Genomic DNA, 53,461 nt, shown 5'->3' on the forward strand with positions numbered 1-53,461 from the left:
GAATTGAAAGTAGGGACTCAAGAGATTTGCACACCCATGTTCATAATAACATGATTCACTACAGCCATAGAAGGCAACCCAAGTGTCCATCAGTAGATGAATGAACAAAATGTGGTGTACGTATACCAAGCAATATCATTCAGCCTTAAAAGGAAGGCAGTTCAGATACATGCTACAGTATGGATGAACCCTGAGGTTACCATGCTCACTGAAATAAACCAGTCACAAAAAGACAAATACTGAATGCTTCCACTTATATTAGGTCCCTGTGTGTGTGTCTGCGTGTGTGTGCTCAGTCGCGTCTGACTCTTTGCAACCCCATGGACTGTAAAACCTACCAGGCTCCTCTGTCCTTGGAATTTTCCAGGCAAGAATACTGGAGTGGGTTGCCATTTCCTTCTCCAAGGGATCTTCCCAACCCAAGGATAAAACCTGCACCTCTTGCGTCTCTTACGTCTCTTGCATTGGCAGTCGGATTCTTTACCACTGAGCCATCTGTAAAGTCCATATTAAGTCCCTAAAGGAGTCAATTTCATAGGCAGGAAGCTGAATGATGGGTGCCAGGGGCTGGGGGAGGGAGGATGGGGAGTTAGTATTTAGTAGGGACAGAGTTTCAGTTTTGCAAGATGAAAGGGTCCTGGAGATGGATGGTGGTGATGGATGGACGACAATGTGAATGTACTTAATGTCACTGAAATGCACATTTCCTTTTTTATTTTCCCACATGTGGAATCTTAGTTTTCCAATCAGGGATCAAACCCACATCTCCTGCAGTGGAAGTGCAGAGTCTTAACCACTGGAGCTCCAGGGAAATCTCTAAACTGCACATTTCAGATGGTTAAGATGGTACATTTTATATTATGCGGATTTTAGCATAAGTATTAATTAATTAAATTTTTAAGTAAAAAGGAAAGACACAAAAGGAGAGTGCTCTAGTTGCAGGCAGCTCGCTGTGGCCAGCACACCTGTAGTCAGGTAACTTCTCCCCCTGACCCAAGACAAAGAGTTGCCATCTATTCAACTGAGGAGGACAGAGCCCAGATTCAGGGCAGGGCAGAAGGGTGGCTGTGCATTCTAAGATGCTGAATTGGAAGAGCAGGCATCTGTAGGGATTTCTGATGGGTTTTTTCTTCCTGAATTCTCATAGATTCCTGGCAGTGGGGAGAGAGTGGCCTGAAAGATCTGAGAGACTGTGCTGCCCTTGACATTGACTCTGAGGCCATGGCTGACGTCAGAGGCTAAGGGAGCCGAAGTTACACGTGTGGCTTGCAGCAGCTTTCAGCAAATTTCTTCCCTCTTTCTTTCTTCTTTCTCTTCCTTCCATCCCCACTTTCTTTCCTTCTTTCTTTATCTCTCTTTTTTATTTCTTTTCTTTTTTCCCCTTCCTCCCTTTTTTCCCTCCTTCCGTCCTTTCTTCCTATTTTTTTTCTTTTCTTTCTTTTTAAATGCTTAAACATGGCAAAAGACAGATAACAGGGACTTCCTTGGTGGTCCAATGGTTAACATGGGTTCAGGGAATGTGGGTTCGATCTGTGGTTGGGGAATTAAGATTCCACATGCTCTGCAGTGCTGCCAAAAGATTAAAAAAAAAAAAAAGACACCTAACATAAAATTTGCCATCTTTATCATTTTAAGTGCACTATTCATGGGTATCACATGTGTGCACATTTTCAACCAGCACCACCATGCATCTCCAAAATATTTCCATCTGCCCAGACTTAAATTGTCTCCCTACTAAAAAATAACTCCCCAGTCCCCCTCCTTCAGCCCCTAGAAAGCATCTTACTTTCTCCTCTATAGAAATTTGACTCCTTCTAGAGACCTCCTGAGGGCTTCCCTGGTGGCTCAGCTGGTAAAGAATCTGCCTGCAATGCAGGAAACCTGGGTTCTATCCCTGGGTTGGGAAGATCCCTTGGAGAAGGGAAAGGCTACCCACTCCAGTATTCTGGCCTGGAGAATTCCATGGACTGTATAGTCAGTCCTTGGGGTCGCAAAGAGTTAAACACAACTGAATGACTTTCACTTTCACAGAGACCTCCTGAAGGCAGAATCATACAGCATTTGTCTTCTCGTGACTGGTTTATTTCACTTTTCTTAATCACACAAGTAATAAGTAATACAGGCATGCCTCATTTTATTATGCTTCACTTATTTTTAAATATTTATTTAATTAGTTGACTGCCCCAGGTCTTAGTTGCAGAATGTGGGATCTAGTTCCCTGACGAGAGATGGAACCCAGATCCCCTGCATTGGGAGCACAGAGTCTTAGCCACTGGACCACCAGGGACGTCCACTATGCTTCACCTTATTGTGTTTTGCAGACACTACAAATTTTTTACAAATTGAAGTTTTGTGGCAAGTCTATCATCACGATTTTCCAACAGCCCTTCCTCATAACCGCCTGGCCTTCCAGCCTCCCCCACTCTCCCCATCCCCACCAGAATGATGTATCTGGCACCACTGATAAACCTGCATTGATGTATCTTCATCACCCAGAGTCCACAGCTGACATTTGGGATCACTCTGTGTTGCACAGTCTATGGGTTTGGATTATACATGTTTATATACACATCCTGCCCTGTTCTCTCTCCTGGAGTCCTTGACGATGAGGTGGTGTCATGGTCAATTTTGAACCTCCTCAACTACGGATCCAGGGCTTTATCCACGTTCTCAATACGGGTTTGCTTTCAAGTCTGTGGTTCTTCTTGAAAGAAAGGAGTGGCGGTCCAGGACAAATTTGAGTTATGAATCATCAAAATCCCATCAAACCAGTCAATCCTAAAGGAAATCAACCCTGAATATTCATTGGAAGGACTGATGCTGAAACTAAAGCTCCAATACTTTGGTCACCTGATTCTAAGAGCCGACTCATTGGAAAAGACCCTGATGCTGGGAAAAATTGAATGCAGGAGGAGAAGGGGACGAGAGAGGACAAAATGGTTGGATGGCATCACCGACTCAATGGACGTGAGTTTGAGCAAGCTCTGGGAGATGGTGAAGGACAGGGAAGCCTCGCATGCTGCAGTCCATGGGGTCACAGAGAGTCAGACACGACTGAGCAACTGAACAAGAACAATAGCGGAATTCAGAAGCAGGGCATCTATAATGCTGTTGGCAGACACGTCAAAAATAATATCACTTATTTTCACTTATCTATTTAGCCCTTACTACTGCTAGGCACTAGAGATACTATACAATATTGTCTTTGCCCTCACGTGGCTTATAGGCATCTTGTGGAGATAAACTGATGGCTACAGCATCAAGTCAGGTCTCTAAACACACCCATTGGGAGGCACCAAGGCACCTGTGGTTACTCACCTTCTCTGACTGCTGAGATCTGTTTCAAAGGCAGCTATGAAGTCTCACCTTAGCCAAAAGACCAGACTCCTTTGGGTGGAGACCTATTTTGGTCTGAGCCTGCTGCTGACTTAGAGAAGTGGAAACCTGGACAAAGAGAATCAGAGCAAGAAAACATGTGCCCTGGGTTTAGATGATTTTGCAAGCCTAGGAACTTTTAGATGAAGTGGATTCCATGGAAGGTCTGTTTTTAAGTGCCTGTGAGGAAGAAAGTTTCCCCTAAAGAGAAGAGCGTTGAAAAAAAGATGTCATTGCAAAGACAGGCAAAACCAAAACAAGGAACCGATACACTATGGTCATTATGTGCCAAACAAGCATGGCTCCAATATGTGTCCAACTCTTTAACCCCATGGACTGTAGCCTTCCAGGCTCCTCTGTCCAGGCAAGAAAACTGGAGTGGGTTGCCATGCCCTTCTTCAAGGGATCTTCCTGATCCTGGGATTGAACCCATGTCTCTTATGTCTCCTGCATTGGCAAGCGGGTTCATTACCACTAATGCCACCTGGGAAGCCCCCAATTGCATATATATGTATATGTATGTATATACATACATATATATATGAGATGGTTGGATGGCATTACCGACTCAATAGACATGAGTTTGAGGAAACTCCAGGAGTTGGTGATGGACAGGGAGGCGTGCTGCAGTCCATGGAGTCGCAAAGAGTTGGACACGACTGAGCGACTGAACTGAACTGAACGGAACTGATACATATATGTGACACACATATATAATCATTTATATATGAAATCATTATATATATAATCCTTTAGGACTTCCCTCATGGCACAGTGGATGGGAATCTGCCTGCCAATGCTGGGGACACGGGCTTGATCCCTGGTCTCAGAATATTCCACATGCCATGGAGCAACTAAGCCCATGTGCCACAACTACTGAAGCCCACGCTATAGTGCCCAGGAGCTGCAACTACTGAGCCCACATACCGCAACTACTGAAGCTGACTTGCCTAGAGCCTGTGCTCTGCAACAAGAGAAGCCACTGAATAAGAAGTCCTAGCATGTGCTTGCTTCGGCAGCACATATAGTAAAATTGGAATAATACAGAGAAGATTAGCATGGCCCCTGCGCAAGGATGATATGCAAATTTGTGAAAACTCAAACAGTGGTTCTGTATCAACCTAGAGGGTAGGATGGGGAGGGAGATGGGAGCGAGTTTCAAAAGGGAGGGGATATATGTATACCTACGGCTGATTCATTCAGAGGTTTGACAGAAAACAACAAAATTCTGTACAGCAATTATCCTTCAATAAAAAGAGAAATTAATTAAAAAAAAAAAAGTCCGAGCACTGCAACGAGGAGCAGCCACTGCTCGCTGCAACTGGAGAAAGCCCAGACATAGCAAGAGACCCAGTGCAGCCAAAAGTAAAAATAAATAAAACACACAACAGTGCTATATATAATTATTTATATAAGTAGTCATTTTATATAATCATCATTTATATATATATATATATATATATTTACTTAATCCTCACAAGAACCCTACGAGTAAGTTACAGAAGAGCATATGGAGGCTCCAAGAAGAAGAGAAATTTAAACAGTGTGACTCCATCCTGAGGGCAATATATGCTTATGCGGCAGGAACAGAAAGGACCTTGAGATTTCTGCAGACAGATCAAAGGGAGATCTAGGTAAAACCATCCCAGAATTCTTTCCCAGGCTTGAGCCCCCCAGGAATGGTCTTTTCAGGGTTTTTGTAGCCCTTTTCCAGGCCTGCCCCTATATCTCCGTACAACTAGCTCTGAACACATGTTAAGTAAGCTAAGTCCTCTCTGGAAGACAGTGTCTTCCTGGTAATCCTTTCCAGGGCTGTTGGGTAGAACACCACCTACCACTAGATGGATCAGAGAAAGCTGGGCTTGCAACAGAAACTGAGTCTGTGAGGTCTTATAAGTTTTCAGAAGGGAAATCAAACCTAGTGCTCCTGACTTTAAGGGGGGAAAAAAAGGAGCATATGTTAAAAAGTTATAAGGAATGGAATGGAGGGTGACACATTCATAAATGTTGCAACTCCCAGAAATTGCCCATCCTTGTCAATTTCTGCAGGTAAGATTATTCATGATTTCATTTTGACCCTGACACTGAACCTGCCAAGTAAGGGAAGTAGGCATTACTTTCTCCCCCGTTTTTATTTTATCTCCTTCCTCTACCCTGCCCTCTCATCCACTGCCTTGAGGCTTATGGGATCTTACTTCCCCGACCAGGTATGGAACCCACTCCCTCTGCAATGAAAACATGGCGTCCTAACCACTTGACCACCAGGGAAGTTCCAATGTCCCATTTTTTTAATTGGCAAAGCTAAGTGACTCACCCAAATTCTGTATGATTCAGAAGCTGGGGCTCTATCCTGCCAGACACTATCTATAAGTTTCTTTTCCTGGAGTAATCACTGTTTTTCTTTCTGAGAGTTCAATTATCTCCTCTCTGCCTCTTTTCTGCCTTCTCTCCTGGGTTTCTCTGAAAGCCTGCTGAGAGGTTAGTATGCCTGCCAAGCTCAGTTTGTAAAACCTCAGAGAGCTATGCTCATTCGGGAGAGAACCCTCCCAAACTGCCAGACCCTCTGTAGGAGGGTTTTTTGGCAAGGGGCCTTGGCAAGTTCATGAATCTCCACCAAAGAGATACCCTGATTCTTAAAAGCTGTTCACCATCAGCTCTTGGTGGTTTAGGCATTCAGGTTTAGCTCTGAAATCTCTAGTTTGTTTTGATTTGGCTTTGGGGAGAGGAAGTGGCCGCTCTATTTGTTCAACCCTTTCTCTGAATAAGATAAATCAATATTTATGTCCAGACCCCAGGTATGGGGTCAGTTGATTTCAGAGATGTTTTGGCTCATAATTCATCCAAGTGCTGGATCCCACAACACAAAATCAGTCTTTGCCTGTACTTTTGTGATGATTTTATTTAAATGCATCACTGATAACTGTTTTATGGGGCAATTTGGAAGAACCCTCTAAAACTATATATGACGAAACAGTTAAAATCTATAAACAATTCCTAGAAAGGAGAAGGCAAGTAGAGAAAAGGGGTAGGGGGTAAGTTTCCAGTATCTCTAGTTTTTGGTTTTGAGTCAGAGGGGAGATGTCATTGGTCAATTAGAGGAAATTTGAGAGAAATTTAAGGTAGACGCGGGATTTCATTTTGAGGGTTGGCGTGGGGGCGGCTCAGCTCTTCCTGCGACAAACCCTGCAGCCTGTCTGGGACCACCTTTGGAAAGAACTGGAATCTGAGTCAGGGCTTCATGGGTTAAGGAGCCCATGTCACATCGGCCGTTTGAAACTCCTCCTCTCCAAACTCCTCCTCCCACAGTGAGGTGAAGATATTTGAAAATCACCCCACTGCAAACTCCTCCCTCTCCGGGAAACCTCACATAGAAATGCTGCAAATGACTGGGGCCCCGCGTGCAGTCGCGTCCGGCCGCGCGAAGCCCGGGTTTCCAGAGCGGCCACTGCGACCGGACAGCAGCCTGGGCCGGGGCGTGACAAGCGGAGGCTGGGATCATGAGGCTCGCGGGCTGGGGGCTGCGCTGGGCCATCGCCCTGCTCATCGCTGCGGGGGAGGCTGCAGGTAAGGCTGGCTCCAGAAGCCCGCGCAGGGTAGGGGTGAGCTTCTGAATTCGGGGAGCCCCTTGGTATTTTTCTCATTGGAAAAGACCCTAATGCTGGGAACGATTAGGGGCAGGAGGACAAGGGGACGACAGAGGATGAGATGGTTGGATGGCATCACCGACTCGATGGACATGGGTTTGGGTAAACTCCGGGAGTTGGTGATGGACAGGGAGGCCTGGTGTGCTGCGATTCATGGGGTCGCAAAGAGTTGGACACGACTGAGCGACTGAACTGAACTGAACTTGGTATTTGGTGGTGGGGGGGGCGGGAGAGAAAACGAAAAATCGTTCAATCCATGGAAGATGTGGGAAAATGGCACAAACTCCTTCCCCAATGGCTGGATTGAGGAAAGGGTTCGGGGGGTAGGTGTCTGAGGGGTCTGGGAGGGAAACGCTACGCGGCTTTCCCCACAAGTCTCCCCCCAATGGGGGACCACTCCCCTTTTCTTAGAGCCGGGTACGCGTTAGAAGGAGGTACTCCCTCCCAGCGTTATTCCAGGGGTGAGACGGACCCGAAAACCGGCTGCTCAGCCTGGAGGCCCCTTCGGGCGCTCCCCCACATCGTTTCACCCTCAGGGGTTACGGCAGCGGTCAAGTTGGCTTTGTGCTTCCCAAGGGCGCTGCTGTCTCTGGAAGCCGAGCGGGACTCGCCTAACCTGCACCAAGCTTCCGCCCTTAGCCACCTCCTCCAGCCCCGCCTTCAGCCCCGTGGGACCTCCCCCCGAGCTCCCATTGGACGCCATTCGAACAGGCGAGCCTCGAGCCACACCCCTTGGCCAATGGGAGGCGGTGGTTGCTGAGGCCCGAGCGGCGCGGGGCGGGGCTGGCGCACGCCTCGCGCCTCTCCTAGATCTCCGTGAGGATGTCGGAGGATATTCCTCGGGTCGTCCTGGGCTTCCGTCACAAAGGATGCGACAAGTCCCGGGCCCCTGGAGAAGCTCTGCAAGCATAGATGAGGTGACCGCCGAGCGCTTGAGCCCCGCTCGGCCAAGGCCTGTTTCCTCCTGTATCTGCAGTGATCCCTTCGTACCCACTTTGTCCTCGGGAGCTTCTCTGACCCCGCCCGACTGGGACAAGTTCGCAGACGTGACCCCCAGGCCACCTTCAAGGCCTCAGTTCCTTCCCAGTCTGAAACGTTGCCTAGAAACTCCAGTCCTTCCCGGATTGGACGTGAAGGGCACTTAACGGAGACTTTCATCCGCGCCTGGGCAGGGACCGAGAGTCGGGGACCGAATGGACCACTTTGGGGTTGCCTTGTTTGTTCAGAGGCGCTAAAATGAGTTCAGTTGAGCTGCTCTCATGACAACAGGACAACCTTTCATTTTAGGGGGTTTGAATTTTAGATTTGGGCAAGAGGCTAGTTGGTGCAATATCCTGAGTTATCCGGGGGCTGAGAGAGGCATTTGACCTCGCCCTGGATAATAAAGAAATGGTCCTTTTCCTACTTAACAACCAGCTGGGCCCAAAAAAGTATTGGAATTGTCCCATGAACAGGATGCAGGAAGCTTTTTTTTTTAATGGGGGGAAGGGTGCTTTGAGCGGAGACCTTTGAACTCTTGGAATCAGTACCTGTGACACACACATCACAGTTTCCTCTGGGAGGAAAGGAAGGAAGATTTCAGCCACATGGCAGAGGGTTATTGTAATAATTCGTTCATTGGGTTGTGTGAAGCAGAGGGATGGTGGCTTGGTCAAGAGACAGTTGATGAGCCTGTATTTCACACACAGATCCACTCCTTCCCTAAGAGGAAATTAATGGCAGTGAAGTTTCATTGAGCAAGATATGTTGCTTCAGTTTCCTTTTTCACTGGGCAGCTTAAGGATCTGATGCTTTTGGTTCTCAAGGAGGCTCTGAGTCTGGGTGTGTTCCCCAGACTCCTGAGAGTGAGTGGGCAGCTACTAAATATCTGCCTGCAGTGTGGGAGACCTGGGCTCGATCCCTGGGTCTGGAAGATCTCTGGAGAAGGACATGGCAACCCACTCCAGTATTCTACTGTGTATTCCACTAAGTATCTACTCTGGTGTTAACTTGGTAATAGACATTTGTAGCAGTCCTGGCTACTCCAGTTTGCCCCGAGGGGGCAGGAATTTCTTGTCTGTTTACTTTGGGAATGGTAGTAATTGGAATCGTAACTGCTTGCTTTCCTTTAGCCAAATCAGAGTCAATTAATTGACAGTTGTGTGTGGGGTATCAAATATCCCAGGGACACACCCAAACTCAGAAAATAGTGTTCCCACTAAGTTGTGTCTGCTGTAACAGAGGATAAGATGGTTAGATAGCATCACTGACTCAACGGACATGAATCTGAGCAAATTCTGGGAGATAGCGGAGGACAGAGGAGCCTGGCATGCTGCAGTCCATGAGGTCGGGAAGAGTCGGACACAACTTAGTGTCTGAACAGCAACTGCTTTAACGACAAGCCCCAGGGGGATTCACTGATCATTGTCAGGCATATTTATCTTTCAGGGCAATACTCACTAAAGATAGGGAGAATGTTTCTGAGACTGCAAACCTTTAAGAGAAATATGTGCCTCATTCTGTCTTTCTAGGGCATTCCTGCTCTTATCTGTAGGGTTCCTCCCCTAATAAGACCCAATTCTAGATGCCTTTTTTGCTCAGTGCTTTGATCGCCTTTCACATTCCACATTCAGTATGTTAACAGCATCCACACTGCTCTGCTGTCTAGCAAGTAACCATGGTTGCTAAGACACCATGCAAGTAGTCAGCAGTGAACAGTGATAGAAACAGGCTACCCCTCCCTCAAAGGAGCAGACAACAAACTACCACGGAGATCACCTCTGGGGAAAATACCTTGGTGGTCCCTCTTGTGGAAAAGAGCACTGGTAAAAGGATTTTTCATTCATTTTCTGCTAAGTCTCTTAGCTTCAACCATTTTTTTCTCTTTTTTTTTTTTAAGAGGTTTTTTTTGGTGTAGAACATCTTTTTTTGAAAGTCTTTATTGAATTTGTTACGATATTGCTTGTTTTATGTTTTGGTTTTTTGGCTCTGAGGCCTGTGGAATCTTAGCTTCCCAACCAGGGATTGAACCTGAATCCCTTGCACTGGAAGGCGAGGTCCCAACCACTGGACCGCCAGGGAAGACCCCAGCCATTTCTTTTTCAAGAAAATGATTCCAAGTATTTATTTTTTAAGTATTATTATTTTTTTTGTCCATGCCTCTCAACTTGTAGGATCTTAGTTCCCTGGCCAGGGGTTGAACCCAGGCCCTGGCAGTGAAAACACTGAGTCCTAACCTCAGGACCACCGGGGAATTCCCTCCATGTATTATTTTGGTTTTCCTGAACAACCACTATCATCAGTATCCGTGGAAGGAAAACCTTGAAAGCATTTACCACCTCATATGTGTGCTGGAGAAAAAGCAGAAATGTGTATTCTCCTTTTCTGTTTCGATAACCTTGTTCCTGATTCCTCACCCGTGACAGGAGAGGTCTAAGGGCTAGAGTTTCGATTGTTTTCTTTTTTTAGGGGAAGGGGGTGTGTTGCTTATGCAATTTTAGGCATCCCCAGTGTGAGGAGTTATGGGATGTGGCTGCTCTGGTTTGCTTTTGCTGAAATTCAACTGAAACTGACATACAAAACCCAAACCTTGCTTGTGGAACTGGGAGGAAATAAGAAAGATCTGTGGTTTCTTTGGGTTGTAGTGTTTGAAATAGGACTAGTTCTGACTCCTTGCTCAAGTTGGGGTTGCCCACTACCAGGACACCCATCTTGAGGTGCTCTCCTGGGTGCTCACTGTCCCTTATCCTCGGCCATATAAGCAAGGCCACAAGACATTTATTTCCCAGCTGACTGCTGTCGGTAATGGTGAAATCCATTCACTTTTCATTCAGACATTACAGCTGATGGCCAGCTGTTGGATAACCTGTTCAGACAGAAATATGCAGTAGTGGGGTCTTCTTGTTGGTGGGGTCTTCAGCCATCTATGACAAGAAAATATTTGATTAACTGTTGCCCAGGGGAGGGCTCATTGGTGTCCAGGGAAGGGGGTTATCGTTCTTTCTTTCTCTTACTTTTGTTATTATTGTAATTTTTATTTTTGGCTGTGCTGGATCTTTGTTGCAAGGTGGGGGCTCTCTAGTTTGTGGCGCGTGGGCTTAGTGGCAGAATGTGGGATCTTAGTTCCCCAACCAGAGATTGGACCCAGTGCCCCTGCATTGGGAGTGCAGAGTCTTATCCACTGGACCACCAGAGAAGATCTTCTTTATCCCTATTTAAAGGGCTTTAAGATGGTTTAATGTTTCTAGCCTTTCCAGTAGGGCTTCCCTGGTGGCTCAGACGGTAAAGAATCTGGCTGCAATGCAGGAAACCTGGGTTTGATTGTTGGGTCAGGAAGATCCCCTGGAGAAGGAAATGGCAACCCCCCCAGTATTCTTGCCTGGAGAATCCCATGGACACGGGAGCCTGGTGGGGTACAGTTCATGGCGTCGCAAAAGAGTTGGACACAACTGAGCGACTAACACTTTCATTTTTGCTCTTTCAAGATGATTTAATATTTTTAGCCTTTCCAGTAGCACATTCTGCGTGTGAGATGGTTCCTTGCGCAAAGTGGATTAGCGATAATTGAAACTGCCATCTCCTGGCTGGGAGAGCAGATAGCAGAAGTTCCTCCTCCAGAATATCCACCTCCTCTGTAGAGAATGCCCTTTTCCTGAACTTCCTTTTTTTTTTGTACTTTTTTTTCTGAGAGTCCTGGAATTTCGATTGCTTTTTGCCCACCCCATATGGGAAGCCAGAAGTGAGTCATTTCCTTTTTCAGGCATAATCACGATTCAGCTGTGAGTCAGTGGGTGTGGGGTATATTGCAGAGGCACCTCAGAGGGCGATGTCTTGTCTGGATCAGTAGCTGGGCGATGCATTATCCGTCTGTGTTCTGATAGTGGCAGATTCTAGAGCTCAGCTCATTTGAATCTCCTGAGCTCTCCACTGGGGTTACTTCCAGCCTGGTCTCTTTGTAAGTTCAGTTACCAAGTTCTGTTGATGCTTCTAAACATTCCTTGTATGTATTTCTCTCTTTATCACATATAGCCTCCTCGTGCCTCCTCCACCCCTCCATTCATCTCTTTCCTAACCTCTGGGCAGGAACACTGGACAATGAGCTTTGAAGATCCAGAATTTGTTTCTTTTGAATTTAAGGTGCAATTGACATACTATAAAATCACCAGATAAGAATTCAATGAGTTGTGATAAACATCTACTTCCGTGTAATCCCCTCTCATTAGGACCTAGAGGACTTCTCTCCCACCAGGAAGTTCCCGGCTCTTTTCAGTTTACTCACCTGCCAGACACAGACCACAGGCACCTCTAATCTGATTTCTGTCATTGGGAAAAGTGAAAGTGTTAGTCACTCAGTTGTGCCGACTCTTCGACCCCATGGACTGTAGCCCATCAGGCTCCTCTGTCCATGGAATTCTCCAGGCAAGAATGCTGGGGTGGGTTGCCATTTCCTTTGCTAGGGGGTTTTCCCGACCCAGAGATTGAACCCGAGTCTCCTGCATTGCGGGCAGATTCTTTACATCTCAGCCACCAAGAAAGCCCAGTTTCTATCATTATCGGTTAGTTGTGCCTGAGCTAGAATGGCAGATGAATAGTATGTACTCGAGCAAAAGAAACTAGATGAAATTCCCTGACTGTCCAGTGGTTAGGACGCCGAGCTTCCACTGTTAGGGGCAGAAGCTTGATTCCTGGTCAAGGAATTAAGATCCCACAAACCACACCGGTCAGTGGGGGAAAAAAAAAGCTTTGGACCTTTTTGAACTTGACATTGTTATACATCTGTGTTAATAATTCTTCTGGGTCCCAGGGACTTTGCACTTTAAAATTTGACAGATTCTGCCCTGTTGCCCTCCAAAGAGATGGAACTAGAAGAGTTCCACTTTTCCAAAATCTTTGCCCAGTAAGATGATGGACCTGTCCCTGATTGGGGCATACCAGCGGAAAGAATCTTGTTTTGACTGAGGCCTTGGGCTCTGACGGTTTCACGCTGGAAGGATGAAAAAGACATTCTTTACTCTCCAGGAGTTTAAATCTAGGCTGGGGGACTTGGTAAACAAATGCTTTCGATTTTGTATGTTAGGAGTGGGAAATGGGTGTTTTAAGAGCTCTTGTGTGCGTGTGTTCTAAATCACTTCAGTTGTGTCCAACTCTGTGCAACCCCATGGACTGTAGCCCGCCAGGCCCCTCTGTCCATGGGATTCTCCAGGCAAGAATACTGGAGTGGGTTGCCATGCCCTCCTCCAGGAGATCTTGCTGACCCAGGGATCAAACTGTGACTCTTATCATCTCCTGCATTGGCAGGTGGATTCTTTACCACCAGCACCACCTAGGAAGCCCACGGGCTGCTAAACCCAGTTTCAGGGAAGGTTAGCTTCGAAGCTGAACTGTTAGCCAAGCAAAGAGGAGGGAGTCAGGAGGGGGTGTTGTACCAGAAGGGACTGCAGAGCTTTGGGATCTGAGGTTGTGAAATTTTTTTACCAAATCCAGCATGTTCTCCTTAATATAATTATTTGTCATATACCTATGCTAGCATCTGGTGTACATTGAAAACCATAATTATACAGAAAAGCAGATATGTTAAAAAGGTGAGATAAAAATCAAACACAGCATTTTAAAATATCTTGTTATTTGTGATGGCTTCCTACTATAGTTAAAAATCTCAAATCATGATGTAGTGAGGGCAAGGTTTTTTTTTTCTTTATATATATGAAGTAACATATATATATATAGTAAAGTATATTTGATTTACAATGTTGTGTTAGTTTCAGTAATTCAGATTCTTTTTCAGTTTCTTTTCCCTTACAGATTATTACAAGATAATTGAGTATATAGTTCCCTGTTCTACACAGTAGATCCTTGTTGGTTATCTATTTTATATATAGTAGCGTGTATGTGTCCATCTCAATCTCCTAATTTATCTGTTCTTCACTTCTTTCGTCTTTAATAATCATAATCTATTCTCTATGTTAGTGGCTCTAACTTCTGTTTTAAATCAGTTCATTTGTATCTTTTTTTTTTTTAAAGATTCCACATATAAATGATATTGTGTAATATTCATCTTTCTCTGCCTGGCTTACTTCACTTAGTATGATAATCTCCAGGTTTATCCCTGTTGCTGCAAATTGCATTATTTTGTTCTTTTTATTGCCGAGCATTAAGGGCAAGGCTGATGATTAGCAATTGGACACAGGGAGCCATACTTCAAAGAGTGCCTTTGATCATTCTTATTTTTATGGCTTGACCTTCCACTATATCTAATTAGGTCTGTTCTTATCTTGTACGTTGAGGATAAGAGGGGCAAAATGCTCACTAGTAGGAATCAACTTGTCAGTGCCACCCTCTAAGGTCGTGAAGTTTGCACATTTACTTCCGCTCACAGCTCATTAACTTAAACTTGATCCCATGGCCACACCTGGCTGCAAAGGAAGCTGGGAAATTGTAGATCCTCGCTTGAGTAATGTGCTCAGTTAAAACTTGAAGGTCTCAAACTTCCCTGGTGCTCCAGTGTTTAAGAATCCACCTTGCACTGCAAGGGACATCGGTTGGAGCCCTGGTCTAGGACGAACTAATCCTGTGCACCACATCTACTGAACCTACACACTAGAGCCTGTACACTGCAACTAGAGAGTAGCCTCTGCTCACTGCAGCTAGAGAAAGCCCTCACATAGCAATGAAAACTCAGCACAGCCAATATGCAAATACATAAATCTTTAAAAAACTTATGGGTGTTTAAAGAGAATGTGCATGCATGCGGTGCTCAGTCATGTTCAACTCTGCGACCCCATGGACTGTAGCCCACCCAGCTCCTCTGTCCATGGGATTCTCCAAGCAAGAATACTGGAGTGGGTTGCCATTTCCTCCTCCAGAGGATCTTCCCGACTCAGGGATTAAACCCAAGTCTCCCGTGTCTCATGCATTGCAGGCATATTCTTTACCATCTGAGCCACCCGGAAAGTCCATTTAAAGAGAATATCAAGGGGAAAAAATCTGAATACATAAAAAGACACAAAGCATGTAAGATCTTGAATCTTCTTCTTCCATATGCAGAATGAAGGAAGAAGAGACTTCTTGCATGAGAAGAATCATTCAAGGATCTGCCATCTTCTGTTCTTTTTGTCTGGAAGTTTCTCCCAGGAATGGACTAATTCTGGAGACATAGTTTCTGCCTTGTGCATGAAGAGTTCATTAATTGCCTTTGCACAAAATAAGCAAATGAATACATTTTGTGCAAACTATTAAACAATTTTTTTTTGTTATGGTCAACATTCAAAATAAAGTGATAAAAGAAAAAATGTTCTTAATCTTCTTATAAAGTAGTGAAAAATATAATAAACATAGCCATCAGCCCAAACTTACATTTTACATATCATTTGCCTTCAGAATATCTGACTCATGAGGAAATTTCTGCTAGCTTCTTTTTTCTTGGTCTTATTTCCTTATCCTGAGATGAACTGGATCATAATTTTTATTAACTGTGCTACTTTAGATTACGAAGGGGATCAAAGTCTATATTTAAAGATTAAAGGAGTAATACAAATTTTATTACCAACCAATAAAAGTTTATTGGAAGCCTGGTGTGCTGCAGTCCACAGGGCCCCTAAGAGTCTGACAGGACTAAGTGACTGAACTGACTAACTGACCCACTCCAGTATTCTGGCCTGGAGAATTCCATGGACTGTATAGTCCATGGGGTCACAAAGAGTCAGAATGAGCACCTTTCAGAATAAAAGTCTGCTTTGATCAAAGCTCACACGTAACAATGACTGAGAATCAAAGCATGATACCTAAAACTAAATGCAGTCAGTATTGTTTTGCTCTCTTTGTGTGCTTGGCCACTCAGTCACGTCCAACTCTTTGCAACCCCATGGACTGTAGCCCGCCAGCCTCCTCTGTCCATGGGGATTCTCCAGGCAAGAATACTGGAGTGGGTTTCCATGCCCTCCTCCTGGGAATCCTCCCCGCGCAGGGATCGTACCCAGGTCTCCCGCATTGCAGGCAGATTCTTTACCATCATGAGCCACAAGGTGTAAAAGTCGTATATTTTAGAGGGGCTTCTCTGGTGGCTCAGGAGTAAAGAACCTGCCTGCCAATGCAGGAGACACGATTTCGATTCCTGGTCTGGGAAGATCTCACGTGCCTTGGAGCAACTAAGCCCGTGTACCACAGGCTCGAGCCTGTGCACTGTCACAAGAGAAGCTACCACAATGAGAAGCCAGAACACCACAACTAGAGAGTAGCCCCCATTCCTGGAGATAGTGAAGGACAAGGAAGCCTGGCATGCTGCCGTCCATAGGGTCAAAAAGAGTTGGACACAACTCAGCGACTGAATAGCAACAACCCATTTCTTTAGATCTGAAATTTAGTTATATGATTATCTTCTCTGCTGGACCTCTGCTCTCTGACCTCTGCATTAATAATTTCTCATAACTTATATACTCTTTTTGTGGGGGCTGTGCTGGGTCTCAGCTGCATCACGTGGGCTTCTCTAGTTGGGGTGCACTAGCTTAGTTGCCCTGTGGCAGGTGGGATCTTAGTTCCCCAGCTAGGGATCAAACCTGTGTACCCTGTACTGGAAAGTGGGTTCTTAACCATAGGCCCATGCTGCTGCTGCTGCTGCTAAGTAGCTTCAGTCGTGTCCGACTCTCTGCCACCCCATGGACAGCCGCCTACCAGGCTCCCCCGTCCCTGGGATTCTCCAGGCAAGAACACTGGAGTGGGTTGCCATTTCCTTCTCCAATGCATGAAAGTGAAAAGTGAAAGTGAAGTTACTCAGTCGTGTCTGACTTTGTGCGAACCCATGGACAGCCGCCTACCAGGCTCCCCCGTCCCTGGGATTTTCCAGGCAAGAGTACTGGAGTGGGTTGCCATTGCCTTCTCCGCAGGCCCATGAGAGAAGTCCCAATTTTTATCTCTTTAGTTCCTTTCTATCTACTGGAGAAAGCTTTTCAAGTTTTCCTCCAGCTTAATGCTTTTGCAGTCTCAATTTTCCTTGGTACTGTCTCCAATACAGGTTTGTAACATGCTAAATCATGTCCTTTTCTTTGTTAACGTGCACCCAGGTTCTAATATTTTGTTCCCATCGCCCAATGGATCCACACTTTGGACTCACCAACCATGATGTCAGAATCTCACACTGGGGATGAATCTCTTTTTTAGGAAGTGTTCTTTGCATCCTTCACTATACTTTTGGTTCACTCAATTTAATTTGTTGTGGATGATTTATTTCCTGGGGACCTGACTTCTGCAATAAGATTGTATATCTGGTTCATTCTTCACTTGGCAGGAAAGAGACACAAAGAATGCGGTCATTTTGTGATCCCAGCCCTGATTCTTCCTTCTCCTTTCCTTCTCTTTAGCGGAAGACAACTGTGGGAGAAACGAGTTTCAGTGCCGAGATGGGAAATGCATCTCCTATAAGTGGGTTTGTGATGGGATCGCCGAGTGCCAAGATGGCTCTGATGAATCCCAGGAGACGTGCAGTGAGTTTCTCCCTGCCTTTGGACGTGACATGTGTCCTAACCTTTTCTTTTTAACTCCTTTTTTTTTTTCAATCTAAGTGTAGTTGTGTTACACTTAAACATTTTCAATGTGTTAATTTCTGCTGGATGGCAAAGTGATTTGATGATAGTGGGTGACAGACTTGGTAGAAATTGACAAGCATACTAATGTATTCTTCTATGCATTAGGAGATGGGCAGAGAAGATATCGGGCTTTCCAGGTGGGTCAGAGGTAAAGAATCCACTTACAATGCAGGAGATGTAAAAGACTCAGATTTGATCCCTGGGTCGGGAAGATCCCCTGGAGGAGGGTATGGCAACCCATTCCAATATTCTTGCCTAGTATTCTTCCATGGACAAAGGAGCTTGGCAAGCTATAGACCATGGGGTAGCAAAGAACTGGACAGGACTGAAACACTTAGCATGCACACAGAGACGATATTATTGGAACTTTCCTTTAAAAGCTCTTTTTTTTTCATTGAGGTTCGTGTTACACAGATTAGCCCTTTTTTAAGATTTTTTTTGGGGGGTGGACCATTTTTAAAGTCTTTATTGAATTTGTTATAATATTGCTTCTTAATGATTTAGGTTTTTGGCTTCAAGGCATGGGGGTCTTAGCTTCCCAACCAGGATTGAACCCTCACCCCTTGTATTAGAAGACAAAGTCTTAACCATTGGACTGCCAGGGAAGCCCCACAAATTAGCCTTTTTGTGTGTTTGTTTTTTGTTTTCTTGGCCACTCTAGGTGGCTTGTGGGATCTTAGTTTCCCAACCAGGGATCGAACCCACAACAGCTGCAGTGGAAACTTGGAGTCCCAACCACTGATTAGGCCATTGAGGGTAGGAATAAAATAGGAATTTGGGATTAACAGATGCATACTACTATATATAAAATAGATAATCAACAAGGACCTACTGTATAGCACAGGGAACTATATTTAATGTCTTGTAATAACCTATAATGGAAAAGAATCTGAAAAAGAAAACATATATACATATACATATATATATATATATATATATATATATACACCCACACATGTATAACTGAGTCACTTTGCTGTACACCTGAAATTAACACAACATTGTAAATCAACTGTGCTTTGATTTTTTTTAAAAAGCCACCCCAAAATTTTAAATTAAAAAAAAAATAGTGACCAGTTTAGTAGCATTAATATATTCACAATGCTTTGCAACCACCACTTCTATCTCATTCCAAAACCTTTGCAACAACTAGCATCTAACTTAAAAAAAAAAAATTATTTTGCTGCGCTGGGTCTTAAGTGTGGCATGCAAGACCTTCAGTCTTCCTTGTGGCATGTGGGATCTTTAGCTGTGGCATGTGGCATCTAGTTCCCCGACCAGGGATTGAACCCAGGCCCCCTGCATTGGGAGCACGGAGTCTTAGCCACTGGACCCCCAGGGAAGTCCTCAGCAACTAATTTTTAATAAGTTCCATTAAATTTCCTTCATTTTGGTCCAGAAAAGTGGGCCTTAAACTCCTATCAGAAACTTCTGGGTTCTTCCCTTGCAGAGCTCGGAGTGGGAAGGTGGGTCGGTCTTCCCTCTGAGTTAAGGTTCAGTTCTGTTTCTCTGATTAGAGTCTGTCACCTGCAAGATGGGGGACTTCAGCTGTGGGGGCCGTGTCAACCGCTGCATTCCGGAGTCCTGGAGATGTGATGGCCAGGTGGACTGCGAGAACAGCTCGGATGAGGAAGGCTGTCGTAAGTGGGGTCCCTTGTCTGTTGGCCTGTGGATCCTAGCCATGTCCAAGTGACCTGACTGGGTTCCTGGCTGAGGTCAGAGTTTGTTCCAAACCATAGAGAGTTTCAGAGGGGAAGGCACTCTGCGGCTGTTTCTGTCTTGCCTCTTTGATTTTATTCATTATTTATCATTTCTTTTCCAATTGTGTAGATTTTTTAAAAACAAAGTAAGGCTCTTAAAAAAAAAAAAACCACAATTGAGGTCACAGCAAATCTTCAAGTTCACAAAATATGAAACCCCCTGAGAGAGTCTTATTTTAAAAAAACAACCCCAAAAGTGAGTGTTTGCTTAGATAGTGTTGCCTATCTAACCTTGGTTCTCACTGGGGAACATTTTAAAATAAAATGGATTGGGCCTCTTTTCCAAGTGTTTTATTTTTTCTTCCAGCTTTATTGAGATATAATTGACATGTAACATGGTGTGAGTTTAGTGTCCAGTGTGATGATTTTATACACATATATATTGTGAAATGATTACCACAACAGGGTTATTTAACACCTTCATCATTTCACATAATTACTGTTTTTTTTGAAATGCTGGAGACCTGGGTTCAATCCCTGGGTTGGGAAGATCCTCTGAAGAAGGGAAAGGTTACCCACTCCAGTATTCTGGCCAGGAGAATTCCATGGACTGCATAGTCCATGGGATTCAAAGAGTGGGATTCGACTGAGCGACTTTCACTTTCAAAAAGTCCAATGTCATTGTAAATAAAAACAAGCAAATAATAATAATAACGGCAACATTTTTTATTTTTATTTTTGGCTACTCTGAGTGGCTTGTGGGATCTTAGTTCCTCCACCAGGAATGGAACCTGGGCCCTTGGCAGTGAGAGCCTGTAGCCCTAACCACTGGACTGTCAGGGAAGTCCCTGGCCATTTTTTGGTTTTGTTTTGTTTTTTAAAGCCACAATTACCTCCTTTTCATTTTATAAGTAATACGATGTGACATTTAAAGTGCCGTCTCTATGCTTCCTCTGAACCTGGATGCATTATTTTCAGGGAGATATTTGAGCTGAAGGTCAAGGAGGATGATCACATTTACTATCTGGTATTTCAAAAACAACTGTTTCTCCAGTCGGATCAAAATATTCTACTTTACCTTCCTTCAACACCCAATTTCCAAACGTTCAGAGCTGTTCAAGGACCACTAATAAAATGAAGGAGGCTTTTGATAGTAAAGTGAAGTGAAAGTCTCTTAGTTATGGCCGACTCTTTGCGACCCCATGGTCTATACAGTCCATGGTCTTTATCAGCTAAGCCGCAAGGGAAGCCCTTTAATAGTAAAGGAACACTTAATTATAAGTTGCCTGCAAGTGTGCTCAGGTCCCTCAGTTGTGTCTGATTCTTTGCAACCCCATGGACTGTAGTCCGCCAGGCTCCTGTGTCCATAGGATTCTCCAGGCAATACTGGAGTGCGTTGCCATTTCCTACTCCACTCAGCCATTTTTTTTAAACTGAAGTATATTTAATTTACAGTGTTGGGTTAGTTTTAGGTGTAGAGCAAAGTGATTCAGTTACACACATTCACACATACATTCTTTTTCCTATTCTTTTCCACTATATTTATTATAAGATATTGACTATAGATCCCTGTGCAAACTCTTAAATATAGGTTCCGTGTACCTTTACAATCCAGTCCTCACAGTAACGCTTTGAGACAGGAACAGATGAGGAAACTGAGGCCCAGAGGGGGCCCAGGAACTGGGTGGTTGTCGGCCAGGTCCCCTGACCACTGCCCGGAGTCCACTCACTGCACTCTGGCCTCTCCTCAGCTCAGTGTCCCCATCTGTGCAATGGGTTGGTGTCGGGATTGGGGAGTGGTTTCCCCGGTGACCAGGCTGTCCTCTCCTGTCCGTCCCTGCAGCCCCCAAGACGTGCTCCCAGGATGAGTTCCGCTGCAATGACGGCAAGTGCATTGCCCCAAAGTTTGTCTGTGACTTGGACCTGGACTGCTTAGACGGCTCGGATGAGGCGTCCTGCCCCACGCCCACCTGCGGCCCTGCCAACTTCCGGTGCAACAGCTCCATGTGCATCCCCGAGCTCTGGGCCTGCGACAGCGACCCCGACTGTGACGATGGCTCAGACGAGTGGCCAAACCACTGCGGGAGCCCCCACCCATCAGGCCCCCTGCAGGACAACCCCTGCTCAGCCCTCGAGTTCCACTGCGGCAGTGGCGAGTGCATCCACTCCAGCTGGCATTGCGACCATGACCCTGACTGCAAGGACAAGTCTGACGAGGAGAACTGCGGTAGGGGCGCCTTCGAAATCCCCTCACCCAGGCTGGGGGCTCCCCTGGCAGGGGACGGGGCGGGGGAGTGCCTTTAGGTGGTTAAATGATTCCGAATCACACAATAAGAAAGTCAGTCCTAGACTTCCTTGGTGGTCCAGTGGTTAAGACTCTGCTCTTTCCAATGCAGGGGGGAGAGTTGGATCCCTGGTCAGGGAACTAAGATCCCATACACCTTAGCTCCGTCAAAAAAAGAAAAAGGAACATTTCTTCCAAAGGTCTTATCTCCAACTATAATAAATCCTGATGGAATGATTCAGATACAAGAAAAGAAAGAGCTAATATCCTGCATAAAGAATATGATATCCAAAGATATCTTCAGATTATATTCAAGGCAACATGGTGTCAATAAAACATGATAAGCACCTAAAAAAAATGCCAAAAGTTGGTCCCATTTTATGTTCCTTTTGCTCTTTCTGATCACATAGAGGACAAGCTGTCTTCCAAAGGAGTTCCCTTTTGAACGCCTGTTTATTTATTTTTAAATTTTGTTATTTTAATTCATTTATTTAATTTTTGCTTGTGTTGGGTCTCCATTGTTGCATGAGGGCCTTCTCGAGTTGTGGTCTGTGGGCTTCTCTGGTTGCAGAGCACAGGCTCTAGGCGCACAGGTTCAGTACTTGCAGCACACCGGTTTAGTTGCTGTGCGCCGTGGAAGACCTTCCCAGACCAGGAATGAAACCCATGTCCCCTGTATTGGATGGCAGATTCTTATCTACTATACCACCAGGGAAGCCCCTCAAACCCCTATTTAATTTATCTCTTGCCAAGAGGAGCAAACTGCAACATGCTGTATTATTTTGGTCCAGAAAGGATCCAGGACTGACTGGTGATGTCCAAGCTGTGTGACCCTTAGCCAGGGACTTAGCCTTACTGTGCTTTGATCTCCTCCCCTGCAGATGGAGCAACAGTGTTGGCCTCGGTGGACCTGGGTTACAACATAAGAGCGTGCACACACACACACACAAACGAGTTCCAAACATTTGCATACTTATTTATCATCTTTTTTTTTCCACTGACCTTTTGAAATTGAATTTTCACATTGTCAGCATTTTTACAGTGAAATATAACCCACGGGAAAGTTCAGAAAGCATAGGCTTAGTGCTTAACGAATTAGAGTTAAGTGAAAACCTGTTTGAGGTCAAGGTCTAGTCTGTGGTTAGCGTGATCCTATTCTAGTCACTGCATGCATCTGCCAAGATTGCATTGTAACATCATTCTTTTCACGTAGTGTCAGCTCAGAAAGATTTTTCATGTTCACAGTCTGAGTCATCGGAAGGGCTGTATGATACTCAATAGTAATGACTTTTTTGGCGGGGAGGTGGGCAATGGGCTTCCCTGGTGGCTCAGTGGTAAAGAATCCACCTGCTAATGCAGCAAACTTGGGTTCGATCCCTAGGTCAGGAAGATATTAATTCCCTGGAGTAGGAAATGACAACCCAGTCCAGTGTTCCTGCCTGGGAAATCCCATGGACAGAGGAGCCTGGTGGGTTACAGCACCTGGGGTCTCGAAGAGTCAGACACAACTTAGGGACTAAGCAACAACAACATCATAACTTACCTGGCCAGGCTTCTATCTAGATTGGGACCACATCATTGCTTTTCTGCCAAGAATGGCCTACTAGGTCTGCCAGCTTTTTTTTTTTTTTTTTTAATATTTATTTATTTACCTGTGCCAGGTCTTAGCTGTGGCATGAGGGATTTAGCTTCTTGACCAGGGATCGAACCTGAGCCCCCTGCATTGGGAGCACAGAGTCTTAGCCACTGAACCACCAGGGAATTCCCCGATCTGCCAACTTTTTCATGAATTTCCTGCATGCAAGGACAGACTGGAGAGAAGTCTAAGAAAACGTAATGGTTGTGTTAGGGTGCCTTCCCTTTCTTATTCTCCACACTTGGCTCTTTCTTTCCCAGCTGTGGCCACGTGCCGGCCTGATGAATTCCAGTGCTCAGATGGGACCTGCATCCATGGCAGCCGGCAGTGCGACAGGGAGCCTGACTGTAAGGACCTGAGCGATGAGCTGGGCTGCATCAATGGTGAGCTCCACCCCTCCAGGATCCCGGGCTGGGGGGAGATGTTGGGGGAGGAGCACAGTGCCTCCCAGACAAGGGAGGAGCCTCCTGTGTGTCCTTGAGCAAGTTACTTGAGCTCTCTGAGCCTCACTTTCTCTAATCTGCAAAATGAAAACACCCACTTCAGGACTGTGAGATTTAATGAGGTTGGAGTGTACATAGCTCATGAACCTGAGCTCAGAGCTACATGTACAGTACAATTCCACTTTTCTGAATTTATAGTATAGCAGTTCCACTCCTGGGAAACTTGTATCTGTGCACTGGGAGATAGGCTCTAGAATGAACAGAGTAGCACTGTCCTAACAGCAAAGCAGTGGAAGCAACCGAATGTTCATCAGCAGTAGAATTAGTTTATATATATATATATATGCCATGGTGCACAGCATGTGGGATCTTAGTTCCCTGACCAGGGATCAAACCCACGTACCTTGCATTGGAAGCTCAGAGCCTTAACCACTGAACCACCAAGGAAGTCCCGGCAGTAGAATTAATGTAAAAAAAACTTTTTTTTAAATTGTGATGAAATACATCTAGGGGCTTCCCTGGTGGCTCAGATGGTGAAGAATCTGCCTGTAATGCAGGAGATGTGGGTTCAATCCCTAGATCGGGAAGATCCCTTGGAAAAGAGAATGGCAACCCACTCCAGTATTCTTGCCTGGAGAATTCGGTGGGCTATAGACCATGGGGTCTGAAAGAGTCAGATAGGACTGAGTGGCTAACACAACAAAAAAACACATGTAACAAAATTTACTGTCTTAACCATTCTTAAGAGTACAGTCCAGTGGTGCTAAGTCACCATCCTCACCATCCATTGCCAGAACTCTTTCATCTTCTCAAATTGAAACTCTGTCCCCATTATACACTCACTCCCTATTCTCCTTCCTCGAGCCCCTGGTACCCACCATGCTACTGTCTCTACGAATTCCATTCCTCTAGTATTTGACCTTATGTAACTGGAATCACAAATTTGTCTTTGTGTGATGGGCTTATTTCAGTGAGCACCGTTTCCTTGATGTGCATCCATGTTATAGAAGGTGTCAGAAATTCCTTCCTTTTTAAGGCAAAATAATATTCTGTTGTATGGATGGACCACATTTTGTTTATCCAGTCACCTGTGGATGAACACTTGGGTTGCTTCCACCCCTTGGTTGTTGTGAATAGTGCTGCTGTGAACAGGGCTGCATGGAAATAGTTTTAAACAGCAGTGTCATCACAGAGAGGAATATCATACAGCTGATAAAAAATGAGGCTACAGCCTCTGTCTGCAGCCCAGGCGAACTTCATAAACTTGGGGTTGCAAACAAGAAGGAAATTGCAGGAATTTAACTGGATACAGTTATTATGTAAGACTTAAAAACAAGCAAAATTCCACAGTAGATTGTTCATTCATATATGTTTGATAGAACTATTAATGAAAAGATATAGAAATGGTAATCAAAATTCAAGATTATCATTACCTCTGGGGGTAGTAGAATGGGATGGCATAGACCACTAGAATAGTTTAAGTCAGGGCCAGAGAGTAAGAATTTTCAGCTCTGCAGGCCATAATCTCAATTACATCTACTTGACTCTGCTATTATAGCATATAGTATATATTATAAAAATATATATTATAGTATATATTATAGCATATTAGTATATAAACTAATGGGCAGCGCTGTGTGCTAATAAAACTTTTATTTAAACAAACAGGCATCAGGCCAGAGTTTACCAGCCCCTGCTATTGGTGATATTCTAATTCTTAAGCTGAGTGGAGGCTTCATGTATGATCAGTAACTATTCTGTTTTACCACCAAATACATTTGTATCTATTCTTGCATAAATAATCATATTAATAACAAGCACTAACCCACCTCCTGTTGCCTGGAAGCACCTGACCTTCCTCTGTGGTTCTTACAGTGACTCTTTGCGAGGGGCCCAACAAGTTCAAGTGCCAGAGTGGTGAGTGCATCTCCCTGGACAAAGTGTGCAACTCCGTCAGGGACTGCCGGGACTGGTCGGACGAGCCCCTCAAGGACTGTGGTGAGCCCTGGGGTGTGGGCAGCTGGTAGTATTGAGGGTAGGATCCACCACGTTGAGACGTGGGTGCTGTGGTGCTGTGAGGGGCCAGCCCTGCCCAAGCCCACAAGTGCTGTGACTGGGGCTGGACAGATGTTAGCAGGGAGCCTGGGGATAAGTGGATTGGCTTCTAAGCCTCAATTTCCCCATCTGTAAGATAGGGCAGTAACTTCCTAGACGTCCTAGGGCTGCTGGGCATCAGGTGATGCAAGTATTTTCAGCAGCACTGTGACCCATGATCTGGACTTTCCAGGCCATAGGGTCTCTGTTGCAGCTCTTCTGCTTGGCCTTTGTAGCAGGAAAGCACCCACACAAGGCCATACACATGCATTTGAATGCCTAGGGCCATGCCCCAAGGAAACTTCTATTATGGATACAGACACTCGAATTTCATAGAACTTTTGAAATATTTTGCTTTTGCTTTTCTTTTCAACTATTTTAAAATGTAAAAACCATTCTTAGCTGTCAAAGAGTAGGTGGGGGGCTGGCTTTGGTCCACGCTTGGTATAGAGAGTAAGAGCATGGATTATGGAGCCCAGCACCCTAGGTTTGCGTCGAGCCGTGTGATCTTAAACAAACTGTTTAACCTGGCCATGCCTCGATTTCCCCAGCTATAATTCTCTTGCGTTTAAGGTCTTAAGGAGGATTTTGTGTGTGTTAGTCACTCAATCCTGTCTTGACTCTTTGTGACCCCATGGACGAGCTCCTCTGTCCATGGGATTCTCCAGGCAAGAATACTGGAGTGGGCTGCCATTTCCTGTAGGGAGGATTAAGTTAGTTAATACATGCAACTGTAGTTAAGAGGTAAGTGGCTTTTATTTTTTATAATCAAAAAAATTTTTAATTATGATAAAAAGCCCACAAAATTTATGGTTTTAACCATTTTTAGGTGTAGAGTTCATGCATGTTTTAAGTACATTCACAGTGTTGTGTAACCATCACCATCATCTATCTCCAGAACTATTTCATCTTGTAGAACTGAGTCTCTGTCCCCACTGAACACTAACTCCCCCTCCCCCAACCTCTGCATCCACCCTCCTACCTTCTGTCTCTATAAATATGACCCCATTAGGGGCCTCATGTGGAGAAGTGCAGTATTTGTCCTTCTGTACCTGGCTTATTTCACTCACTGTAACACCCTCATAGGGCTTCCCTAGTGGCTCAGCAGTAAAGTGGCTCACTTGCCATTGCAGGAGACTCAGGTTCGATCCCTGGGTTGGGAAGATTCCCTGGAAGAGGAAATGGCAACCTACCCCAGTATTCTTGCCTGGGAAATCCCATGAACAGAGGGCCTGGTGGGCTACAGTCTATAGGGTCGCAAAGAGTGGGACAAGACTTAGTGATTAAACATCGACAATATCCTCATGGTTCATTCATGGTGTCACATGTGACAGTGGCTCTAAGACCTCTTAGGAGTCATGGTAACTTCACCAGCCATGCAGTCATCGTGTTGGTTATAATGAGGTAGAAATACTGCAGGATGTTGGGGGAGGGGTGGCTGGAGGCCAGACTGTGACCAATGCTCCTCCCGGATCTGGAACAGGGACCAACGAGTGTCTGGACAGCAAGGGCGGCTGCTCTCACATCTGCAACGACCTCAAGATTGGCTACGAGTGCCTGTGTCCTGAAGGCTTCCAGCTAGTGGACAAGCACAGATGTGAAGGTAATTCCCAAGCCCCTGGCCCTTTCCTTGGAAGAAGAAGGGGGGGTCAAAGCCTGAACCTCAGTTTTCCCATCTGTTAAGTGGGTGCAGGTGCCATTTCCTCCTCACAGGGCTGGTAGGAGGCCAGGTGGTTGAGCCAGCTGTCGCCAACTTGGCCCTTGGGGAGCACTTGCTTTTGCCCTTTGGGGATTAATAATTAAGAAAGAAATCTCAGCTGATGCAACTTCTCCCAGTTGACTATGCCCTGAAGTGAATGGTGAGGTTGGGATCACTGTTGGAGATGATGCTTGGCCATTTTCAAGATTTCTGTGATCAGGGACTTCCAGTGGCTCAGACTTCACGCTCTCAAAGCAGGGGGCCTGGGTTCGATCCCTGGTCAAGGGACTAGATCCCACATGCTGCAATTAAGAGTTCGTATGCTGCAATTAAAGATTCCACGTGCTGCAACTAAGACCCGCTGCAGCCAAATCAATAAATAAAAATTAAAAAAAAAATTATTGGTCAGAGCCTCCTGTCCTGGAGGTTTTCTCGAGAAGGGATGGGTTGTCTGCCATTTGCCACAGGGAGGCGTGGCTCTTGGTCAGAGCCCATGGCTCCATCTGCGCCCTGCTGGGAAGATGCCCCAGTTCTCTCTGTGTCCCAACTCTCAGATATCGATGAATGTCAGAACCCTGACACCTGCAGCCAGCTCTGCATGAACCTCGAGGGCAGCTACAAATGCGAGTGCGAAGAGGGCTTCCAGCTGGAGCCCCTCACCAAGGCCTGCAAGGCCGTGGGTAAGTGCAGGGAGGTGGCAGGAGGGGTAGCCCATGTGGTGGGAATTTCATCATCCAAACTCTGCACCCGGGGGTAGACCGTTTGCTTCTGAGACATCTGGCAAGTGAACACACAGACCAGTTAGCAGTCAGGCTAGGCGACTGCCCATGCTCATCTGACTTCTCTGAAGATGCAGATCAATCCCACCGGGGATGGTTTGCAGCTTCTGGTCTTGCAGGGGCTTCAGGGGACAAGAGATGAGAAGCCATGAGCCAGACAGCCTGTACCAGCCCCAGCAAAAGGAATTTATACCAAAAAAAGCAAGTCTAGGACTTTCCTGGTGATCCAATGGTTGAGACTCTGTGCTTCCAATGCAGGGGGCTTGAGTTTGATCCCTGGTCCAGTAACTAGGATCCTGCATGTGGCATGGCCAAAAAAAAAAAAGCGAGCGAGAAGGGGAAAAAAAGCAAATCCATTGAGAAGAGACCAAAATATAATACCTCATAATGAAACAAAATAGGTGGCACTAGTGGTAAAGAACCTGCCTGCCAATGCAGGAGATGTAAGAGATGTGGGTTTGATCCCTGGGTGGGGAAGTTCACTTGGAGAAGTAAATGGCAACGCACTCCAGTATTCTTGCCTGGAGAATCCTGTGGACAGAGGAGCCTGGCAGTCTACAGTCCATGGGGTCAAAAAGAGGACTAAATCAATTTAGCATGCAATGAAACAAATAGACGTCATTGAGTTTCTTCTACCTGAAGTTTAGGTTAGAACTGCAACCATGCAGTGATTCTTAGAAGCACCTAAATACAGAGATCCCATGTTTCTGGAGGTCGGGGTCCCTTCCACTCCCCTGAACACTCCCCTTCCCGGCTCCCCAGGCACCATCGCCTACCTCTTCTTCACCAACCGCCACGAAGTGAGGAAGATGACTCTGGACCGAAGTGAGTACACCAGTCTTATCCCCAACCTTAAGAATGTGGTAGCCCTGGACACGGAGGTGGCCAGTAACAGGATCTACTGGTCTGATCTGTCCCAGAGGAAGATCTACAGGTGAGCCTGCCCGCTCTCCCAGCCGCATGCAGCCCCAGTCCCTGAGTGGACGGCGGGCCCCCAGAGCTGACACTCTCACCTTCCTTCTCCTCTCCCCTCAGTGCCCAGATTGATGGAGCCCCCAGCTTCTCCTCCTATGACACTGTCATTGGCGAAGATCTCCAGGCCCCCGACGGGCTGGCAGTGGACTGGATCCACAGCAACATCTACTGGACTGACTCCATCCTGGGCACCGTCTCCGTGGCTGACACCAAAGGCGTGAAGAGGAAGACGCTCTTCCAGGAGGAAGGCTCCAAGCCACGGGCTATTGTGGTGGATCCTGTCCACGGGTGGGTATTCCTAGGGCTGGGGTTCATAAATGGATAAGAACTCTGGATAGGGGGAAGTTTGGGCTTAGGTAGACCAGATGACCAGACCAGACCAGATTAGCTTTTTGTTCATTTGTGGGTTTTTTTTCTGAGGGATGGGCACAGGTTTTTCTTTATGTATTTATTTATTTTTGGGTGCCTCAGCTCTTCATTGTTTTCTGCAGACTTTCTCTAGTTGTGGTGCACAGGCTTCTCATTGTGGTGGTTTCTCTCGTTTTGAAGCACAGGGCGTGTGGGCTTCAGTAGTTGCGGTTCCTGGGCTCTAGAACTCAGGCTCAGTAGTTGTGGCACATGGACTTAATTAACTCCTAAGCACGTGGGGTCTTCCCACGTCCCCTGCACTCTCGGTGGGAGGGGGAATCTGTTATAGTGGGAACTTTATCATCTAAACTTTGCACAGGGTGGGGGGTGTAGACCATTCGCTACACCCCCAAGACATCTCTCAAGTGAACACACAGCTCAGTTAGCATGAAAACAAGAAAGACAATGTCCTTAAGAAATACTGAACACTTAAAAAAAAAAAACACATACACACTTCAGGCCAGCATTAGCCAAAGGACAATTTTTGCAAACAAAGTGAAGGTCGCCACCCCATGGCCCGCCCCCTGCAGGTGGGACCATGGCTGACTGAGCAGCTCCAGTGTTCACAGGAACCCCTGTGAAAGCATGGCCTCGTCCCAAGTACCATGCCCTGCAGAGCACACCTGCAGCTCTAACACATTACATGTGTGTCTGGGAGGGTCTCTGGGGCTGGGAATTTCACAGCCCAAGGATGGGCAGCAGTCATTGGAGGAGAGGGAGCAATGGGCCTCAGAGAGAAAACGTTGGCGAGGCCACACTTGGCTGTCCTATCACGGTGTCCACGGCTCAGATTGGAGGGACCCTGGGATGAAGGTGGGCCCAGTAGGCCTTCATCCAACAAGACAAATGCCCTCATATGGTGGCGGGTCATCTGGTCTATCCAGATGCCAGGAGAGAGAGACCCTCCCAGACACACACTCCACTTAGACTTGTGTCACTTGCTCTGCCCCTAAACAGCAGGCGGCACCACCTGGCTCTTCCATTTGGTCTATGAGTTTCCCTTCCTTTGGCCTGATGGGCCGTGATTTATTTAAACTGCTCTCCAGCACATGAAAATTTAATTTTTTCTCCCCTGCCTCATACAAAGTAGCCATGAGTAGGTTTGAATGCCTTTGAACTTGAGTCCTTGCAAATCATCTGCAGGATAACATACACTTAACCTGGCGGTCCAGTGTTGATACTCTGTGCTCCCAATGCAAGGGGCATGGGTTCAATCCCTATTCAGGGCACTTAGATCCCACATGCCGCACAGCCTTAAAAAAAATAATAAGAATAAATAAATAAATTAGTACTTTAGAAAATGTTTAAACAGTAAATTTTATGTGTATTTTATTAACACCACAATTTAAAAAAATCTCTTTGTATATATATATATATATATATATATATATATATATATATATGCGTGTGTGTGTATTTAAAAAGCCAAAAAAATTACCAAAACAAATTTATAAAAGCCCTCAGGCTCAGAAAGCAGTGTTCAGAGGGCAGATTCCAGGGCCCCAGTCCCAACACTGGAATGAAAACCTCCCTTTGTTCTCAAAGGTCCCCGAATCTTGCCAGGTCTCACCAGGTTGCAGGCCCTGGAACCGGCAAGGTTGGCGGGGTTTAGTCGCTAAGTTGAGTCCAATTCTACAACCCCCTGGACTGTAGCCTGCCAGGCTCCTGACTGTCCATGGAATTCTCCAAGCAAGAGTACTGGAGTGGGTTGCCATTTCCTTCTCCAGGGGATCTTCCCCACCCATGGATCGAACCCAGGTCTCCTGCATTGCAGGCAGTCTCCTGCAGTGCAGGCAGATTCTTTACCAACTGAGCCACCAGGCATCAGCAAGGTTAAGTTCGGGGACCAGAAAGAACCCATCCAGGGCCTCCCCCAGTAGGGACGGGAAAGGGGGAGTGGTCCTGGCCTGGCTGATGCCGCAGAGAGAGCAGCTCTTCCGGGTGGTCACAGCTTCCCTCCCTGATGTCCTCCTGTCTGTCCTTCCCGCTGCCCCCCTAGCTTCATGTATTGGACCGACTGGGGCACCCCTGCCGTGATCAAGAAGGGGGGCCTCAACGGCGTGGACGTTTACTCGCTGGTGACCGAGGACATCCAGTGGCCCAATGGCATCACTCTGGGTACATTGGGGGCACAGTAATCCTTGGGGTCAGGCAGGGTCTGGAGGAGAGAGATGGCCAGGGGGCTCTGTGAGAGTGTAGAACCGGAAACTCAGCTCCCCTCTTCCCACACCACACCTGCATGCGGTTCGGGTGGGAGGGGGGTGTGGATCTGAATGGCTTTCCCTGGCGCTGGGTCTGGTTGGGTGGGGGGTTGGTTCCCTCCTGCGAGGAGCGGGATGCCCAAGCCCCAAGGCCCGGGCATCGCCTGTGACCTCTCCTTGCCCCTACTGTGGGTTCTAGATCTTTCTGGCGGCCGCCTCTACTGGGTCGACTCCAAACTGCACTCCATCTCCAGCATCGATGTCAACGGAGGGAACCGGAAGACGGTGCTAGAGGACAAGAAGAAGCTGGCACACCCCTTCTCCTTGGCCATCTTTGAGGTGGGGGCTGGGGGCACGCAATCACTCCTTTTTTTAAATTAAGAAATTTTTAAAGAAAAAAGACTCTGTAATAGAGAGATGGCCAGGGGGCTCTATGAGAGTTTATAACCCAAAACTCAGTTCTCTTCCCCCGACATACCTGCATGCAGTTCAGGCTTGCAAGTCGGGGCAGGAGCTTGGGGGATCCGATGATTTTCCCCTGTGCTAGGTCCTCAGGTTGGGGCCCTTCCTCCTTCGGGGAGCAGAATGCCCAAGTCCTAAAGCCCTAGCATCGCCTGTGACCTCTCTTTGCTCCCTCGCCCTGCCACCCCCACCCCCATGGACCCATTTGGAGGGGTGTGGAACCAGTGGTCGTGTCCCCTATGGTCGATGGTGATATGTCATTTTGTTTATGCCCCTGTAGGATAAAGTGTTTTGGACTGATATTATCAACGAAGCCATTTTTAGTGCCAACCGCCTCACAGGCTCGGACATCAACCTGATGGCGGAAAACCTGTTATCTCCGGAGGATATTGTCCTTTTCCACAACCTCACGCAGCCGAGAGGTAAAGATGGGGTGGCCTCCCCCACTACCGCCAGTTCTCTGCCTGTGCTCTGGAATGTTCTGGAATTTTTCTGACCTCATTCTCGTCCTGCCTCCCTGCCTCTTCCCGCCACAGGGGTGAACTGGTGTGAGAAGACTGCCCTCCGCAATGGTGGCTGCCAGTACCTGTGTCTGCCGGCCCCACAGATCAACCCCCACTCACCCAAGTTCACCTGTGCCTGCCCCGACGGCATGCTGCTGGCCAAGGACATGAGAAGCTGCCTCACAGGTGGGGATCAGCTCTGCAGCCTTTCTTTGCTCGTCTGTCAAGTGGGAGAACAAGGCCCCTGGAGGCTGTTGTAAGGCCCTTCTCCAATGCTGGGTACATCGGCACTGCCTAGCAGAGAGATGGACTCAGGTCCAGTTCTCTCTTTCCCAGCCCTCTTTGGCGGGGAGGCCCTGATTTTAGATGCAGACATTAAGAGAGAATGCAGCCCCTTTTTCAGTCTCCGCATCCTCAGAGAAAGTCCCTATTGGGGGTCAATGTGTCTGTAACACTTACGAATCTCCCTTTTGAAAGACAATGTGTAATATAATAACATAGACACTAGTGGGTTTGTATTTTCACTGCATTTGTCTTCAGTTATTTCTTTGTGACTCATGGCACTTGCTTCCTACCTGTTTTCAGCAGCAGCACAACTATCATTGGCGCTTGGGCCACAGGACATTCAGGAAATGTTTATTCTTTCAGAGCCTGAATCTGCAGTGACCACCCAAGGACCCTCCATGGTCAGCTCGACGGCTGTGGGCCCAAAGCACACAGCCAGCCCTGAGCTCACCACAGCCGAGTCGGTGACAATGTCCCAACAAGGTAAAGCCTGAGGCCACCTACCCCCCGCCCCCCACCCCAGTTCATTGATAACCAGTATCTCTGTGAAGAGATAGAGTGGATTTAGTCTTGGTTCTTTTGCTGACTGTTTCTGGCATGGCTTGTGCCTCTCTGAAGACTCAGTTTCCCTACCTGGAGCCAATAACAGTGCCTGCCCACCTCCCTGGAAAAGTGGGGATCACATGAGCGTGGGAAGAACCTGAAGTTTCAGGTGTCTGCCCAGCAAGGCCAGGACTAGTGTGAGGCAGGTCAGGAACTCCATGGGGTAGCGCCTAAAGGGGGCACCAAAAAATCCAGGACTCAGCTAATATTTTAATGCAATTTTTTTTTCCATTTTTTACTTTTTCCTTTACACTTTAAAAATCAATTTATTTCTAATGCATTATTATTTTTAAATCATATAATCAAACTGTGGCCTATGGGGACAGTCCTGATAAATAAAGTTTGCTTGGTCCCAATGAGGCAGGTTTTGCAAAGTGTATCATCAGATCCTGTTTTCCTAAAAATTTTGCTCTTTTATTCTTCATGAGATATTGGCATTAATTTTTGTTTTGTTTTCTTTTTCTTTTTCTCTTGGCCATGCCACGTGGCTTGTGAGATCTTAGTTCCCCAACCAGGGATTGAACCCGGACCCTCAGCAGTGAGAGGGTGGAATCCTAACCACTGGACCATCAGCCAGGGAGTTCCCATTGGCATTAATTTTGATTTTTTTAAAAAAATGCATTATAATGTTACTGGTTTACTGAATTTGAGGGGATCCCTTTAAATTTTGTGACTGAGGCGAATCCCCAGTTCCCTTCTTAGCCTGCCCTCAAGGTCTTACTCGACCACCTCCCCAGCTCGATTGATTGGAGACCCGCCGTTCACCGCTTTGTCCAGCAGAGGGCGCCCGACCCTGTTTTTGAGCAGTCCGGAAACGGCACAGGCTTTTCTGGCCAGGAAAAACAAAAAAAGCACATTAGCAAGTTTCAGACATTTTTTTTCCCCTTCAAAGTAGCTGAATCCTTTGTTCCACCATAAAGGGGATACAACAGGAACTGTATGGTAGAGAGAGGCCCAGAACCGTTTTCGATTGAAGTGCCACCGCTTGAAATACCATTTCACAGACGGGCCCATCTGGGGCTTCTTGAATTTGGCAAAGGAGCTCTTTTAAAAGAAAAATTTCTCAAGGACACTGCTGCTACTGCCCTAAATTATTTTTGTGGTGAGGTTTCTTAAATAAGCGCAAATGTAAAACTGGGTACAAACTCTGTCCACAGCATGTATGACAGCTAGAAGGATTAAAACCCAGGAGGTATTTGAATGTAACTGGTGATGGTCATTACTGCTCACTGGCTGATTGTGTGGCTCGAACATGGTTTGCGTGGTCTTCCTAGCGCATTGGCCTGTTTGGAAGCCTTTATATTTTCACTCACACGGGCCCTCACGTTGTCTGGCCCAGGTGCACACGTGTGATTATATAACGATGTCACCTCCAATATCTCTTTTTTTGTTTGTTAGTTTTTTTTGATGTGGACCTTTTTTTTTTTTGAAGTCTTTATTGAATTTCTTACAATATTGTTTCTGTTTCATGTTTTGGTTTCTTGGTGGTGAGGCATGTGGAATCTTAGCTTCCCAACCAAGGATCAAACCCACACTCCCTGCATTGGAAGGTGAAGTCCTACCCACTGGCCCACCAGGGAAGTCCCTCCCCCAAATATTTATTAGCTGGGGCCAGCTGGCACAGGACTATGGGCCTTCAGTGCGATCCAACCCAAGCACTGAAATTGCTGAGAATTACGAGGACAGAAGGTGACCCCTGCCCTCATCCAGAATAGGCTCCTTGTCATCAAACGCAGGAGCCTCCCAGGGGGCTCACCTGCCGATGAAGGAGATGTGAGTTCAATCCCTGATCGGGAAGATCGTCTGGAGAAGGAAATGGTAACCCACTCCGGGATTTGTGCCTGGGAAATCCCATGGGCAGAGGAGCCTGGGGGACACGACTTAGCGACTAAACAACAACAACAACATCAAATGCAGAAGCAGGTTGAAAAATTCCATCAGTGACCCCTCCAGCCACTGGCAATGTATCCACAAGTTTTGGACTCAGAGACCAGCATCCCCCTTCCCTAGTGCTTCATAACTCGAGCCTAAAGGACCCTCTTAAATTCAGGCCATAATCCCAATTGCCCACAAGCGAGGCCTGGACAGAAGCCAGCCTGGCACTGCTCAAGCCTGGGAGATACTCCAACTTCCTTTGGATGTTTGAAGACACTGAGAAGTATCTGCTCATACACCTGCTGTGTTTTCCCACCCTTTCGCGGTGGATCTGGGCCTCACTTTCTCCCTACTCTCCTGCAGCCCTGGGTGACGTTGCTGGCCGAGCGGACACGGAGAGGCCCAGGAGCGTGGGTGCCCTATACATCGTCCTCCCCATCGGTAAGCCTGTGGCCGGTCCTCCCCTGGTTCCTCGCTTCCTGCAAAATGACTTAGGTTCCCGGCAAGCCGTTCTGGTCCCCCTTTCCTCCAGTAATGGGATGGCCCCATTGTGTGTCCTGTTTACCACTGAGCACCCCCCCTTCCTAGCTTCATTCACTAAACAAATATAGTTGAGTGACTACTGTATACCAAGGCCACTTCTGAGCACTGGGGACAAAGCCCAGGGAGAAACAAACACTCGCCCCCTTGGAGATGATAGCAGAGTGGGACATCTGAGATGTCACATGGGGGGGAGGGGGACTGGGCCAGGGTTCCCGGTGTGATCGATGGGCACTTTCACCAACACCCAAAGGATGGGAAGGCACCAGCAAGGGTACCTCCTGATGAGTTATTCTGTTTCGGGGGGCAGTTTGGAGATTTCTACTTTCCTGCCCTCACCTGTCAATCATGACTGGGTTTGCATCATACCCACTTTTCCTTTTGAAAAAAAAATCCTTTCAAGGTGTCCCTTCACAGAGACCAGAGATCTAAGTCCCCACCAGTTGTCCAGCTGTGGCTTGATACACTTGCCCGGGGAGGCTCTCACCTCCCTTGGGGCTGCCCCAGGGTGATGCTCACCTGGCATCTTCCCACCCTTTGGGCATCAGCCAGGATCTTTGACAAACCTAGGCTGCGTGAGCCCCTGGCTGTTGCTTGGATCCCAGGAGAGGAGGCAGCGATGGGATAGGAAATGGCACCCCAAAACCCACCATCAATGATGCAAAGAGGGATCCTGCATTATATGCATTCACACAGAAGCAGAGTGTGCCGTGGTGGCCTCGAATGTTGAGAACAATCCCACTTGTGAAAACGAAGTAACTGACATGTGACTAATACACAAGAAACATGGAAAAATTGACAATAGCCTTCTTGTCATCAAATGCAGAAGCAGGTTGAAAAATTCCACCAGTGACCTCCCTGGCCACTGGGAATGTGTCTTAAATCTTTGGTCTCAAGAGATGGGCAGCCCCGACCCAGTGCCTCATAATGTGAGCCTACTATATACCCAACAGTAGTTGGGTATTTGGGGGGGGGCGTGCGAGGCAGTCACAGTGGTCTTCAAGCTAGAGATTTGTTATACTCACTGATGGATTTTTTTTTTTTTTTTTACACTGGGCAAGTATTGTCTTTTTTTTACATTTTGTAGGGCATTTGGGAAGATCTTAGTTCCCTTACTAGGGTTGGAACCCACTCCCCTTGCAGTGGGTCTTAACTGCTGGACCACCAGAGAAATCCCAAGTATTAGGAAGATTGGAAAAACACAAATAATAAATTGGGAACAAAAACATTTCCCCGTGAAAGGGCCTGGCGTCTGAAGGCGACACCCTTCCCCTCTCCCCACAGCACTGCTCATCCTCTTGGCCTTCGGGACCTTCCTCCTCTGGAAGAACTGGCGGCTCAAGAGCATCAACAGCATCAACTTTGACAACCCTGTGTACCAGAAGACCACGGAGGACGAGGTCCACATCTGCCGCAGCCAGGATGGCTACACCTACCCCTCGGTGAGCCGCCCTGCTGGGGACCTTGCCAGCACCCGGGGGTCTGTCTGAGTGTTCCGCATGCTTCCTAAAGGCCAGGCCCTCCTCGAGAGCGGACAGTCTCACGGAGTGGGGGGAGTGGGGGGTGGGCGGCAGGGCCACAGGATAAGCCAAGGGAACATAAGTCCAAGGGTGAAAGCCGGAAGGGGGACTGAGTTTTTTTGTGGGAGGTCTGGGAGGGAGGGCAGGCAACTTCAGATAAGGTGGCCGGAAGGCTTTCTTGAGTAGGGAGTGTATGGAGTGCAGCAGGCACCACCTGTGCAAAGGCCCTGTGGCTGAACCCTGCCTGTGTGTTTGAGGAGTGGAGAGTGGGAAGGGAAGGGGCAGATGGAGCAGGACGCTGTGGACCTATGGGAGGACCATTGGCTGGGAGTGAGATGGGCCATGGAGCCACATGATCAGATTCGGGTGCTCACCGGCGCCCCCGGTGGTTGTGTGAGGAATAGGCCTGGGCCAAGTTCCAGAGCCCCGAGAGGGTCCAGCAGTAGATGACGCAGGTGGCCTGAGCTGAGGGACCAGGAGAGATTCAGGCGGGGGTGGCTTGTGGCCATGTTTACTGGATGTTGGACTGATGGTTTCCGGCATTTACTGTTTTGTTGACAGAGACAGATGGTCAGCCTGGAGGATGACGTGGCGTGAGCTGCTGCCTCGAGTCCTGTCCCTCCCCGGAACCTGCCGCCGGTCACTCAAAGGCAGGAAGAACACTTTCTCCCCCGACCCTTGACCTGCCCCCAACCCTGCCTGAGACCTCTGCGCCAAAAGCACTGTTGGTGACTGTAGCCCAGGCGCCATCTGCCTGTCTGCCAGAGCTTTGTTTCATATATTTATTTTTCTGGGAGGCAGAACAGGCTTCAGATGGCACCCATGGGAGGCAGTTGGGTTGCTTTTTTTTTTCTTCCTTTCTTTACACATGAAGGAGAAAGGCAGAACAGCTGGGGGATCTGTCTTCTCTGGGAATCTCTGAGCTGCTCTCCTTCTAGACATGCTCCTCTCTGGAGGGAATGACAGAGGGACACGGAGCCGGAAAGCTAGTGGCTTTGAAGGCACGAGAGCAGGTGCTACCCACAGGGTCCCAAGTGGCTGCTGCCGCCATCCACCCTCTAGCCCAGGCCCCACACTCAGGACTGAACGTGTTTACCTCTGCCAGGTGAGCCTGCGTGATGGCCAGAGTTGGTCTGCCACCCCTGGTCAGGATCAAACTAGGGTTTTCCAAGCCGGGTTTTTCCTCCACTTAAGCCAGGAGGGGGTCCTGGGTCCGACCTTCCAGGAGTGGCACCCACTGAAGCCTATTCATTCACCAAAACCCTGATCATCCCCAGAGAAAACAAATGCGAGCCACCAGTCGCCCTTAACGTACATGTATTAAAGTGCCTGAGACTCCCTTACTTTGTGCGTGAAGATGAGCAGCTCCCACCTCTATCTGTATCCCTCTGTCCAGGAGTGGGTGTCTGGACCCCAGCCCTGCCCCTTGCACTTTTTCAGTTCAGGGTTGTACACTGTGTAAAGTTGACATTCTATTATTATTTTGCACTACTGTCTGTTCTGGTTCCCTTCTGGCTGCAAAGAGTCCGGGTTGATGATTGGTACCAACCCGGCCCTTCTCCCAGACCCAGCCCTCTCCCAGCACATAGGGAGATGTGTGTGCGGTGGCTTGATCATGACTTCAAAGCCAAGATTATGACTAGATGATCTGCCTACTGTTTCCACTTCTAGGTAGAGGCCACTGAGCCATTCATATCCCCGACAAGCTGGTCATGGTTGGCCGGTGTCCATCTGAAACATGCATGGCAGGTCTGCCCTGTAAGATGTGCTCTGGGCTTGGGAATTTCATGGGATTCATTAAACAAGAATGCTTTCTGAAATTGCCACACATATCATATTTATGACCACTGGGGGGGTGGGGGTTGGATGGGGGCAGCCTCCCATGGAAATGTCCGAGTGGATTGACTGCCGTACAACCATAGAACGTGGGCACCCCTGCCAGAGACTGTGAACGCCTTTTCTCTTTCTGAAGCATGTAAATAACACCCTCACCACCGTCGTGCAGACAGTGGGGGCTTTTTGTTATGTTTGCACTTTGTATATTTGTTGAAACATTTCTCACTTATGTGTATATATATAAAAGAAAGATCTATTTATTTTTGCAAATCCTGGTTGCTGCAAAGATGCCTCGTCTTTCTGTACAAAGCTTATTCAAGCGTGCCTGCACAGCCCTCTTCCAGAGAATCAGGTTCTGTGTTGTATATATGGGTTGCTTTTTGAGGATGGGTGTCGCTTTTTAAACCACTGTATAGAATGTTTTTATAGCCTGAATGCCTTACTGTGATCGATTACATTTCTTAAATAAAGTATTTGACTAAACCGGAAGTGCTTTCTTCTGCCTTTCTCTGGCTCCCTCCATCTATTGAGGGACAAGACTCCCCCTGGGGAGAAGGATTTGGAAAGGGAACTTTTTCCTACAGCGTCAACACAGGCTGCAGCCTCTGAGGTCAACACAGGCTGCAGCCTCTGAGGGGATATTGTGCTCAGCTGGGGAGCAGCTCTGCTGGGTGCTGAATTGAAGTTTTGCTCAATTTCCTGCTTATTCATTCATTCAACAAACACTGGGCACCCGGTGTGTGCCAGGTCATGTTCAAGGGGTGTGGGACACTGCAGTAAGTGTCTATGCCCTCAAGGAGATGACATTTTAGAAGAGGAAACAGATACAAAAAAATTATTTTAAAAGATTATTCTAGAAGAATATTTAAAAAGATAATGAGACAGAACTGACTGGCAAGAGGCTCTTTTATATGGGGGGGGTGGAGGTGTCAGGGAAGCACTCTCCTTAATTTATTTATTTTAAACTTTTTATTTTAAGAATCTGCCTCCAATGCAGGAGACCCAGGTCCTATCCCTGGGTCAGGAAGATCCCTTGGAGAAGGGAATGGCTACCCACTCTAGTGTGCTTGCCTGGAGAATTCCATGGACAGGAGCCTGAAGGGCTACAGTCCATGGGGTCACAAAGAGTCGGACACAACTGAGTGACTAACACTTTCACTTTTTAATTTTATATTGGAGTATAGCTGATTAACAATGGTGTGATAGTTTCAGGTGGACAGCAAAGGGACTCAGCCATACACATACATGTATCCATTCTCCTCCAAACTCCCCTCCCATCCAGGCTGTCACATAACATTGAACCAAGTTCCCTGAGCTATATGGTAGGTCCTTGTTGGTTATTCATCTTAAATATAGCAGTGTGTACATGCCCATCCCCAATTCTCTAACTATTCCTCCTCCCCATCCTTCTCCTTTAAAAAAAAAAAAAATTTTTTTCCTGAATTTAATTGTATTAAATTCATTGCTAAGATAGAAATAAATTGAGAGGTTTCACATCACAAATCTGGCTTCACTGTGATAACATTTGTCCAGAGCCACAGACATCGGGGTACGTGGACTGCACTCTCCTCAGTCCCCTGCACCCCAATTCTCTTGTGCATCCCAGCTTTGCCTGAGTCTGACCTCAACGGCATTTCAGATCCCTATCTTAGGGCGTGGCAGTCAAGCCACAGATAATCCTGGCGTTTCAAATGGGAAACAAGAATACAGCAGGTCATTGGACAGGAAAACAAATACAAGGATCTAAGCATAAAAGACTAAATGGGACAAACCATAATGAGATGCCACCTACACGCTATTCGTATGGCTGTAATTAAAAAAAAAAAAACCACAAGACTTCCCTGATGGTCCAAGTGGTTAAGAGCCTGTGGTTCCAAGGTAGGAGATGCAGTTCGATCCCTGATCAGGGAACTAAGATTCCTATACACCTTGACTAAAGATCCTTCATGCCACAACTAGGACAAGGCACAGCCAAAATTAAAAAAAACAAAATAAACTACCATGATCCAGCAAGTCCACTTCTGTGTATATACACACAGAAGAATTGAAATCAGGGACTTTGATATTTGCACACTCGTGTTCATAGTATTATTCACAAGAGCTGAAAAGTGGAACAAACACAAGTGTCCATCTGTAGGTAAATGCATAAATAAAATGTATATATATATATATATATATATATATATATACACAGTGGAATATTATCCAGCCTGAAGAAGGAAGAAAGTTCTGACACATCCTCTAAATGGATGAATCTCCAGGACACTGTCTAAAGGAAATCGGCCAGATCCAAAAAGATAACTACTGTGTAACTCCACTTATATGAAGTCCCTTGTTGTTCAGTCACTCAGTCATGTCCGACTCTTTGCGACCCCATGGACTGCAGCACGCCAGGCTTCCTTGTCCTTCACTGTCTCCCAGAGTTTGCTCAAACTCATGTCCATTGTATAAGTGATGCCATCCAATCATCTCATCCTCTGTTGCCTGCCTCCTTCTCCTCTTGCCCTCATCAGGGTCTTTTCCAATGAGTCAGCTCTTCGCATCAAGCAAAAGTCCTTCCAATGAATACTCAGGGTTGATTTCCTTTAGGATTGACTGGTTTGATCTCTTTGCTGTCCTTGAAGTCCCCAGTGCAGTCAAATTCCTAGAAACAGAAAGTAGGACAGAAAGTGGGTGCCTGGGGCTGGGGGAGGAGGAGGGGGAGTTGGTGTTTAATGGGTACAGGCTTTCAGTTTTGCAGGAGGAGAGAGCTGGATGGTGAGCAAGGTTGCACAACAAAGCGAATGTGCTGAATGCCGCTGAACTGCTCACTTAAATTTGGTTAAGATGGTAAACTTCAGGGCTGCCTTGGTGGTCCAGCGGCTAAGACCCCGTGCTCCCAACACAGGGAGCCTGGGTACCATAGCTGGTCAGGGAACTAGATTCCACAGGCCTCAACTAAAGATCTGGCTCAGCCAAATGGGACTTCTCTTGAGGGTCCAATGGTTAGGAACTCAGAGCTTTCACTACACGGGGCACAGTTGAATCCCTGGTCGGGGAACTAAGATCCCGCGTGCTGCACAGCACAGGCAAAAAAAAAAAAAAAGACCAAATGCGGGGACAATGAGGCATCCAGAAATAACAGCAGAAGGGGTGGCATTACTGGAGCCCAGGAATTGTGGGAGCTGGAAGGAGACCTGTCCGCGGCAGAGAGAGAGGCGATTCTAGTCTCTCCCCTCCTCCAGGCCCCGCCTCCTGCCAGCGCCCCTTTGTGCTGAACCCAGTAGGACATGGGAAATGGGGTTCTCTGCGGAACCCGGCCGAAGGGCAGGAGTGTGGAGGCAGTGGGAGGGAAAGGGTGCAGACTGGCTTGAGTTGGGTGACTTTGGACCCATCCGAGCCTCCGTTTCCCCACCTGCAAACGGGGCGATGCTAATCCCCACCTCCCGGGCTCCGCGGGTGGCGGGTGTAGAGGTGGCGGAGGGAAGCGCCGGGAGCCGCCGGGACTGCCATCTTTTCTGTGTCCACAGGGTGGCACTTCCTTCCTTCCTTCCACCTTTTGTCTTGGGAAGGTTCCAAAATGCCTCTGGGGGCGAGAGCTGAGCGGACCGCACAGGAAGCGTCCGGGGCCTGCAGGCGGGCGCTCGATAATTGGTTGATTGACTGACTCCATGCTCAGCCGCGTGGCAAACCGGACAAATGAGCCTGAACAGTCCGGGCGCGCGCGGGAGGGGCCGGGCAGTGGCCGAGAGCGCTGAGAGGGGAAGGTGGGCAGGACTTGGGGGTCCCCGGGCCGAGGGAGATCCTGGGAGAGACTGGAGGTAATGGAAGTTTCTGACCCCTGGCCTGGGCAGTATTCTGTTAACGGAGTAGCTGAAATCCTTCCTCGGGCGCCCCCATCGTGCCAGTGAGTGTGACACAGACGCACAGGATTAGTGTCAGGAAAAATAAGAGCAGACACTTATTGGGGATTAACTGTCTGCAGCCTCTCTGCGGCCGCCCAATGAGGGGCCAGGCCCAGAGCCCATTTTACAGATGGGAAAGGGGAGGCTGGGGTCACTGGGCTTGGGTCCCAAGCTCCTGGCGAGACCTGGATGCCCTGCCTTTTTGTCTTTCAATAGTGGCAGCCTAAAAGGCAAGGTGAACCTTGATGGTGAACCTCTCTGGGCTCACAGGGGGTCCCCTGGGGAAGGGCGTGGTTGTCAACCAGGTAAGATGAGGGGCAGCTGGCCGGCTGCTTGGAGTTGGTCTGTGGGCTCCCCGAAAGGGGTGGGGAGCAGACTGGAGCTTAGGAGCTGCTCTCCATGAGGAGGGTGTGGGCAGGTGACTCTGAACTCCCGCCTCTCCAAGGGGCTCAACAGCTCTGACCAACACCAGCCGGGTAGTGGGAGGAAGTTGCTCCCCCAAGCCTGACACCCCAATTGACATCCTCTGCTGCCTCCACCCCCCCACCCCCCAGCCCCCACAGGCATCTGAAACCACAGCTGCCTGTGGTGAGTCAGGCTGGAGCCTGCGGGGCTGAGCCCAGGTCCGTGGGAGGAAAGAGGGGGAGGCGGGGAGGGGGGAGAACTGTCTGCATGCCGGCCCCTCCTCCATGGTGGGGGGCAGCGCTCCCCCTCCCCAGGCAGTGAATTCCCTCAGTGATGAGAAGATGAGAGCAGCTGACAGTTGGAATTTGATCAAATACTGGTCACATCACCCACCCCACAGAGTGGAGTGGAATTGAGAGGCGGGGAACAGCCCCCAGGACTCCTGGGTCCTGTCCAGCCTCCCCTCCAGGCAGCTCAGGTTTCAGCTCTGACTCCTGCCCTCCGTGGAGGGGCTCCACCCTCCCCGGCACAGCTGCTCTGCTTACACCACGGGCCTCCTCTCCCAAGCTGTGCCCTATGATTGGACGGAAGGCCGGTAGCTTGGGGGTTCAAAGCAAAACCATTCCCCTAGTCTGCTGGGCCTCTGCACCATGACCTATGTCAAGAGGGCAGTGTCAGACTCTCCTTTCCCAAGCCCCAACTCTGAGCTCCCCCACCCCACCCCCGGAATCTGAAAATCCTCCTCGTGTCTCACTGTGGAGTGCAGGCCTGGCTTGATCCAGCCCCATGGCCTCTCATTCTCTCCTTGCTGGCCTCTTTGCTGTGTCTGAACCTTTGTACTTGCTGTTCCCTCTGCCTGGGTCACTGTCTCCATACTTTTGTCCCCTGGGGGCTCAGGTCTGTCTGGGCTCAGATTACTCTTCCTCCCTGGGCCTTCCAATAGGCTCTGCCTTCATCAGCTGTGACACCGTTCGTGAACAGCTCACTGTGCCTTGGTTCCATCACTGAAGGACACTGGGAGCCGGCACACAGCACCTGCTCATGGCCTCCACCGTAGTGTGGCTCCCTGGAGGGAGCACCTGGCAGGTCACAGATGTCCAGTGCACACAGCTGAGTCAGGTGGGGAGGCTGCCAGGAGGTCTTGCGGCCTTCCTGGGGGTGGTCCAAGCACTGCCGTGTCTGTGTTGATCCCTTGTGGTCCGTCTTCCCAGCCTCTCCCCAGCCTCAGCCCACCAAGCTTGCCAGAGGTCCAGGTGAGAGGTTCGGCCTCTCGATTCCATATACCCTTGCCCATTTTCTCCAGAAACACCAATTAAAAGCCAGGTTGCATAAGAGATATGGGTTTGATCCCTGGGTCAGGAAGATCCCCTGGAGTAGGAAATGGCAACCCACTCTAGAGTTCTTGCCTGGAGAATTCCATGGACAGAGGAGCTCGGTAGGCTACAGTCCATGGGGTCGCAAAGAGTCATACACGACTGAAGTGACTTAGCGCCTAGCAATGTAACTTTAGTGTTTTAAAGCAGTCTTCAAACATTACTTTCTGAGATGTCAGTTATATGAAAATTTATCAAAGCATAGAAAACGGATTGAAAGAAAATCATTGAAACGTTAGCTGTGTTGTCTCTAGGCCAAAAAAAAAAAAAAGCCAGGTTGGCCAAGTGTGTGAATATTTGACCAGTAACCACTGATTACTAAGGACTTTAAATGCTCTGTTGCCTGGCAGGGCTCTACCAAGTACAGGCCTGAGTTCCAGTTCTTGGTCTCTTTCCACCTGGGTAACCTTGGACAAGAGGCAGGTGCTTTGGAGTCCGTTTCTCATCTGAAGAGCCAAGAGGCTCCTCTGTGGACCCTGGGCCCCCCTGCTGGGTTCAGCCTCCCTGGGAGGAGGGGGTCATTGTGACTCTGGGCAACTGACTGGACCAAGCTGTGCCTCGGTTTTCCTACCTATAAAATGGATCCCCCTCACCAGCTTGGGGTGGTGCTGGCCTGAGGGGATGCCAAAAGAGGAACGGGGTGGGTGTGTGGGGTCAAAGTCTCAGTTCTGGGTGTGCCAAGGTTTGGGTTCTGTGCTCCCTTCCTGGTGGTAGGGGGGAAACTGATCCTGCACCCCCACCAGGGCTGGCCTAGTGTTCAATGTGCCCCTGGCCGGCCTCCATAATCTGGGAAAAGGCTGGTGGCTGCTGATGGGCCGGCTCTCAGAGGGAGAGCAGGCGGGGAGGGGGTGGGGGTGCAGGCTGGAGGCCGTGGGCCAAGGCCATCCGGGCGTCTGGCCAGCGCCGGGCAGTGAGTCAGGGCCCAGGCATGCAGAGGGCCAGGTCCTCCCCTGGCCCCTGTGAGCTCAGGCACCTCCCCGAACCCACCCATTGGGCCCCACTGGGCTGCGTGCCTCACCCCCTTGCTCACTCCTTGGGCTGGTCTCGGGGGGCTGCCTGGGGAGATTGGACATGGCCCATCTGAATCTTGTGTCCATACAGCCTCCCTCAAATGTCAAATGTCCTTCTTCTTGGTCACTGAGCTCTGGGCAGGCAGGCAATGCCTCCTAGGCCCCTTCCTGAACAAAGCCACTGCTTGGAGGGGGGTGTGATTATGGCAGGGGAGCAGATCCCTGGGGAAGGGGCTCAGGCCCTGAGCTGGGGCCCAGAGAAAACTTTGCCTGTAACTGTACCTTCCTCCCATCACCAGCTTTCTCTCCCAGGGACTCTGTGCCCATTAATTTGAACTAGAGGGAAATACACTTCTCTGCCAGCCCTGGGACCCTCGGTTGGGCCCCAGTCCTCTCAGGGCAGGGAGCCCTCCTGGCACCTTCACTCCTGCAGGGGAGCAGGTGGAGGCTGGCTGTGTCAGCAGGAACGGCCATCAAGGTGACAGCAGCTTCTCAACTGACCTTGGCAGAAGACTCATGGGTTCCCGGCTCAGGCTACAAGGCAGGGGGTGGAGGTGGGGGTGGCAGCCCTGAGTATGTCCGCCCCCACAACCCCTAGGGTTTTCAGGACAGGGGTTGGCTCCCGGTATCTAGAGGGTGGAGGCCAGGGTTACTGCCAGATTATCCTATGATATCCAGGACAGCCCCCAGCAGAGAGTGACCTGGCCCCCAGCACTGCGAAGGCTGAGGCAGGAAAACCCTGGTCTAGGTCGTCTTTTGCCCTTTGGAGGCGAAAGATACCAATGCAGGGCTCTGCTTCTTTTTCACATCATAAAAAAACTCTGCCAACCTTGAAAATGAAAACAGCCCAGGAGGACTTATGGGGACATATTCTTGAATATATAAAGCCAGGCCCTTGGCATAAAAGCAGGGCCTCTGAAGTTCTGGGAATCTTGTGAGCCATATGGCCTGGGGGTGCTTGCATTTCAGTGACACTAATAACCCCTTTTCGGGGTCTATCTCCTGGACCCCAACAGGCAGGATTACTTGCCCTAGGACCTCCAAGGGGTACGGGAATGGACTATTTTTAGTGCCCATTTGATGTACTTAGGTGCTGCTAGAACTTACTGTTCCTTCTGCCTAGAAATGTCCTTCTCTGATCAAAAAATACAAATTGTACTTATTGTAAGTTGTACAGAAGTGCACAAAACCCAACACCCAGAGGTTCATGTAACTGCCTAATCTACTGGCTTCAGGCAAAGCTGTATCCAGGAGGCACTTGATAGCAAAGGGACCCTACTTCTCACTCGCTGCCCTCAGACAGGCAGGCAGGCTGGCCATAAACTTCCTACTTGTCACTGAGGATGGGGGTTAGGTAAATGCATTGATTGGCTGGCCCAGGCTTTGGCTGCATGCTGAATCAGTGAGGGTTTATTATGGGTATCCATGATAGAAAAACTAAACTCAGAAAGACACACACAGCAGGTTAGCCCCTGTACCCAAGAAGTCCAGTATTGATATCCAGCTCCACCATCACCAGAGAACAAGGCTCTTATCATCTCTAGAGAATGTCACCCATGTGGCAATACAGCTGCCAGGGCTCCAGCCATCACACCCAAATTCCAGAAAATAGAGGGGAAGGGAAAGGGGATACTCCCTTGCCTTTTAAGGAGAAGTCACATCCAACACTTCTTTTTACATTTCATTGTCCTGAATTTAACTGCAAAGGAGACTGCAGAAAGTTGTGTTTTGACTTGGGCAGTTAAAAGAAGTTCATTATCAAGTGGTGAATGAATATTAGGGAGGCAACCAGTGGTCTCCAATACACAGTCCACCCTGGAGCCAGGCATGGGCCCCTACGTAACCTCTTTGTGACTGGCTCTTCCTTTCTAGTCCCAGGATGAACACCACCCTCATCCTCTGGGGCAGGTTCCCTTCCCGGCCGAGGTCCCACAGTACTCTGGACACTCTCTAGCCTGAGGGTGGCATCTGATCACTTCTGACTCCTCCGTCGGCTGAAGAGATCCTTGTCACCTTCACCTTGGGCGCACAGCGGCACTCAAGAGACTGAACGGATAAAAGAGGGGCCACACTTGAATCACAGATGAAGACCTGGAATCTCATTGGCTACCATGGTGTCATTGGCATGCACTGTCATGGATGTGAAGTTGCAGCCCTGGCAAGGTTAAGTTGGCTCTCTTTGATTACCTAGTACAGTATCTGAGGCCAAAGTCGGGAGGGTGGAACAGGGGGGAAGAAAATCAGTAAAAGACAAAAACTCATTTATGTGTCAACATTTAATTTTAAGCTGATCTCACCACCGAGGCACTGACCACCCACTACGGCTGATTCCCACTGTGTGGGGCTGTGTGACGCAGTCCCAGAGGCTCTGGGCTACCACTCTGTGTCCACCAGATTCCAGAGATAGTCGCTGATGAACTTCTTAGAGAGCTGGGTGTTGTCCAGGTGGATGGGCTGGGCAACGCTGGGGCCGTGGTGGACTGAGAGCACAGATGTAAGGAAAGCCAGTATGCACTGCCCTCCCCCTCAACCCCATGACAAAAGGATACTGCTTTTCAATTGTTATTATTAAGATACTTAGAGGGGCTTCCCTGGTGGCTCAGTGGTAAACAATCTGCCTGCCAATGCAGGAGACATAGGTTCGATCCCTGGTCCGGGAAGATCCCACATGCTGCGGAACAACTAAGCCTGTGCACCACAAATACTGAAGCCTGTGCACCCTAGACCCCGTGCTCCACAATAAGAGAAGCCACCACAGTGAGAAGCCCACACGCTGCAATTAGAGTAGCCCCTGCTCACCACAACTAAAGAAAAGCTCATGTAGCAACAAAGACCCAACACAGCCAAAATAAAATAGATGAAGCTTTAAAAGAGACTGAAACAAATTTTCATAAACAGAAAAGTAAATTCTGATAGTGTATTTAAAAAAAAACTTATGGTAAAATCTATGTAATATTATATTGACCACCTTAAACATTTTCAAGTGCCCTGTTGAGTGGCATTCAGTATATTCACGCTGTTGTGCAACCATCACCGTTCATCTCCAGAACTCTTCATCTTGTAAAACCGAGAAGTCAAAGTGAAAGTCACTCAGTTGTGTCCGACTCTTTGTGACCCCATGGACTGTAGCCTGCCAGGCTCCTCTGTCCATGGAGTTCTCCAGGCCAGAATATTGGAGTAGGTAGTCATTCCTTTCTCCAGGGGATCTTCCCGACCCAGGAATTGAACCAGGGTCTCCTGCATTGCAGGTGGATTCTTTATCAGTTGAGCTACCAGGGAAGGGCCCTGTAAAACTGAAACTCTGTCTCCATTAAACACTGACTCCCCCTACCCCACCCTGATAATCCTCATCTTACTTTCTGTCCTCATGAAACTGACTCCTCTAGAGATCTCAGGTAGGTGGAAATATATAGTATTGACTTTTTGTGTCTGATTTATTTCACTCAGCATATTATATTCTGGGTTCATACATGGTGTAAAATGTGTCAGGATGCCTTCCCTTTTTAGGGCTGAATAATATTCCACCATGTGGATGGACCACATTTTGTTTATCTGGTCATCTGCTGATAGATGCTTGGATTGGTTCCACCTTTGGGTTCTTGTGAACACTGCTGCTGTGAACATGGATGTACAGACACCTGTTCAAGTCCCTGCTTTCATTCCTTTGTGGGTATACCCAAAGCAAAATTGGGTCCTATTCCAATTCCCAGAAGTGGAATTGGGTCATATGATCATGCTGTTCAATGTGTGGGCTCTGCCATAGTGTCTGCACCGTCTAATTCTCCTCAGCAGTGCCCAGGGTTTCACGTTCCCCACAAAGGATACTGCCTTTGATCATCCCAGGCTCACACTCATAATCCCACTCGATTTTACTAATTCGGCGATAAAGTTGAGCCACGTACCTGTGCGAGAAGACAAAAAAAAAAAATACAGAAAGGAAGTCATTCCAGTGTCAACTCTAGCAAAGATCCATGGGCTACAGACACACATACACTCACAGGGATACACACTCACATCACATCTATGGACCTACACAGCTGAAGGGATGGTGACTGTCGTGTCCTCGTCGACTTCCTTCTCTTGTCTTTGGAGATCCGCCTCAATCTCCTTGAGCTCCTCCAGTTCTCTTGTGAGCTGAGTAAAGCAGGTAGTTAAGGACCCCTGGTTTTGGAGGCAGGGCTGCCCACATGCTCACACCTCACACCAACCCTGTCGGCCCCAAGCCACTGGCTCTAGGTGTGTTTTCTAGCATGAACAGCTGCCTCCCAGGCGGGGCTGGGGTCTGACCATTCCGCACACGCAGTAAAGGATATAGGAGGTTGGCTTTCAGACAGGCATCCTCCTCGCTGGCCCTCTGAAGCTCAGCTTCAAGCTGCCGCAGCTCAACACCACCCTGGTGTGCCTGCTCCTTTGCATCCAGGAGGCTCTGGGCCACCTCCTTCTCTGCGGTGAGGATCTCTGCAGGGCAGGGTAAAGTCTGGGCCCCTCAACTCGGGCTCCCCAGGAGAGCCCTGGAGCAGAGGGTGGCCTCAACGCCCCCATCTATGCCCATGTCCATCTGTGGCTCCCAGACCCACCGTCCTATTTGCAAACACCCACCAGAGTCCCACCTGGAATCTGACTCGGTGTATCCATTTCACCGAGTCACACCTGAATCCATCCAGGCGAAGAAACTCCAGTCCCTCTTTGTCTACCTAGTCTTAATGTATGACATCACTCTCCACCTCGTTGCCCAGACAACAAGCCCAGGACTCACTCATTGGATGCAGTTGGCCATCCATCCTGGCAGGGCCCCTCCTTCCTCGTGCTGGCCCTTCATCCCTCCAGGACCACCCTGTCAGCCCCCCTGCTTTGCTTTGGTCTCTTCTGTTGCCAGTCTGTACTGCTCTCTGCCTTCAGGGTGGATGTGTCAGAGGCTGAATGCTAAGTCATTCCTCTGCTCAAAGATCTCCCAGGGCTCCCCCAGTGTCTCCAGGATAAGGTCCAGGGGCACCTCCGCACTCCTTGCCAACCTCCTTTCTCCTTGCTTTTCTCCCGACCACGTGTTTTCCCTCTGTTCTGGCTTGCAAAGATGCTTCATTAATACGTGCAGACATGCCATGTTTTCTCATGTGTTTTCCTGGGCGCCTGCTTGCCTGTCCTCCAGGGATGCTCCCATCGGGCACACCCGTTCCCAGCTGGAGGACCTCCTGGATAATGCCCGACTCAGGCGGAATGGACACTGTCCTCTCCCTCCTGGGGCATGACCGTGCTCCTAGGACAGCCTCATCACCCTGGCTTATTTATTTCTTGTCTCCCTTCTTCAAGGCACAAATTGTGTCTTACAGTCGCTAGATATCAGCCAACACCTACTCAGAATAAACATATTTGGAACAGAACATCTGAAAAGATCAAAAACACCCTAAGAAGGTTGTGTTCCTTCTCATTGAGTCAGAGAAACCGGCCAACCCTGAGAAGACACAGATGACAATGTTTCTCAGAGGGCCGGTGTTTGTTTACAAACTTAGATCAAGTTAATTTTTAATCAAAGTGCTACATGTCTATGGTTGTGAAAATTTAAACACATACTTGCACGTGCATACACACACACACACACACTCCTCTCTAAGCCTCTCCACCCTCTGAAGCAGCCACTTAAACTCCTCACTGTTTTCTCTGGCATCAGCCTTCATATTTCTAAATAATTTGCTTATGCTGCTATTTCTTGACCTGTGTTAGACAGTGCCTGCTGACTTCCTGTCGGAGAGCTGAGGGTCTGGCTCTCTTACGCAGCCTTCCTGCCCCTTCTCCAGGCACCATCCGAACCACAGCCAAGTCTCCTGGATGTTCAGTCTAAGCCGTCACTGCCTACGTGTGTGCTCTGTGCCACGGGTGACCAGGGAGCCCTAACTCAGAGGGTTGTGTACTCTCACAACCTTCTGAGGGAGGCTTAGCCCTCCTTGCATTCGAGAGGCTATGAACAGAAGCTCAAAGAAGTGACTTGTCCACAAACTTAGCTCCGAAGCCGGGATCTGAACTGGATCCTATTTTTTGGCCACGCTGGGCAGCATGTGGGATCTTAGTTCCCCGACCAGGAATCGAACCCGAGCCCCCTGCAGTGGAAGCATGGGTCTTAACCACTGGACTGCCGCGAGGGAAGTCCCTGAACTGGATTCTTTGATCAAACCCTAGCACCCTAGAATGCTGACTCTTCTCTCCTTGCCCCAAATCCATCCATTCTGCTGAAACCCAGGCGGGTAGGGTTACGATGATCTTCTCCCCAACCCCCCATGGAAGTAGAGTTAATGGAATGGGAGAGGAGAAAAAGGAGGAGGAGGAGGAAAGAGCAGAAGACCTGGCCCAGGACATCCATCATGCTTAGCAGTTGTTGTTTTAGTTGCTAAGTCATGTCTGACTCTTATACGACCCCATGGACTGTAGCTCACTAGGCTCCTCTGTCCAAGGGATTTCCCAGGCAAGAATACTGGAGCAGGTTGCCATTTCCCTCTCCAGGGGATCTTCTTGACCCAAGGATTGAACCCCAGTCTCCTGCACTGGAAGGCAGATTCCAACATGCTTAGAACCAACATCCAAACTCCTCCTGGGGGATAGCAGGCTCTGGCTACTGCTGACCTCAGCCACCTCTTTCTCCTGGGTCTCCAGGCTCATTCTCACCTCATGACCTTGTCCCTGAGAGTCCCCTCTGCCAGGATCACTCCTCCCCTCCAGGCATCCTATGGTTAGCTCCCAGCTCATTCAAGTCTCAACCCAAATGGCACCCCCTCATAAAGTGTAATTGTCAAAAGGCATTACAAATCCCTGGCACTGAACCCCCAGTGGAAAACTAGATGACATTTCCTCAAAAAAAATTAAATATCAAATTATCATCTGATCCAGCATTTCCACTTCTGGGAAAATACAAAAACAGAATTGAAAGCAAGGACTCAAAGAGATTATTTTGTACCCTGCTGTTCATAGCAGCATTATTCACAATAGCCAAGAGGTGGGAGCAACCCAAGTGTCCAGTGATAAATGGATAAACAAAATATAGTGTATCCATACAATGGCATACTGGGGATGATGGTGGTGATGGTTACATAACAATGTGAATGTGCTTAATGCCGTTGAACCGGACACTTAAAAATAGTTAAAATTGTAAACCTTACATTACGTCAATTTTACCACAATAAAAAAAAAGTCTGAAGCCTTTAAAAAACCAAAAAACCCCTGATGCTGAGAAAAGCTGCAACATGGGCAGCCCTCACCTCCACCCCTTTCAAGGGCACAATGCTATGCAAGCGTCATTTCTGTGAATTTCACTTTGAGTCATCAAAGGGGTGCTTCAGCAGCCCCATTTCACAGGTGAGGAAACTGAGGCTTGAGAGGGAAGCC

At 48.1% G+C, this 53,461-nt stretch overlaps 2 protein-coding genes, 1 long non-coding RNA gene and 1 other non-coding gene across 7 annotated transcripts in view; 3 read left to right on the plus strand and 1 right to left on the minus strand.

The window, feature by feature from the left end:
• The first annotated feature begins 4,378 nt into the window (after positions 1-4,378).
• LOC145511758 (U6 spliceosomal RNA) lies at positions 4,379-4,485 on the plus strand. Its single transcript, XR_014058139.1, has one exon. It is a non-coding gene; the product is annotated as a U6 spliceosomal RNA (small nuclear RNA).
• Positions 4,486-6,675: 2,190 nt separating this feature from the next.
• Positions 6,676-39,907, plus strand: LDLR (low density lipoprotein receptor). Of its 3 annotated transcripts, none has more exons than XM_081498374.1 (18): positions 6,676-6,939; positions 17,351-17,473; positions 19,093-19,215; positions 21,119-21,502; positions 23,456-23,578; positions 25,514-25,636; positions 27,216-27,335; positions 27,986-28,111; positions 28,973-29,144; positions 29,246-29,473; positions 31,593-31,711; positions 31,994-32,133; positions 32,537-32,678; positions 32,793-32,945; positions 33,408-33,527; positions 35,886-35,963; positions 37,347-37,504; positions 38,144-39,907. In XM_081498374.1, exons 1-18 carry the CDS (start codon positions 6,873-6,875, stop codon positions 38,177-38,179), a joined length of 2,535 nt encoding a protein of 844 aa, XP_081354500.1. In that variant the 5' UTR covers positions 6,676-6,872; the 3' UTR covers positions 38,180-39,907. The 3 variants fall into 3 exon arrangements, with proteins under 3 accessions (XP_081354500.1, XP_081354501.1, XP_081354502.1); XM_081498375.1 differs by lacking the exon at positions 6,676-6,939 and adding an exon at positions 7,742-7,936; XM_081498376.1 differs by lacking the exon at positions 6,676-6,939 and adding an exon at positions 7,933-9,823.
• A 3,253-nt stretch (positions 39,908-43,160) lies between these two features.
• Positions 43,161-48,351, plus strand: LOC145509533 (uncharacterized). Its single transcript, XR_014056145.1, has 2 exons — positions 43,161-43,218; positions 47,963-48,351. It is a non-coding gene; the product is annotated as an uncharacterized LOC145509533 (long non-coding RNA).
• Positions 48,349-53,461, minus strand: part of SPC24 (SPC24 component of NDC80 kinetochore complex) — a 6,135-nt gene continuing 1,022 nt past the window's right edge. Inside the window, exons 2-5 of one of the 2 annotated variants that reach the window (XR_014056144.1) lie at positions 50,404-50,548; positions 50,105-50,228; positions 49,916-49,992; positions 48,349-48,570 (exon numbers count right to left, since the gene is read on the minus strand). Coding sequence is in view for 1 of the 2 variants with exons in the window: in XM_081498377.1 (XP_081354503.1) it covers positions 48,464-48,570; positions 49,916-49,992; positions 50,124-50,228; positions 50,404-50,548 (434 nt within the window). In the remaining variant the exon portion in view is untranslated. The remainder of the gene's footprint in view (positions 48,571-49,915; positions 49,993-50,104; positions 50,229-50,403; positions 50,549-53,461) is intronic. The other variant, XM_081498377.1, reaches the window with a different exon arrangement.

The sequence above is a fragment of the Giraffa tippelskirchi genome, chromosome 6 (assembly GCF_054371585.1).
Source record: "Giraffa tippelskirchi isolate mGirTip1 chromosome 6, T2T-mGirTip1v1.2.pri, whole genome shotgun sequence".
Classification (NCBI taxonomy): domain Eukaryota; kingdom Metazoa; phylum Chordata; class Mammalia; order Artiodactyla; family Giraffidae; genus Giraffa; species Giraffa tippelskirchi.

Coding starts and splice junctions, on each gene's coding strand:
- LDLR (XM_081498374.1), top strand. CDS start 6,873: ATGAGGCTCGCGGGCTGGGGGCTGCGCTGGGCCATCGCCCTGCTCATC. Junction 25,637..27,215: donor CGAGCCCCTCAAGGACTGTG/GTGAGCCCTGGG, acceptor GATCTGGAACAG/GGACCAACGAGTGTCTGGAC. Junction 29,474..31,592: donor GTGGTGGATCCTGTCCACGG/GTGGGTATTCCT, acceptor CTGCCCCCCTAG/CTTCATGTATTGGACCGACT.